The sequence below is a fragment of the Thermobia domestica genome, chromosome 4 (genome assembly GCF_964235325.1).
Source record: "Thermobia domestica chromosome 4, izTheDome1.hap1.1, whole genome shotgun sequence".
NCBI lineage: Eukaryota > Metazoa > Arthropoda > Insecta > Zygentoma > Lepismatidae > Thermobia > Thermobia domestica.
The window spans coordinates 53,380,280-53,452,368 of NC_137457.1; positions in this window are offsets into that span (position 1 = coordinate 53,380,280).

The following is a 72,089-nucleotide window of genomic DNA, read 5'->3' on the forward strand; positions in this document are numbered from 1 at the left end:
CGTTTTATTATATTCAGATATTTGAATACTCGGATGTTTCAATACTTGAACTATCAAATCTTCAGGAATAATAATAGTAATAATAATAATTATTATTATGTCGTAGAAGATTAAAAGCTAGAAGCTAAATTATCGCTCAGGTCATACCATTACAAGGAGAAACGTGACATTTGGAAAGAATATTTCGGTTTGGTTTAATGTTGCTCACGAGAAGAAGGGTTTCTCATCTCGTTTCTAAAACAAATAAAATAACATGAGAATTAACATTTTACATTCGAGACGGGTCAGGGCTAAATCAAAATTTTCGTCTCTCTTTGGAGATGAGAATCAAGACGAGACGAAAAGTATCGTAAACATTTCCCGTCTTGTCTCGATTCTCGAAATAGTGTATGTCCATTCTTTAAGTAACAATTTTTCTGTAGACTGAATCTCATAAGCTATTTCGTTACATTGTATTTCAGAGCTCATTGAATTATGCTCTGTGTAGGTAGTTTTGTAGCAAAGCTTTTATAATTACCTCTGCATATTCTAAAAATTAATTTATTATATGCCTTACTGTCGCGTGATATTCAGTTATATTTATTACAGTTATTTTCCTCAAAACATAATTTCTACATGAAACTTCAATAAAAGGTTCTAGTTTAAAATGTTGGTAGTTGCAGAGGTGTGTCTTGAAGGTACGGAACCCTTTCCCCGAAATGTCTACTTTTAAGTAAGTTTTGCCAAATTTCAGGGCAAGTTTAAAACTATTATTATTATTATTATTATTATTATTATTATTATTATTATTATTATTATTATTATTATTATTATTATTATTATTATTATATCAACTCCATGTATAATCTTTAAAAGATATACGGTTTGTATCTGAATAGTAAAAGCTAATTGACTGTCGATCTCGGTCGTCTGGAAGTCTTCAGGAGGCAAGGACATCGGTCACGTTCTGGGTTTGAGTTCCGAAGGGGCAAGTATTCGGGCTCGAGCCAAAAATTGTTAAAAGTTATAGGCTTCATCCAAACATATTCAAAACAGCTGGGACCGGGTTTGGGCTTCTCAACGGCTCGAGCGGCTCGGCTTACAGCTCATTCAATATCGAACCGAATCGAGAAGTGAGCCGATCCAACAGCTCACTACACCGAGCCGATTTGAGCCATCGGCTTAGTTGAGCTGAGTCGAAACGTGCTGATGAACTAGTTTCAACTTAGCTGGCTCGAACCGGTTCACATGAGCCGAGTAGGTGACCCATCCCAACCGAGAAAGCTCGAGCCATCGGCTCAATTGAGCTGAGTCGATAGCTTGTTCCAACTAAACCGGCTCGGGTCATCGGCTCATCCCAACCGAGCCGACTCGAGCTGTTCGCTCAGTTGATACGAGCCGAGCCGGTTGATATCACTACCCGAGTTGGTCTTCTGCTTGGGCTCAAGAATTCGACCGTGCAGATCTCAGCCTTGATTTTAAGAACTACAGTATATACTTATATTGGTGATTACGACATTTGAGGCTATCTCGTAATAATAATAATAATAATAATAATAATAATAATAATAATAATAATAATAAACTCTTTTCTTCTCGTTATCTAGACGAGACGAGATACACTAAAATTGACCCACGAGATGCACTAAAATTACGAGATGAGACGCACCTCGGTCGTGAGGAACACTAAAAGTATTCCACATTACTGCTTACATTTCTCATGGCTTTTGCTTTCCAGTCTGATCAGGCCTATATTTCAAAACGAGTTAAATCGAGCTGAACGAGCGAGAGAGCCATTATCAAACTCAACTCTACTCGAAACTCGACCTCGAAAACAGCGACTTGGCTCGGAACTCAATTCAAGAAAATTACCTTTGACTCGACTCAAATTGCACTCGAGTCGAATTTAATTTTGGCTCGACTTGTGCTCATCCCTATTCGTGTTTGTATTTTATGTTTCCACTTCAACAATGTCTACTCTTTTTCTCCTTTTACCTGCTGTTTCTGGATTTCTCTTTCGGTGTCGTCCTTTATTTACACCGTGCACTATTCTTATTCCCAGCTTGTGACCCGCTTCAATGTCTTATTCAGTTTAGGCTTTTCTTCTTACATTGACTTCACATGTGATTGATTTAATTCTCACTTTCCGCGCACGACCGATGAAAATGTTGTATTATTTAGTTATTAGAAAAAGCAAGTTAAACGAGTGAAGCAAGTAAAAATAGCAATAAGTCAGTTACTGAAACGCGTTCAGTGAGTCAGTTAAAAAAAAAAAAAGTCGACAAAGCACTGGCTTTTCGCGCCGTCCATGCGAGTTCGAATCAATCTCGGCTTGATTGTTTATCCATTTGAGAGAAAATATTGCTGCTTTACGATACAGGTAGTCCACTCTTTTCGTATTTTTTGCTGTCGTTCACAGTTAAAGTAACTGACTATTATTCTTTCTACGAATGATGGATCTTTTCTTTGGCTTCATTACAAACACGCACACATAATGAAAAGACGCTGTCGATAATAATAATAATAATAATAATAATAATATGAAATATTAGTAGCTAACTCGTGTGTGTATTTCGACAACATAATTTTATATTATTATGTGGAAATAAGTAAGGCTGGCTGGCGCCCCCCCCCTTACTTTTTCGAGGCGCTTTATGGGTCCACGGTGTCCAAAGTTGGTCCCATCCCAGTATTACCTCTCGATATGTTATTGACATTTTGCCTAAAGAGGGCTCTGCCGTGGCCCCATGAGTACCCATGACAATGACTCTTCGTTCATTTTGCATTGAAATCGCTTACATTTCTGAGTACTATGAGTGCATACTGTCCAACGTTGCTCCCATCGCTCTACAGTTTCTCGTTCTCTCGATATAAATTGCTAATATTTTGTTTGTAAGGGAGATATGGCGTTACAATCATTACGTTTGAAGAAGAATTGATTAAGATAATACCTTGCCACAAACAACACCTATTATTATTATTATTATTATTATTATTATTATTATTATTATTATTTTACTTATCACTAATGTTGCCTACCTTTATTTGCAATGCAATGTGTTACTAAAAAGCAAATCAAATAACACTCCTCCCCATTCAGGCTCCCGAACTCGAAATACATGATTTACAGTTCTCTGTGTTAGAGGAATGCACATTTATTATATTATTCTTTCAAATAACACGTTTCACAAGTTATTTCACTTTCAATGTGTAATTTCATATCATCACTAACAATCATCTTGTTCCGATAGGAAAATAACCCCCTCCTGCAAAAAAAAACCTGACCGTAGCGAAAGGGCGTGAACCTTCTTTAGGCGATTAATCGGGTCCAATATTTCAATAAGTTTCTGCACACAAATATTTCAGTAAAAGAGGAAAATTTATTCAAACTTTCTGAATACCTATTTATGGGCGAAATTTGGTTCCCTTGGAACTTTTTAAGAGTTTGAAGGGCCACCATTTTGAACATTTTCATCCGATTATTTTGGTTAACGAACTCATCAAGATATTTCAACAATTAATGTTTGTGCCAAGTTTCGTCTCAATCCGCTGAAAATTAGGGTGGTTATGGCATTCGCAAATAGCGTTATATATATACAAATAGATAAATAGACACACAGAGGGAGAGAGAAAAAGTGTTTTTCTCCCTTCGCGCACCTGTGGTGCGTCAGAGCTAAACCGGGCCCCTTTGCAAAACGTATTGACCAACCTAACCTAAACACAAACCTCTTACTTGCTAACGTAGAAACGTGGTCGGGAGGTGTAAGGCATGTAGAAATTGTATTTTTAATAACTATGAGTATGGTCCACTTCCATGTTTTTCTTTTTACTTTTTGCAGCTACATCAGAACGTTCAATTTGTATTCTTCACTAATTGCAAATGGCGTTTACATTCAAAATATGAGGAATTTTGGTGGCATTTGTTCGGATAATCTTCTCTTTGGAAATGAAGACAAGAACAAAAGCAATACGTAAAGACAAAAAGTATTATCAGTACTAAAATTACCAATAATAATTGCTACGAAAAACTAAATACGACCTCTTTTACCATCTCTCATGAGTTGTATGTATTATTAAGAAAAATTTTTAAAATGTCCTCGCTTAAGATTCAAACTGGCGACCTTTGCATTTGTAAGCCAGTACCTCAACCACTACACCAAGATTATGGCATGGTGATCGCTTAGTTGTCGGCGTATTTGTTGTATTTGTGTTTTATGTTCCCACTTTGACAATTTTTACTCTTTTTTTGTAAGTTTAACAGCTGTTTCTGGCTTTCTCTTTCGGTGTCGTCCTTTATTTACACAATGCACTATTCGTATTCACAGCTTGTGCCCCTCTGCAATGTCTTATTCAGATTAAGCTTTTCTTTTTGCCCCTCAGTAAACATTTGATTGATTTAATTCTCATACTCTCCACGGATGGAGCGCAGGAATGCCAGACTCGAAAAATAGGTGTACATTTACTTTCCTGGCAGATCATACACTTAGGTGTGAATAAAATAACAGGAAGAAGTTAGATCGATCCAATGATCAAGGATAAAGTAAGTAATATTTGGGTTCTAGTTTCATGTGGCATTATAATTAGCTTTGCTCGAGCCTTCGAGCAACACACATCGCAGACTTTACTCGGAGTGACGTACTAATTTTCTTTTCCCACACATTTTGTGTTGTGTGCTAGGACGTTTTCTGTGGCCTATATTGGCCTGTTAGTGCCTATTCTAGTGATTCCAGTGTAATTAGTGCTTGGTACCGCTATTGCACAATGTCATAAATACATATGCAATATAAATTTATGTTTGGTAAGCGATAACGTAGTTCACGCCAAATTCGAGCCAGGTCTACCAATGGTTAAATGAGACTCTTCCTCGTCTCTTCGAGCAAATTTGTGCTCTTCAGATTCGTGAAGGGTCTTATAGCATTTATATTAAGTTCAAGAGCGTCAACGTGTATGACGAGTTTGCGTCGACATTTCCGGAGTGTGTGATATTTCACCACGCTGATGGAAATTCAAGTATTGTGAGGATCTTGCCTAAACTAAACAAACATATTCCATCCCGTTTAATAGTGCAGGGTTACAAACTGAGTGTTTAGTACGACGGACAACCGATTACTTGTTTTTCTTTCTTTTTTTTTTTGCTAGAGTGAATTTCATACCATTTCTAGCTGTCCTTTAAAGAAAAAGAACAGTTCTGTTAGTGTGAAACCCACCCTGGGCTCTGCCTCACAGCAAAAACGAAGAAGAGTGTCAAGGTCGGTTACGAAGAAGAAGGAGCCGAATGGTTCTCTGTGTGGCTCTCAAGGAACGAAACAACCAATATCACGAGACACGCGTTTACAAGAACGGGCCATTTCTCACTCCGAGTTGCAGTGAGTGAAAAAGTGTGTGTCTTTCTACCTACGAAAACGAAAGCTTTGAGTGGGAATAATAGTCTCACGTTATGTATCGCTATTGTATTGTGTTTATTTTACTTGTCTGTAGTATATCAGTCGTCAAGCTTTTGTTATATATTCGGGTTATTTCTACAACGGCCTTACTCCGTTTTTTTCTAAGTAAGTACTTTTTGTATATTTTTCTTAGTTGAAAGTGAGTATGACTTTCTTAGTTGAAAGTGAGTATGTGAGTGAGCTGTTTCAACTTCTAACGCTAAATGTTAATCAGATTAGTTGAGCGCAAAATATAGCACTACTCGAACAATTTATCGAGGGGCGTCGCCCAGGTGTATGTTGTTTAACAGAACTGACTTTTCATTCATTTGCATTTCTTAGTGATTATAATGCCATTATTTATTGTGATTCTTCTACTGGTGTAGCTATTTTAGTGAGGAAATGCTTAATCTACGATTGAATAATGTTTTATTTGATGGTAGGGCAATTTGCTCCTACATTCAAGATATGTGTATAATCTGTTTATTTTCTTATTCTTGATATCTCAAGATACGAGAAAGGGTAGAGTATTTTACCACAACTATTCCGTCTTTGATTCCTCCTGGCGTTATCCACTGTATTGTGGTGGGTGACTATAATAGGGTGAGTGATCCTCGTGACTCTCACCCCTTCCCCTCCGTGTCATGCTTTAGTTGAGCTGGTGCGCGCTCTCAAGCTACAAGATGAACTGATTACCTCTAATTCTAAGCACGCAATGGCATTTAGCTTTTCTACCACACAAAGTAGACTCGACCGGGCATACGTACCGGACCCTCCATGTAAAGCAGTGCTTGACGTATTAACTATAACTGTCCCACTGTCTAATCATTCAGAGGTCGAAGTACCCTTTAAGTTCCCGTTTTCTCTTCCTGTTGCACGTGGCTCTTCCTTTTGGAAGATCAACAATGATGTGATGTCAGGAAATGGAGGCGCACAAGCGTTTACTACGCGTTTTGGGTACGGGTGTAAAATACAACAATATTATCCAACGATAGGAGCATGGTGGAATCAATATTGTAAACCTAAAATACGTAGCTTTTTTCAATGGCGTGGTAAGCTTGCACAACATGAACGTCAGTTATATGATTTTTTCTACCTTGCTCTCTGTGAACTTCGGGCGGCACCACCTTCCGTTGTCAATCAGGTCAGTATCAATGATCTTAAACGTCGGATGCAACAGATAGATTCTCACTCCTTGCTTCAAGCATATTTTTAGAGGACTTCTATCATTGTTTTCCGGAGGAAACATCCTCCTTGTATCATGTAGATCTCTTGTTCCGTCAAAGGATGGCAATATAACGACAGATTCGTTCAAAATTTTACAAGAATTTACTCGGTACTATACAGCGTTTGCGAGTGTGCAGACTATGGATTACACTTCAGTACCCGAATTTTTGTCAGCCATCCCCCAAAAGCTGTCAGAGAGTGATGGTCATGAATTGATGCATCCAATCACAGATGAAGAGATCTCTTCTGTTTTCAGGTGTACCAAGGGCCGCAGTTCCCCAGGGGCCGATGGTTTAAAATTTTCCTTTTACAGGCGTTATTGGCCTTTTCTCAGAGTGACTCTTGTTTCGCTTTTAACCCGTGGCTCTCAGGTGAAACTATTTATCAAAATACGGCTATTGTGGTGCTCATCCCGAATTCGCCTTATGCACGTGAGCTTTCCGTTTACCGGCCTATTTCCTTATTACCAGTAGACCTGAAAGTATTTACGAAAGTTCTAACAGCTAGAATTCGTCCTATTATTCAACATTAATTAGTTCGCTCCAGGTGGCGCACCACTAGACTCATAACATTCAATTCATTCTTCGCTCTCTCTGGGATCTTTTTGCAAATTTTCACTCTCGTCAGGTTCCAGCAAAAGACCTAGCAGTTGATTTGGCTAAAGCTCATGATAGCGTATATCATTACTTTCTCCTCTTAACGCTTGAAGCCTGGGGTTTAATTCATCTTTCTGTCAGGTTATATTGAATATGTATGCAACGGCGAATTTCCGTATTCAAATTAATGGACATTTATCCTCAATCATTCGTTACGGCGTGGTTTGCGTCAAGGTAGTTGTTTCTGCACTATATTGTTTGTTTTAGTTTTAGATCCGCTTCTTTTCCGTTTAGCAACCTTATCCCCCTCGAGACCCTCACTTTTTCGCAGCCAAAATATTTTCGGTTTTGCTGATGATTTAACCATTACCGGAGTGTATTCTGTGTCTCTTCAGGGCGTCTTTCCTGTTTTACAATGCTATTCCCGTTTCGCTGTCCTTCATTATAATGAGAGGAAAACTAATGCGTTAAAATTTAACGACGTTCAGTTACCTGTGAACACTCCTGTTTAACCAAATTAACCGCATGTCACTTCTTTAACTATCTTAGAAATTCTCTTTACCTCCCAACCTACTCTCCACTATGACGAGATTTGGGCACCACTATTAACACAAATAACCGTTTGTTTTATTCCCTGCGTTTTCGTCAACTTCATTTACTACACCGTATACACTTTATCAATGTTTATGTTGCACCCAAGCTTTGGTACAGGCCGCGAGTTTTTCCTTTTACGGAGATATACGCCAAACGATTTGAATCTCTGTTCTTTTGGCATATCTGGCACGGATTTTATTTCCGTTTTCCGTGTACTTCACTCTATTTGCCACGTTCTCTGGTCGGGTTGGGATTAGTCAACATTCGCTTAAAATGCCAAACTTTGTTCATGTCAGATTCCTACTCTGCGCTCTCTTTAGCTGGTTCTTTCACTAATCACTAGTTTAGTTCTTTCTGGCCGGATTATGAAAGTCCTATGAATTTCCCTCATTCACTTGGAAGTCCAGTGTCCGGCGTATGTCCGGACTCTCATCCGCTATTAGACGTATTTCGGGGGTGATCCTCAACCCGCGGACACACAATGCACGATCGTTATATTGTGCCCTAGGAATGTTAACTTATCCTCAGACGAAGACGTACAGCTTTCTTCACACGTGTGTTGGCAGCAAGTGTGGGCCAATATCGCAAACTCCGTAATACCTTCGTAAATGCAAGTAATCTGGTTTCAGGTTGTACACCAGCTTATGCCTACATGCGCGCGCTTATTCGATAATCAACGCGTTCCTGATGCCTTGTGTGATAAATGCAATCAGCAGGACACTCTGGCTCATCGCTATACCCAATGTGATGGAGCCCCTCCTATTTGGCACGCTTTTCAGGAATTTTCGGGACGTATTACCCGTCGTCCGTCTGTCAGTTTACGGTGGAGCATATGTAATCCCTGATTTCCGTCCCCCCCCCAATTAAACTTCGGACCGTGCTATTTCTCACCAATGCCAGCGCTATGTGCCCTTGTTGGATGCGTGCACTTATTTTGATTTTTTGAGACGAACACTTCGAAAGCTCTATCCTCCAGTTCGCGATCGACACTATTTCAGCCGGTTTTTAGAATTAGTTTTGCAATAATCTTTTCGCTTTGTTTTTAGTTATTTTTATTATTCTTTATTATGTTTTTCTTATTGTTCTTACTTTCTGTTTCTTATGTTTGTTAAGCTGAGTACTCACTTTCCCTGTGTTTAAATAATCTTCTCTTGTATCAAGAATAGTTGAGTTCAAGTTCTGTATATGATGTTCAGTAACAATAAAACTGATAGTGTAGCGGTAACATAATGGAGTTACAACTAATACAGCTTTCCAGCATAGGTTCGAATCATGTTCACAACAAACTTGCATTTTTTACAAAATGATAGTAAAGAATCGATTTATCATATCATACGTGCAATGCTTAAGAATGTGGAAGCAAACACCTTTATCATGATAGAGACGATTTACTAATGTTGGTTGGGAAATTGCACGGGATTTACCAGGACATGCGGAACACTTCATTGATTTGCAGTAAACACTTTTCGTGTTATCTTTCTCAGAAAGAAATATTACAGTATTTGTTGGACAATGTTCGGGTAAAGCAATCGGTGGTGTAGTGGTAAAATACCAGATTTCCAAGCGAAAAATCTAGGTTCGATTCCCCAATAGGTAGTACAAATTTTTCGCATAAAATGATAGATGCAAACAGAGATTTATCTTCTGGTGGAGAACTTACAAAGCATCACTGGCGAGAATTCGAATAAACAGTGTGTGTGTGTTCTTCATCATACACTGAAATGTTAAGTATGTTTCATATTTATATTCGTCTCTCTTTCTCTCTCTTTCTTGACGTTTCCCTATCCTGTCTTTGCATCTTTCACTTCTCTCCCCTCTCTCTTACGTACACACGCATTTCATGTGCGTATGCGTGTTCGAAAGGTAAAACGGAGCAAGAGACCGATATACCTGATCTGGAAATTGTAATTAACTGCCAAATTCAGCCTCGAGTTTTTTGCCCTATGGATAATATTTCCATAATAAGCAAAATATCTTTTGGTCATCTGCTTTACCGAATCTAAGTCCAATTACCGGGTCACTACGGCTTTCAATCCTCGAGCAAGTGGTGGCCCATAAGCTAAACAACATCATCTGACTGACACTATGATCCGTTTCAGCTCTAGTATGTTCTTTTTATCGGTGCAAATTACAACGTTATATCCGCAAGAGATGAAAGTGATTCTGGATTTTCGGAACAGATAAATCTTCGGAAAAGACTAGAAAATGGCAACGTTTTCGGTTATTTGAAAATACTAGTTCGACACAAATTGGTTTCCATCCTATAATTCAATGTGATTTATTTACGTTGAAATTTCAAACATGGAAGGCCTGCTACATCTATAAGGAACAATTTTCTATTTGAATATTTGTAATTTTTCAGTATGATACGGTTTGTACTTTTATTATAGGTTACTTCTGATAATAATTTACCAGTAAAATAGCATTCATTCAATTTTAACTTTCTTTCTTTCTTGATATTTCTTTTCGTTTTTTTTCTTTTTTTTGTTCACTTTGCATTAGTAGTCTGGGATGGGAGATATGATCAACTACTGCGTTTATTAGAATGTGGTTTGCATCAGTACGTCCAATGAACACTACCGAATTTACAACTGAACCACCTGAAAACAAAGCATGTTAAACTGTTGACATTATCTTAGATGAATCTGTGAGATCTACAGTTCGACTGGAAATTGAGTATGCTATCCTTTTTGAAAGTGACCTAATGGATGTTTCAAGCATCGTCTATATATTCGTATAGTCCTGGAAAAATATAACAAACAAACATTATTTCTATATTACTGTTGGATTTCTAGTAACGGAACTTTATAATGTTAGGTTGTTTCTCACTAAGTTTAAATTCCATTTTTTTTATCTGTTCTCCCTTTTCTTTTGTTCTCCTCACGCCTTCTCTCTCTCTCTCTCTCTCTCTTTGTCTGTCTCACTCTCTCTTTCTCTCTCTCTCTCTCTCTCTCTGCCTCATTTCTGAACCTCTATGTAATATATATCAATTGGTTTCAATTTTTCATTGTTTCAGTTTCTCCCTAAATTGACTTATGAATCTTGTTTCGTCTCGGTTTTGTTATTTCATGTTATCGATACTAATGCGTGTGTAGTTTGAAATTAGAATTGCGTTCATGTTGTTAGCTACTTTTAGTATGGGAGAGACGAAAAGAGAAGAGAGAGGGGGGTCTCTTTACGAGACACGATTATGGGATATGATGGTGTCTATTGGGTGGCCTAGCTGCACGGGATTAGGTTTCGCATTTTTTCTTTTATGCAGAATGTGCAAACCTCTTAATAAAGCGTATGAGAAATATCCCAACCTTAGATCATTTACGAAACGTTTAGACCCTAACAGTGTTAAGCAGTTTAGCCTAGTGCAGCAAGAACTAGATATCCGTAAAAGTGAAGGAAATGAGTTTTGGACGCCACTATCAGAAGAAGACTTAGAATAAATTGACTATTTGTATGATTGTTTCATATGTGTTTAAATATTTTCACAAGGTGGTAATTAGGTACCTCGATTTTTTTCTCACTAAATTATAAAGTACACCGAGGAAGATCTATTAGTTTGCGTCTGCTAGAGTAATCATAATAAAATGGAAATCTTTTGTGAATTATCACATAAAGGTGAGTATTATATTATCCCTCTCCTAAAGTAATGTTATGTTAAAAGAACATTTTCATTCCACTTACTCGTAATGAGTGAATTGTATTAAGATGTCTTGGATACATAAGGCTGATGGGCGGCTTTCGATTCCTGGATTGTGAACTCCGCGCTCCTTCTGGGGAACGTGGATCCATTGGTAAATATGAAGCAGGAGAATGATCTCGACGGGAAATGAATTATTTACTCATGTTGAACTAGTTAAAACGAGGTTTCATCTAACTGAAATACAGGAAGAGCTTCTGTGCTAAGAGACTATTACTAATTAAATAAAAGAACGACATTCTTGTGTAACAATATGCTTGCAAACAAGAAATAGTTTATAAAAAATATGTAAAATGTATTCTATCATATATTTCCTTGGCGAAGCATTCCTGTAGCTACTAAGCTGGGTGGAATTGATTGGCTCTCCGCTAGTGGCGTTTTCCCTCTCTTCCTCTCCTCCTCTGTCTACGTTGGAGTCACTCCTTCCACCTCCAGCACTGTTCTTGACCTTCAACAGGTATTATATAAGGAGTCGTAAACGGCCTTGATCAGTTCCGGTCATAACTTTTTCAAATAACGTCAAGAGGAGTAGACGTGCTGAAGAAGTCTCTAACTTTAGTAATGTATTTATGCTTACTGAACTTAGAATCCCGAACGGTCTCGTCCTTCACATACCGCGGGTAAGACTGAATACTATGTCCCTTCGGCCTTTGAATCGTTTTGGCCTCTTCAACTTCTTTCTGTTTCTTTTCTCTTTTATGATTTTCACTCTTTTTCGCGACTTTGAACAACAAGTTAGAGGAATAGTTGACGTGTGGACATATTATGAAACTTAGTAGTTTAGAATAGTCCAAAAGTAAATGACAGACTTTAACGTTGTTAGACTAAGTAGTCATGACAGTTATAAGAATCTATCGTTTATGCTCGTTTGTATGCAATCCGATTAATGTAATAATCTGTACTAGTTTGAAATTTCTATTTTCATTGACTTTTTCTACAGTAGAAAGACACTGGGTACAGACAATAAATATCTGAGCTCGACTACAATACGTTTTCTCTTTCAGCCTTACTTCATACCAGCGAATCTAAGGGGATAGGACTATCCGAGATTAAATAACGGTTGTCAATTACTTACATCCCCGTGTGGCTGGGCAAATAGGGAGAGAGAGATAGAGAAGCAATTCCGATCTCCGTACAAGGCATGATTCTTGATGAAAATTGTCTCAAAGGGAAAAGTATGTCACTTTGCCACGAACACACATTGTGTGTTTTCTATCACAGGTTTGAGTTACGTTTTAGCCCACGAGAAGTTACTGTTTTGCTACTGGTTCTCAACCCGTATACCGCTCTACCCTGTACCACCACAAGTGCCCATAACAGTTGGTCGAGTTTTATCGGGCATGAACGGGAAATCTACCTTTGCACCTCAGTGACTCTTATGTTATTTATCCAGGCCTGTGCATCGGTGGAGCCTCTGCAATTCTGAGTCAGATATACAGTTTAATTTTTATTATTTTTTTCTGTGTTTCTTGTGTATAAGTGTTGCTAATGTATTGTGTTTTACAAGAAATGAACTATTAAAGTAGTTAACTTCATTAGTGTCGAAGCATGCATACTACGTAGTATGTAGCTAGTGAATAGTGGCTAATAACACGAATAGTACTCAACCTCGAAAAACACGTCTGAGAATACGAGCATAACCTTTAAGTAGTTTTTGAACTTTATTTCTGAATTGTTTAGTGCATAGGATTAATGTATCATTAAAATTTTTGAACTTTATATGTGATGTACGCTGAGCGCCCTCGACTCGGTCGGAACCTCTGTTACTCTTTCGTTGGTCAAAGTGAAATAACCTGTCCGTTTAGCGAAAAGAACCAAGTGCTTACGGTAGTAATCAGCTTTTGTGTGCAATCTTCCTATATGTTCTTTATTCTCTAATCTGTACCTTTACCAGTCTTTGCTGTTCCGAAAATGATGACCTGCTTTGCTTCATGGTAATCTTTCCAATATATTCCTATATTTCTACGAACCTAGAGAGCATAGAAGTACGAGTACAAAAACTATTTTCTTCGTTCAGTGCAGAAATCCTATTCAAGGAAGTGAACTGAAAGAGCGAATTAACTGGAAATTTATCCGTCTATCCTTAAATAACACAGAATAACATAAACAACATTCGTTCTCGAAAAGATAGACAGGAAGAATTAAATATTACTATTCACTTAAAGAAGGACGATAATTCTTTACATTTTCTGTTTAATCTGCTCATACATCGGTTCCCGAGGAAGTGACTCTTTGAGAAGGAAATTCTTGTAGCTGTAAGTACGTACTTATACCAGGATGTAGGTTACATCATAGCGCTGTTATACCAATAGCTTTAAACAGATAACAAGAACGATTAAAAACAAATAACTATAAGTTTTGCTGAGAAAATAAACCAACGGTGACGCGATTTAACTAAACCTCATTGTGCCCGTTCACCCAACGGGAATGGTAAATATAATTATAAGTGAGATTAATGTGACAATTTGTATTGTGTATTTTGTGATAAATCAAGCAAAAAGGATATTCTGCTCATGAATGCGCAGGGTGGTTGCCTATTTACGCGCTGAGGTATATCCATACATGGGATAGAACTTTATATTTAGATCCTCCCGCTCTGACTTCGGACGTGCAGGAACCCCCGGAGATGGTTGTGAGACAAGCACTTTAGCTGCTTCAATCGATGCAGGGCCTGCGCTTAATCCTGCACAAAAAGATGAAAAACCGGTTCCATTGCCTAGAACCGAAATAGACTCCGAAATAGACGACACATCGCCAGAATAAATGTTACGGATTTAACAAATTATAAAATTTACAAGAAGAATTTGAAATAGCAGAATTAATTTTACCTGGTCAGGTCGATCACAGGGCTACTGTTGTGTTAGACTCGAAGACAGGAGTTACTGCTAACATAGGCTCGAATCTAGTTCATGAAAAAAAAAACTAAACTGAAATTATAAACACTAAAACTCTTGAACTTGAAGATGGTAGCAAGAAATACAACGTAGTATCGTTGCATACACCTGTAAGTCCGGAAGTAATTTACTTTCCAGTGCAATATGACACATCTGAGATTCCTTCTCAACCTGCGTTAGAACAGTTTGACTTCGAACCTCCATTAGTAATGAAGTCAACGACGTGGATGCAAGTGCTCAGTCTCACTTGGCAGAAATAGGTATATAACCCAGAATATCTGAACAGGAAATCCGTAATGAACACAAGGAAAATGCCTCACATACCTTGAATAGAAGTTAGAACGATGATTAGTAGAACAGATTAGATCATCGTTAAAAACTGACCTATAGCCAGTGATAGAAGTTTTATACAGCCACTGATCAAAGGAAGGAAAAACAAAAATTTACGGAGTCCTGTTGTTCGAACTCGAGTGTAGGAAGGATAGGATTGCTTTTTCAGGCAGACCCGATCATTTCCAATAAAGACTTATTACCAACAGATTATGTAATAGGAAATTCAATATTGTAGTTCAAACTGACTCTCCCGTGCAGAAACGGACTCTAGTGTTGAAACGGACCTTAGGTTTCCGATAATGATCAGAATTGAAACTAATCCTGATCTTCAAATTTTGCAAAGCGTTACTACCCAAACTAATCCTGTAATGTTTGACGAACCCGGATAATCTACTTTGTGTACTTAAGAGGGTTAGATTGGTGGATGAGAAAAGTTAGTACTCCCAGATCCGAAGATGCTAATACTGTGAGACAATCTCGGTTGGAATGTGAATTGAATCGATTACAAACTGACGAAAAGTCTCTCTCTGGGGAAGAAAAAAGGCATTCCCAGAGGAGTAAAAACAAGTTAATTTCCACTTCGTTGAGTAATGAAGAGACATCGTTATGTACGTGAAGCCCAGAAGATTACCTTACATGTTCCAATTGGTACGCAATCTTGGCATTAACCACTCAGAGAACAGTCTGGGATCTAATGCTCAGTAAGGACAGCTAATAAAATGATGACCTCAACCTTGACATTGATGAGTGATTTTCAGTCGCCAAAGATAAGGAAACTGAGTACCTTTCTTCAGAGTCGCCAAAAATAAGGAAACTGAGAACCTTCCTTCAGATCAATTGCCCACCAAGAAAGAGGAAGAAAAAGAAGCAAACAATAGCAATTTGTTGCCGGAATCCAGGGTCTTGGAAAATATTGGGATTTAAGGAAACCAAATTCTACGACCATCTCGGCAAGTCGGAACCCCCCTCCCCATCAACAAGTTAGATGATAAGAAAACTGCTTTCACACGGTATGAGAATGATTTGAAGGAAATATTTAGCAGTGAAAAATAAGATTCAATTCAGTTTACTAATTCTGAACACTAAGACAAAAATGAAATGAAATCTTTGAGTTTTACGTCCCACGGTTATGCCGGTTAGGCTAAACGACATGGTGATGATGAGTAATTAATGAAACGGTGGACTGGAGAAAGTGGGAGTAAACGGGAGAACCCCGAGAAAACCCACTAACACAGTGTTTGTCCACCACAAACTTCACTTGGCGGGAACTGGGATCGAACACGGGAACCCCGGCAGCATAGGTGAAAGCTCTACCACTGAACCACCGCGGCCCCTCCGAACACAAAGATAACGTTAGTATAAAATCTGAAAGATAATTTAATGCTAGTCCGGTTACAGAACGTTCGCCTCACCCTAGTTTAGAAAAGCCTAAGCACTCAAATTCATACCTGAATGGAAATTGGCAAACCCAACCATTATAGGTCATTCATACGCCGCTAGTGCGAATACGCATTTTCAAGCATGTTATATTTACCCTGGTGTGAAAATCCCGTTATATTCAAGAGAAAAAATTGAGGCTGTAGAAACTTTTCTATCATCCTACGAACTCAAGGCACGCAGGAATAATTGGCCATCCGAAGAAATGGCAGATTACTTTCTTTATTCTTTATCAGGCGCAGCCGCTGCGTGGTGTTCTGTGGAAATAGGAAGCCATCCAACCCTTACTTTATCCGAACTAAAAATGTAAAGTAAAATTGGCGTTCCTATCTATTCGTTATCGTGTAAATCTTGAGTATGGTTTACAAAATAGAAGGCAGGACGTAACCGAGTATAGTTTGGCTTTCATTTTCAGATTAATAAAAGATCATAAATTTCTTCGTGGTCATTAAGATAAGACAGAGCTGATCCATAAGATTAGAGCAGGTTTGCAGCCGGATCATTTAGAGTAATTAAGTCTTGGGGTTGAAGACTTGAACGACATAAATGAATGCACGGATTATCTAAGGTAGTTGAAAACTGCAAAACTCTCGATATATATGAGGGACCACTCAAAAGTATTGTGGAGAAACGAGAGAAAAGATTGGTCGGCGCTGAACCCTTGTATATTTCTCTATCTCACTTTTCATTGGAATACATCCGTGAAGAGCGTTCACAGAGCTCCCTCCTACCCTACAGGTATCGGATTTTTGACGATGATTGGATAGGGCGCAATGGAGGCAGTTTGTGCACTGTAAAGGTATGGATAGGGCCGAACTGGAGCTCTGCACTGATAGACAGTGGGGCCCAAAACATATTTAGCGTTGGCCGATTTCATCCTTAAACAGTGTTTTAATCAGCAATTTACAAATGGCTATACCAGGATAAAAAGTGATCGGCGCTAAGACTAGCAAGTTATTAAGAGTAATACGTGTTCAGTGCTACTTTTCTGTTCATTTCAAAAATACATGCTGCAATATTTGGATTCCCAATATTTAAGCCTGAGTATTGTTCATATCCAATAATACTTAGGGTAGACTACCTACATATGCATGTCTTAATTATTCTTCCGGATCATCTGGTCATTTCAGAAGTATTTGGGAATGCTACTCAGGATCTTTATTTAGAGCTGCCCACGGAACAGACGTGATGCTGAAGACGAAAACAGAATGTTAATTACACTAACTTTAAATAAGTTCCGCGTAATCATGACAAGTATGAACACATACACAGAAGTAAAACGAATAAGTAATATTCGCAATGGAATGGACATTCCGACGCGCATGTAGAACAGATCCCTAACACCGCTATTCGTACTGTACCAAGTTTTAATTACCGTAAACGCTTTAATAAACATTACAATGCTAACTCTCCATGAAACAGACTACAAGTTCCCGAGATGATGATACCAATAGTTTGGATACATCAATTACAATTAGCGAAGCAACGCATTCATCGGCACCGTCCTAGCGGTATCGACAGCGTAAGAAGCAATTCTCTTCGTTCCTCACATCCCAGTGCTCATCTCAACAAGCCCAAGAAGTGTTACACCCTAACCGTATGAAAATCATGGTCAGCATTAAAACTGTTGGAAATAGGATCACGGCATTCCTGAGATGGATGCACAAGTATGGGCAAACAAAGAGTTTGGAGGAAAACTTCCCAAATTTAATATCGCGTGACTTCCTCCACTTTGCAGCCAACTCCTAGCGACACATCGGTGTCACTAAACGGCCAGGAAAGTACCGACTGCAATGAACAGGTTGCGAATGTGAGTTCTACTGGGTCCACCGTAGCGGAGGTGAATATGTGTCCTGAAGAGGACGCTAAAACAATACTTATCCCCTACCAATTTCGACCTCACTCACCTAATCACCCTTCTGCAACTATACCACACGGTAAATCCAATGCATGAGTTGGATAGTCAAGGGACCATTAGCTCAACTACTAAAATTTACACACACCCGAAAGTGACACAACCTACTACTCGAAACTTGACTCCGAGGGATGGGTCTTCGCAACAAATCCACCCCTCAAAAAACAAATAATGTCTATCAAGCAGCAAGCAGCACAGGATAATGAACACGCTGAATCGACTGATTCGGCTAAGGCAACTAACTCTTTAAGGCAACTACAAATTACTAAGAAATCTTCTCGCTCTTCCTTGGAAAACGGAAAAGGTCACCTAACATTTATAGTCAATCATGCGGTAGACGGTCTACAAATCTTACATATTACATTACCATATGGTGCTCAGTTAGGCCATGACAAAGAATATATAGTGAAAATTGACATCCCTCGGCAGGATATATATTACTGAGACTTTCAAAATCTGAGTGGTATACAAACATGGTAGCAGTGCGAATTCCTGAAATTAACAGTTACAAATCCTACGGGACAAATTAGAAAATCTCAAATAAGCATAGGTTCGAGGGATGCCGGTAAATATGTACCAGAAGGCCTTGCGATCGGACGACCGATTTCCTATCCTGGAGAGGATCCCGCCACGGATCATTATAGAGATGAGCAGGAAGTTTCTACTCTCTCCGGATCCTCAACTTCACATCCCGCTTGTAAACCCCCGAAACATGCATGGAAGAAACGCCCCAAATTTCTATTGTCAGAAGTAAATAATACGTTAATAAATGACTTACCCGTAGAACCGCAAGAGTTCGACTCGGTTTACATACCAAGTTCTGTCACGTCTCCTTCTCTTTCTGGATTTTTAAATAGTTCTGACGATTGGGATACTTCTGATGAATGGGATACCCTACCAGAATGTTCTAAATCTCAAATAGATTGTCCTATACCTCATTCAGATGTAGATGAAGAATTTGGTAGCTGTGTAAATCTATAACATATTGAAACCCATTCGAGAGTTAAGCTGTCATCTAATAAAATATTTGACAAGAACTTCGACGTATTGTTAGCTCAGCATTTTACAGATATGGGAAATGAATCTAAATCGATAGGAAAACAATGTTATCCTATTCTTGTAAATACAATAAAGCAAAGTTCCAATCCTTGCTGTAAGTCATGATGGATTTTATACGTGATATTGAATAAAATGTTTCAGCACAGGGTATCTATTCTGTTTGTGGCAAATTAAGTTTTTCTTCGTGTTATGTCATTTCATTTTCGTTCTCTTATTATTTTAAAAAAGAAGGAAATGGTATTCGTTAATTCTTAAAGTGTGTGGTAAGGACTTCCTATTGTATACACAAAAGCAAAGGTGCATTCACACTTCCATTTTCCCTATCCTGCAAAGTTAGACAACCAACAATACTATTGAGGTTCAATGGTTGAGAACTACATAAGGATTATTAAAGGGCAAGAGTTTGTTCGAAACCTGTCAATGTAGCATTATTATTATTATTATTATTATTATTATTATTATTATTATTATTATTATTATTATTATTATTAGTAGTAGTAGTAGTAGTAGTAGTAGTAGTAGTAGTAGAAGTAGTAATAGTAGAAGTAGTAGTGGTACATATCGTAGAAGATTAAAAGCTAGAAGTTTATTGTCGCTTAGGTCATACCATTACAAGTGGAAAGATGACCAGAATTTGGAAAGAGCATTGCGGTTTCGTTTAGTGTTGCGCAGCAGATGAGGAATTTTTCATCTCGTTACTAAAACAAAATCAACAAAATCGAGACAAGAATGGATGTTTTAAGTTCCATACGGGACAAGATTAACTCAAATTACACCAATCCACAAGATTTTGATACAGAAATAAAAATACCTGATTCTAATACAATTTTTCTACGTAGAATTCGATCTGCAAACAGTTTACCCGCGAGAGAGGGATTTTCGGAAAATTTCCCTTTATTAACAATTTTTTACCTGTATCTCGGGAAGCCTTAAACACACTAATTGTATTGTATGTTAGCGTGATTTATACTTAGTAAGCCCTTTAATTTTCATAAGATTCGCATTATTCTTTCTAGAGAAATAAACATATTTATATAAAATATACTATGTGTACTGCACATTTTATCATATTCCTTAGTGCAGATAAAATCACATATAACTTCTAAGAAAATTACAATATAATCACGGTTTATACCTCATTGTACTTCAATAAAAATATTTTCAATGGTGTGTACACTATGTCACCATTTTTATGAGGGAATTTCTAGAGGGATTGTTTGGAAATTCCCTCCAAAATGTAGTTTATATTTTTTTTGGTCTCAACTTGATATTTGTATAGAGTGATACAGAAACAGGAACTGCACTAACACATAAGTTTATGTCTACTTAATAAATAATGTTAATTTAATGCGAGTCGCATTATTATGTCTAGAGATATAAACTATTGTGTCTATTTATAGGTATATGATACAGAACTTTTACCAAATACGAAAACGTAATGTTGACGTATTATTGTCGGCACATAGAGAGATACTCAAATACAAGCACACATACACGCATGATTTCTCTGGAAAATAAGTAACTTTTTAATATTTTGATCTGGCAACAATGCATAAAAAATTGATTATTCACGTAGCCTAATGTTGGCATCGTTGAGTGGTGGTCCATGCTGAACATGCTGTGGATGTGGCCGCGTGTAAGTTTAAGTGTTTGTTCATTGTGGATTTCGAAAAGATTGTGTTGTGTGGTGATGCACTGAATTATATTATGTATATTCTGTTTCATGATTGATGGAATGTAGATTGGTGTGTATGTAAGTGAGATACCTTCAAAACACAAGATGCCGAGTAATTGTGTGTTTCACCCGAACAATTTCTGTTGTGTTTCTGGGGAGGTAACATTTAAATCACAACGTCGAAGTTTTATTCCACTTTTGAAGAAGTGTTATCAGTTATATTTTGGTTACTGTGTAGGAAAATAAGATAATAATTTGGCTCCTCAGTACTTTTGTTGTACTTGCGTGAAATGTCTGACTGGGTGGCCAAATGGTGAAAAAAACATGAATTTCGTTTCGATCTGGTACTGGATGGAACTGTACCAATGATCTGGATGGAACCAAAACACCGTTTCGCAGACTGCTACCTTTGTATGACACAGATAAAAGGATTAACCAGTAAATTTAAGAACACAATACAGTACCCTAATTTGCCATCAGCAATTCGACAAGTTCCACACAGTGCAGAATTACCTGTACCAGTACCTCCTTCCCATCTTACGGTAAATGAGGATTACGTACTTGAGGCAACTATTGAAGTTCCAAATGAAAATGACCCTACTTATGTAGGAAGCACATCCACTTTGGATCCCCATCTGATATCTGAAGGTCAAATAAATGACTTCGTACGGGATTTAAAACTTTCCAAGATACGGGAATAAGTTCTTGCTTCTAGACGTAAAGGCTGGAATCATCTTCATCCTGACATTAAAGTGTGTATTTTCCGAAACCGTCATAGAGAGTTTCAAAACTACTATTCTCAAGAAAATGATTTAGTGTATTTTAACCCTTTCCCCTCGAGTGCGGCGAGAGCAATAACATTCGAGATGTTTCTTTCCGCTCGTATGTCGTGCCTACCGCGCACTAATTTTGACCCTTTAATTACTCGCATGTCAACAGAGCCCCGCTTGTATGATTTGTTCGACAAATTCTGCGATCTTTTGGCAGTCTATTCAACTCTTTACTCGGCTGTTCCTGCCACAGTCTTCAACAAGTGAAAAGCGATATACAAATGTAAACAAACACCAAAGATTTCTGGGTTTGTGAGAGACGAAGATATACAAGGTGTTTTGGAAGCTGCAGATACCGATTTCAGTGATAGTGGTAGCGAATATTTAGATAATGATAGTTTGAGTAAAGAAAGTAATGGTGATAAATCTTCTGATTCCAATGAAAATAATGACAAAGTGACATGTGATATGTTGAAAAAGGTCAATTGGACTAACTATGGTAATAATGATGCAGATATTCCAAAAATACCCTTCCAGCACATTCCGGGTATAAACTACCAGTTGCTGGAAGGCCAACTACAGAAAATGAATTTTTCCATTAATTTTTAGTAACACTTTTATAGAAGAAATTTCAAATGAAACAAACATGTATGGTAAGTCTAAGATACCAAAGCCATTACAAAAAAGGCCCATTTGGTCCACTTGGCATGACATCACAGTTCCTGAACTGAAGGCATTTTTGGGTGTTACACTAAATATCGCTCTAAATCCCGAACTAACCATAAAAATTTACTTTTCAGAAGAATGATTGGGCAAATGTATTTTTATAAGAACATTTCAAGCGCGATCGTTTTTTTTAATTTTTTGGATGCATCACTTGTGCCCCCCAGCACCTCAGGTGCAACAAAGTGTCCGTGCTAGGGGTTCAAAGATAAGACACATTGTGGAATATCTTGGCAACAAGTTTAGGGAATTTTTTGTGAAAAGACAAAACGTAAGCATTGATGAAAGTACATTGGGGTTCAATGGGAGAATAGTTTTAAGTGCTACAACTCACAGAAGCCAACCAAGTGGGGGCTACGAGTATTTGTATTTGCTCACTACAGTACTAGGTATATCAGAAAATAAATCCGGGTTTTACAGCTTGCTGTGTCAAAAGAAATTCGAGAGGAAAGGTTTAATAATGTCTGTGCTGTGATGGATAGAATTGATCATGCACATATAAGTACAGAGCTGAGATTGTTTGTTGACTCTTGCAAACCTAGTTTGAAGGCTGTCCTCGACACACAATGACAACAAATTTCCTTTAGTGTATTTTTTTTCATATGCAACTAATATGATGGAAACGTACCTAAACATCAAAATAGTGTTAGAAAGAATTCAATATGAGAAACACAAGTGGACCGTTTGCTGTGACTTAAAAGTTACTTCTTTGTTAATTAGTTTGCAGAATGGAACACAAGGAACAAAGCCGAACTTTACATCAAGAAGGAATTGCCAAAGCGTGTATTAGCTCGTGGACAGAAGAATACTGTTTATTCAACACTGGTGAGCCCTGATAAGATAATTCTACCTCCTCTTCACATAAAGTTGTTTTTTTAAACCTTTGTTAAGGCAATGGACAAAAGTAATGCAGGATTTTGTTACCTCAAGCAAAAGTTTCATCGGGTTAGTGACGCTAAAATCAAGGAGGGGATTTTTGTAGACCCCGTAATAAGATGTTTGATTCGTGACCAAAAATTTGAGCATCTCTTAACTCCGGTTGGGAAAGCAGCATGGTGTCCATTTAAATGTTTAATAGAGATTGTTTTAGGAAACCAGAAAGTCTGAAGTTACCATGAAATTGTTAGTGATTCCCTGCAAACATTCAAAAAATGAGTTGCAACATGTTCCTTAAAGTTCACATGTCCCTTATTAAGAGAAAATAATATTGAAATTATTTCGGGTGGCTTGAGCAACATAGCCACCCACTAAATACACCGCTGATTTCTCGTCTTATCTAGATTCTCGCAATAGTGTATGTTCATTACTTCAGTAATCATTGTTCTGTAGACTGAATCTTATGCGTTATTTTCTTTCATTAGGGCGTGGTGGCTCAGTGGTAGAGTTTTCACCTCTGGTGCTAGTGTCTCTCGTTCGATCCCAGTCCTCGCCAAGTGAACTTTGTGGTGGGCAACAATCATGAGCGTGGGTTTCTTGGGGGTTCTCAGGTTTCCTCCTACTTTCTCTATTGCACTATTTCATTCATTTTTCATCGTCACCGTCTAATTTAGCCTGTGAAATATAAACGTGACACGTAAAAGTCAAAAATTTCAATTCATTTAATTTTCATGCTATGTTGTCACTTTGTATTTCCGAGCTCATCGAATTATGATCTATGTAGGCACGTTTGTAGCAAAACTGTTAAATTATTCTGCATATCCTAAAATTTAGTTTGTTATATGCCTTACTGTTAATTGATATTCAGTTATTTTAATATAATTATATTCTTTAAAATGTACAGTAGAATATTTTGTACACAAATTCAATGTAGAATTCAACACTGACTGAAAATGAAAGGAAAAAATGTTTATTTACACTATCCAAGAGTGAATTGCTTTATAAGAGATACTTTAGAAGTATTAGTGTGTAAGTCCTAGGCCATAAGAATGAGCATTACGTTTTCATTAATTATTTACTAAATACGTTACGTTCTCACAGAGTACGAATCATGGATGTAGACATATGCCGTCATCTTGTTAGGTTTTTCCCTATGAGGAAAGTCGTTTCAACTCTAGAACCGAGAGAAATGGAATATTATTCATGTCATAAATTAGAATTATCAATATTGTGAATGATTAAAATTTCTCTAATTTCCTGAGAAAGAACCGAAGCCAGGATCCTTTTATTGCGAACAAATGCTCATGCCACTACTCTGAAACGGTCCGTGAAACTATAGGAAAAAAACACTCTTGTGAGTGGCAAATTGCACACGTTTACAATTCAAGGATTTTAATAAGAACGAAACACTCCGATTTCAATCATGATAAAGTACTATAGTGCGGAGAAGCCAAATGTAATTAGAAAACAAAAGGAGGCACACAAACACGCAAGGAAATGAAGGAGAAAGTGGTCTTGAGAGTCATTCGAAACCTTAACTAGAGCCTGGTGCTCTAGAACATTATTTTTTTGTTTTTCTGGTTTACCGAATATATCTTAGTAATTTGTATTTATTTTCTACACGAATTGACTCGTTTTACAGTTTTGTTAACCTTCAACGATTGAGAGAACACAGAGATCGGGGAGATTTAAAATTGCAAATGCTCTCCCACCCGGGATCCAATTCGGGACCCCGACTACTGAACTAACTGTTGGGAGGGGTACGTGGTTCATTAACAAGGGACGTAAACTTGAGGTGGACATATGATGCTCAATAGCGGCAATACAATGCCCTTTTTCAAACAAAACTGAATCAAAATACAGTTCGGCTCCTGAAATAAACCGACACATTTTCTTTCAAACTTAAACATATCGGAAACTAGTTAACTGTATTTTGGAATGCGTCTCGTATAACACTATAATTGAAGTTTATATTATCTCCTGAAACCAACTGCATTAGTACTGTACTACTGTAGTGTATTTTTGTAGATAAAGACTCTATAGTCCCCTATTTCCAACCACACACAGACACACAGACACACACACACACACACACACATATATATATATATATATATATATATATATATATATATATATATATATATATATATATATAGCCTTTTCCAGAATTCGTGTAACTTTCTGGAGCGCTGGATGAAGATGAAGTTTTCAAACTATTAAGAGAAAGTTTTGTTTAGCTCTTACCCAGAAAGAGATAGCACAGTTTTATTTATCTCAGGATTACTATAAGGTTTATGTGCTTACGATTTCTCATAACCTAGAGTCATCTGATAGCTTTTTCTTAACGTTGGTGAATGGTGGTGAGTGTCAGAGTAATAACATCATCAACATGGCTGCACGGGAATTCATAACATATTTTAACTGAGGATAACTTTCCACTCAATGAATGTAGAAACTCTATTTGTATTTCAAATTGAAGGTAATAGACATGTCCAAAATTTATTTTTATTGCCGTTTATGTTCATTGCCACCATATTTAAATATGGCGCATGATTCCCTCAAAATTTAGATTCATTCGCCTTATTGTTAAACATTATTATCAAACAACTATGAAACCATTATAGATATGAAAATATGATGTGAAATAAACATGATAGAATATAGTTTCTAATTTCCAATTATATCCATATCATTACTATATTCTGAAAATTGAATGAGTAATCCGATTTTATGTATCGTTTAGTGTTGCATTCTTTACCTCTATTATTGTCCAAAGTATAACGCGCAGACCATTTTCAGCATAAACTTTGTAAAGTGCTTAAGATTTCACATAGTCTATAGTATTGAGAAACGTTTCTCTCAAGTTGGTGAGTGGTGGGAATCCGAGTAATGACGTCATCATAATGGCTGGTGCGCCAACGTGTAATACTTTACTTAAGCGAATATAATTATACAACGAAGCGTCGTAAAGGATTGTTCTTTTTTTCTAAATGCTGATAATGAAATAGCTTTTGTTTTGTTCAATACCAAACAATTTCATAGCACCAATAGTCTTAATGACGTTTAGCTTGAAAGATACATTTTACAATCTTTTTCTAACATAATGAGTATTTTAAGCCCAACTTTTCACCTGTTAAGAAAGTTTCTAATATTGTGGCGTATTTAATATTGTCGTCAAACATAGGGTTAAGATGTGTTTATGCCAGTTATAAATAATTTTCTGTTTTAGGTTTCCGTGCCTTGAAATACTGATGAGCGATGATATAGCACGAAGTTGTGTATTTATGTGATTTTTAATTTCAACTTTTTCTCGAAATTTCCCAATATTTGTTTCTAACGAAAGATCTTTTTTTGCTAATAAACCATAGGATCAAAAAATATTTGAGGAAATTATAAATGGTTTTCTGTTTGACGCTCATTTCTTAAAGTGCTGATGAACAATGATGCAACAGAAAGTTGTATATTTTTGTGTCTTTTAATTTGAATGTTTTCTCGTAATTTCTTGGTCGTGGTTTCTAATGACATTGCTTTCTTTTAGATCTGCTTTTTGAAAATATTTTAAGAAATGTTAGCTCATGATACACACAGAAGGTGTATCTGGAAAGGTTTGGGAAATAAGTTGTTTCTTGGCAAAGAATAAAAGAAGCAGCAGATATAAGACTAAGGACACAAGTAAAATAAGGTTTTCGAAAGTATGTCGAAACCTACCTGAACATTACGATTCAACGAAACATTGTTATCACAGTTTGTGCTTTAAAAGTTTTACGGCTATTCTCAAACTTAATAGTGATATAAAATCACTAAGAAATGAGCATACTCTGAGGTCTTCGATTTCTTCAGAACAGAGCATCTAAGCAATATCATTTAATGGAGTATTGTAAGGAAAATACATATCTTGTAGGAAATTGAGGAAAAAGGTTAAAGGGAAAGAACAACTAACTACATGTGAGACAAGAGACTCTGAAAACAATATCAACAATTCAACTTATGTTTTGCAAGATGAGAAGTTATTAATAAAAACACACGACTTAGACTTTATTGCTAAATACGTCTCTTATCATAATTCATGACGTTGGGAATACTTAATTTTACTAGTGCAAAAAGGGTGTAATTAAACAAAGTGAAATCTCGAAACAAAAAGGAAAGTATCAATTACAAGCAAAAACACGATATTGCATTTAAACAAAAAGTATATTATGTGACAACATATACCATTGAACCACAAAACGCGCAGTATCTCAGTGTTGTTCGAGATAGGCACTTAACCTATCTTACCGAAGAAGGAATGCATAACTCTAATTATTCGACACAAAAAGTGCATGGTAAATGTTTCTCTTTTTTCTCGGAAAATTGTGTTCATCTGAAGTTTGTAATAAAGAAGGAATTGTTGTATATACAGTAATGATATATCGTCTACTGAAACTGTTTCGTTATCAAGACAGTACACATATATCATAGATTCTCAAGTAGAGGATGTATCTTTGTACTTGAGAATCTTGATTCTAAACGAGGCTGAAAAAAATAAATTACCACACCCATTGGGTTTAGAGGTTATCATAAAACGTAAAAAAAAAGTACCTAAATTACTGGAAAATCATGTTTAGGACATAGTTTGGTGGCTCTGTGAAACGTAAGAACGAGTGACGAGAAAGAAGAGTGAGTTTCTGCGCACAGAATGCAAATTTCATTAGTACAAATGGTAAAGTGGAACCTAAGAAATATTTAATTTTTGGGCTTGGAATCTAAAGTTTGAGTGGAAGTAGGAAATTATGGGCATAATCTATCACTGAGGACATTGTATTTGTTACCACACAGCTGAAGAGTTAGTGAATGATCTTGGAAGTTTCACTAGACAAGAAAGCGGGTGTAGCACATGAGAATATAAAAAGACTGCCAGACCTGGCTACTGGATTGGCCTGGGATACCTTCGACTCTAGTATTGAAACCCCCTCAGGTAAAGACATTTTACACGATACTTTTGGAGTCTGTTTTCCCATCAAGTTGTCTAAAAATCCAGTAGTAGGACTTGACATCTGCAACACTGAAGACACAGTAACTGCAAACACTTCTATGACGAATCTTATCAATTTGATTTTAAAACTCTGGAGCCATATCCAAAAAATCCTTAACTGACCAATACACTTTGCTCCACAATGTTCAAACGTCCTGTCACAAATTTATGAGAAAATGCTTAGAGACATTCTCTGAATGACCTCCGTAGTGTGGTACAAAAGCACTTCGATGTTTACTGGTTGGAACTCAAGAACGACTGATGATTGCTCCGTTTTGCAGGAAATAGGATATATGGAACATGCAAGTTTGTTTCCAACATGTGGTGTGGTTTTAGAAATACTAAAGATGCCTCAGAAAGTAGCAAATGAGTGTGGAGATCCATGTGTCGTTATTCATTACGATCTCGCTGTAGCAAAACCAGCGATTTTAGTTCAAACCCAGGAGAAGCCACGTTTTGACAATGTTTTTATATGTTGTGGATCCTTCCATTTTGAACTTGCTTTGCTTGAAGCCATTGGGTACTTAATAGAAGGATCTAGTATCGAAAAAGTTCTTGTTGAAAGTGAAATTTTTGCTAGTGGTTCACTTACAGGTACGGTACTTTTGAAGGGAAATCCTTTTAACAGTTTCAAAAGAATACATACTCTTCTGTCACTTTGTCTATAATGCTTCACTGTCAAACATTTATAAAGCAATACGAGGACGAAAGTCTCACTGTGAAGGTAAGACAAGTAGTGACAGATATGAAGAACGGATTGTCGCCAAATTCGCTTCAAGCACTTTTCGAGAGTCTAGAAATTCTGAAATTCCACAATGATTTCAATGAGCTCGCAGAAATAACACAAACTGGTATTCATGGGAAAACTGCTCAATTTTACAAGCAATATGTAGACTTTTTTGAGATTTATAAGCATTTTACTAGAGTTTACAGAACGAACGATTTGAAAGTGTGCATAGATGCTATACAAAAAATAACTCCAATACTTTTGCCGGCAGTAGACTTAAATATGCTCGATAGATGAGTTGCTTCCTCCCACTTTTGCTAACTATTGTTTCAGTGTGGTCTGGTGCAAGGCAGGTCCTGTCTCAAGGTGATCTGTCTACAGAACGCTCTCAAACATCTTTTTCTCGAGTTCCAGTTGACATTGCTATCGAGCAAACAATGAACGCTGACACAACATCAAGACTTACTGGTATTACTACGTTTGCCAACTCAGAATTAGCAAGAGCTAGGTGGATGAAAACTAGGTCAATGAGAAGCAAAACTGTAATAAGTTTGTCGGACGTCAGTGGAGTATCCCGGAAACCTGACTCTAAACAGGACCTTGAACAGAGTCGGATAGAGAAAGACAACAATCTTGAATGTATAATATCTTCACTTCTCAATATTTCCTCTGAACAGAAATGTAACATGAGAGATGTTTTGACATATGCTCTTAAGTCAGTTTTTCTAGCTCTTGGACAAATAGATGGCTCCATGAATAAAACATGTTAATCAAAACTGATGCATAATTTGGAAGATCTTCGGAAGAAATAATATATGTTCCAGCTAATGTGGATACAATAATCTTTCATGCAATTGACACCTGCATACACTTCAATTCCCAGATAACTATGGAGTCATCGCTTGCAACATTCTGAAATTAAACTGTAGAGTAGAAGCTAGAGGAATTCACTTAATGTTTGACGTTTATGGCTCTCCAACTATCAATGATACTGAACATACCGTACGCAATGTTTGAAAGATAGTGAGTGAAATAAACGTGTCTGGTCTTGAATACCCCCCCCCCCCTCAAAGCCGTTAATGGCTTTACGAAGCGAGTCATTCAAAACATCTTTAGCAGAGCTGTTATGCAAAGAATGGATATGGAAATCTTCTAAATATTGCTACTTGCTACGCAATAAAATGTTATACGTTGCTGTAGAAAAGACTACTCGTGTATACGCTGCTACAAGTACTCATGTATAGGAGTGAACATGGATGTGGTTGAGGCTAAAAATCTTGCATGCCAAAACAATGAAGCAGATACGAGGATCATTTAGTATATTTTTCACACGACTCGTTACAGCGAAGAAACAAATATTTTGGTGTGAGCAAAACGATTCCGTTATTGTAATGTTAATGATCTATCACCAAAAAAAAAAAAAACCTAAAGAATGTACAATTATGGCCTGAATGTGCTTTATCTGCAATGAATTCAGAAGATATATCAACGTCACAAGCATAGCCAAAGAAATAGGAACTGAAATAGCTGACAGTATGCCAGGCTTTTATGCCTTTACTGGTTCAGATTATACTGCTTCTTTTAGCAGAGAAGGTAAAATCAAACCGTTTAACATTCTCACAAAAACCGTGGCTCACTAAATAATTTTGGCTAAATTGGGAGAATCCGCCTTGGTGGATGAATCATCGCTGTCTGGTGTAGAGGCATCTGTGTGTTTTATGTATGGCCATCCTTCGTACATCTCCGTCTCAGAAGTGAGATACAATATTTTTTAAAAGAAAATGTCCGTGCGTTAAGAAATAAACAGTTATCAAAACTATTGATCGTACTCTTCTTCCACCGTGAAATGCTGCTTTGTAATAAAAAAACAAAGCAAAGCAATGTCGTATCTTGGATGTGGAAACGTGTAATTCCCTCGAAGACATTGATCCAACCTGTCCTCGATGAAACTTAGAAAACCAAAAATATCAAGTTAAGTGGTAAGAAAGGGCAATGTCATCTGACATTCTTCCGTTGAAATTGACGATACTTCTGAAAGTGAGGATGAAGTTGCTTCAATAAGCTCTGACGGTGACACTGATTCCGATTATGATTTGTAAGATATGTATTGAAAATGTCTAAGCAAAACTCAAGAACGAATTTTACATTGTTTCTGATATCTATTGTAATATGTAGCATTAGTTTTATGTTTACTTAAGCAGTACAAGAATATTACATTACAGTACTTACAAAAGTGTATTCAGATGCCTAGGTAAAAATGTGCCCATTACACAATGAACTAACTTCACATAAAAATATTTCATTTCATTGTTACTTAATCTTTATTTATATAACATTCCAAATTCATATTAGTAAATTAAAGAGGTTAATCTTCAGTCATAGACCAAGAGAGAGAGAGAACACATTTTATTTACTCGAAGTTTCCCATAAGCTTAGTTATGTGCTTAAGATTATCAATAACCTACATCTTAATTCATCCCTACAACAATGTATTGATTAAGAAGTTCTTGACTTTGAGAAGAAGACTTTAACTGCAATTACTATCGGTTTCTCTATTCAGAGCCAGATTTCGTTCTCCATAATATTAGGGAACATTTTGTGCTTGCATAAGTTTTATCCCCAAAATCTCAAACTCTGCTCTATCACGTTTATTTCAGATAATGTTTTTCATATGTATAACGGTTTTATAGTCATTTGCCAATAACGTTTTACAATAACGCGAATGAATCTAAATTTTGAGGGAATCATATGCCATATTTAAAGATGACGGCAATGTACATAAACGGCAATGGCATCATATTTTCAATACGTTTATTACCTTCAGTTTGATACACGAATAAAATTTCTACATTCATTGAGTGGAAGGTTATCGTCAGTTAAAAATAGGCTATGAATTCCCGTGGCAGCCATGTTGACGATGTCATTACTCTGACCCCCTCTACTCACGAAAATTAAGAAAAACCTTTCTGAAGATTTGGTTATGTGTAATCTAAAGTACATAACTAAGTGTATGGTACACAGGGGAAAATGACAAGGAGTGCTATGTCTTGGCTAATCTTTGTTTGGGTGCGTAAGCACATGCAAGGTTTTTGAAGCTGTTTTCTCCAATGATCATGGGTAAGGATTTGGGGGCACATTCTAGATATTTTAAAGCGAGAGTTCTTGTAAGTATTTCGTTTCGTATGTTTCTAATGTAAACAAACATGGAATATAAGCAGTAATCACCAATTTTAATATCAAATCATTATATCTGCAACTTACATATGTATGAACTATTACAATTTACATATCACGTCCTATTTTCATGTAAAAAAATCGATCTTCTAGTCTTACAAGTCCTTTGCGAAGACAGAGCGATTCAACACGTTTGCGTACTGGCGGCATATGTATGGCTTGCAGCTAGTATCTATATAAAGAACAGAGGGAAAATGCAATTCCCTCTGTACAAATCTCCGGTAATTTTGACAAAACAATGCTTACTTTTTTGGGTTTATTGTTTGAACAAGTTTCGAAGTTTATGTAAAAAAGAGTATACCACTGTAACAGCAAGAACGTATTCTCAACTTTGCTGTAATGGGATTTAATGTTGAGGTCTCGAATCGTCAATAATAATAGGATTATTATTTTCTTCTTCTTCTTCTTCTTCATAATAATAATAATAATAATAATAATAATAATAATAATAATAATAATAATAATAATAATAATAATAATGAAAGGAAGAAGAAGAAGAAGAAGACGAACATGGAGATGAATATAGAATACAAATTCCGTATGAGGATAGATTGTACTACAATTTGTAAAATCGCCTTTAACATTAGATAAAATTTGCAAAATAGTGGAGATTGGAGAGACAGTACCACCAGGACTGTACCACTGTCCGTACCATCAGGAAAAACCTCCTGCGTACTTTTCTAGAAGTAGCTAAATGATGAACGAAAGGTTTTCAGTAAACTTTTATGTAGAAAGTAGTGCTACTGAACTCACAAGGGCCGTACGAAAATTTATGATTTTAAGTTTTACTTTACATGGCTAAAGGAGAAGTCAATGATAAGAATGAAAGAATAATGCACGCAGGGGCGTTTGTCGAACATAATGCACACAGGGAGTGCTGGGTTAGATAAAGGGACACAAGCTAAAGAGCTGAATGGGGTACGACTGAAACAACCATAAAAAGAGCCTAACCTTGTAGGTGCAAGTGAAGCATTAAATTCACAAAACTTGAATAATAATAATAATAATAATAATAATAATAATAATAATAATAATAATAATAATAAACCACCAATGAGCAACTACTGACATTTCGCGAAACAGTGGCGGAATCGCAGCAACTCTACCCAACTCTCACTTCCGTTTTCAAGATTATACCAGCATTAGCCCACGAGCGGCAGAGACGCCAAAGGATCAAAGTTATTCCCCAAAAATACGCTAAATATACAATATGCGTGATTTGTATACATTAAGGCGAGACTTAAAAACACGTTAAAAAAGTAAACAAATTTTCTCTGGAATGGGACCGAACCACCGAACTTGTGATTACTAGTCGCGTTCTCTTCGTTTAGTGATTTTATCGCGTGAAGTGATAAATCTTAAGTATTTTCAATTGGCTAATTAGAGTTCTCCTTTAATCTTGTATATTGGGCGATAACCGTTTGGGATCAGACAAAATGCAGTCGTATTGTAATTTTATAACAAAATAACACACGTCTCTTTTCTGTATTTCATAATTCTCCAATATTAATTTCCTAATGGTCGACGTCAGTTGCCATCTAAATTCATACAAGTATACGCACTCAACTCTGGACTTTTCACTTCGTGATGCAGAAGGAGGGCTTACTCTTGACTCTTGGAGCTCACTCTAGCAACAATTCGTCATTAAGGATAACATACGTGAGTATCCTGCGTAAAACGTGTTAAGTCTTAAATGTTCTAAACATTTGAATTAAAAAAGAAATATAGCTGCAATATAAATAACTGAATATCAATGAACAGCAAGACATATATCAAACTAACTTTAAGGATATTCTTAAATAATTATAGAAAGCTTTGCTACAAAAATACCTAAACAGACCGTAATTTGATGAGCTCTGAAATACAAAGCAACAAAATAGCGTAAAAGATTCAGTCTACAGAACACTTATTCCATAAGGAATAAGCATACACTATTGCGGGAATCTAGATAAGACGAGAAATCAGTGGCGTATTTAGTGGGTGGATATGGGGTTCAAGCCGCCGAAATAATTTCAATATTATTTTTTCGCATTATAAGTATAGCACAAATGCTTCTTCCTGGATCCCAAGCCCCTCTTGCTCCCGAAAAACGATCCTAAATACAACACTGCAAGAAATGTTTACGATACTTTTCGTCTCGTTTCGAAAAAGAGAAGATATTTTGAGTTAGCCTTGATCCGTCTCGAATCTAAAACATTCATTCTTGTCTCGATTTTGTTTGTTTTGTTTTAGTAACGAGATAAGAAATTCCTCATCTGGTGGGCAGCAATAAAGGAAACCTAAATATTATTTCCAAAGTATGGTCACCTTTCTGCTTGTAAGGTGTGGCCTGAGCGGTAATAAACTCCTAGTTTTTAATCTTTTACGAGTTATTATTATTATTATTATTATTATTATTATTATTATTATTATTATTATTATTATTATTATTATTATTATTATTATTATTATTATTATTATTACTATTCGTGAAGATTCCATAGTTCAAAAATTGAAATATCTGACTATTCAAATATCTTAAAGTAATTAAAACTGATTCATCGCCAATCAATATTTGCCCTCTATGGAATAGATTCCAGGACCTTCATATTACTTTCCGAGTGTCGTAACAACTGAACCACGATCAATACGCGATAAAAGATTCGTTCTTACTGTGTTCACATTAAGTTTCTTTGCCTCCGCTTACAAAATTCTACGTAATTTTTATTATTTTCAAAACGTTCTTCGTATTTATTTTAAGTTGATGAAAGTCAAAAATATTTGGCATCCTTGATACTAATAACTTGAGTAGTTCATATAACGTTGGTCATCCATTTTCTCTTCTTTTTCGTCTCATTAAGTGCTCATTTGGTTTCAAAGCAGTCGCCTCTACATGGTCAAGGACTTGTGTCCGCCACTAGACAAACGTTTACTCGACGTAGTATTCAAGCGGAAGAATCACGTGGTTCACTCCAAATGAAAATGATTGAAGTGTTGCCTTCTATTTATGGTTCTTTTTTAAACAAGCATTAGAAAAGATAATCATAAACCAGGGGTAGCGAAGATTCGAAACCAAGACACCTAATGGCTATCTCAATGGAAAGTACTATGTAAATGGAACAGCAAAATAAATGTAAATATCTATTCTATTCATTTTTTCTACTTGAATAGCTTTGTTAAAAATAATTAAAGTACGAAGGTGATGTGTAGTGCATGTTCTGATTGTTCATAACATCGATTCCAAGAAGGGTTAAACAATGTAAATCCACGAAAAAAAATCTTTTTGACAGATACTAATACATTGTTTTAGCGCACAAGACGCTCCTTTTAGATTTCAGCGTAATTAATGAAATACACAAGCTTCTATGACAGGAAAGAAATATATCACACTGAAGATTTCCCTAAAAGGGTTGTCCTCAGATTTGGATACTTAAGCCTTCGTTCGGCAAAACAAAGGATTCTATGTTTATTTCTTTTCATACAGAAATCAAACATTTGTTTCCATTCTTTCTCCCATTGATCATCATCTCATGACACAACTCTTAATTTAGGAGATTTCGGCAGTAGTGAAAGAATAGTCTACATATTATAGGCACTAGGTTAGAAATTGTGGGGTCGTGGGTTCAAATCTACTGTAAGTGAATTTAACACTTTTAAATTTAATTTGTTCATGCATGTTGTGTGATGACTTCTCTTTACTGAAAGTTCTCCATCTAGTAAATAGATGCAAGAATCATGAAAATGGTAAAGGAGAAAAAAAAGAGAGTGGAGATTGAAATAATATTGAAATAATATCCGAAACATTCATCGATAACAATATTTTTTTAAGTTTTAGTTCATTTCTGTTTATTTTTCTTTACGAAATTAGAGTTCTCGATTACTTAGAATAAAGCAAGGGATAGTGAATGATATGTTATGGCGTATTACAAAAAAGACTCATATTCTTTTGATATCATATATGCTTCTACTAAAAATAAACTTGTATTATAATTAGGGATTAAATTACACAAACTCATGTTATGTGCACATAAAATATGACTATTGTTCATATTTGAAACATATGGTGCGTTTTCTACTGATGCAATTGTTTCTACTGATGCAAATTCAAGTGACACACACTACATATTTTTACTTTCTTAGGTTTTGTTACTTTTCTATTTTTAGTTCTATTTTCTGTTTTTTGTTCCTTTTCCCGGACACACTGTAAGTTAATAATATAATTTCAGAAAATAATATTGTTAGCTTTAATGTGTAAATGAATAATAATAATAATAATAATAATAATACATTTAAAAAAACTACGATGCTTTGCCGATAAAAATATTCTCGCAAAAAAAGGAAATTAAAATAATTCGAACTGATGTTTGTTTCATAAAGTTACACTAGAGATATTAAAACTGATAACTAACAAAGATTGATGGTAACGTTAAAAATAAGAAGGTAAAAGTTTCAGAGATTTTACAAAATACTGTAACCTGTAAAATAAAATGAATATTTGACAAAGATTGATTTTTCCTTGTTATGCCTAAGGTTAACTTTCTCATTATATCAATCGCTTTGCACAACCTAAACGGCATATTCTACCTGCTTTTTTTTCGCCGAAGAGGTGTGGAATTTTTTATACTTTTTGCTGTTTGCTACACTGACTCGTTTCGAACAAACTATTGCACTTGTAGAAAGCCTTATGTAGTTCTCAACCAGCGAACCTCAAGAGTATTGTTGTATGTCTGAGGTTGCAAGATATGAAAAATGGACGTGTGAATGCACTTTTGCTCGTGAACATACATAATATATTAAACCTCTTTGCTACATATACGGTTTCCGCTATGTGAGACAATTACAGTTTCCGTATATGTATTCTCGTCGCAAAAAGTGCCTTTACATCGCCGTGAAAAGTATGTGACAGCGTAGTACACCAAGGTAGGGATGGTTGCATAAGAAATTGTGATCAATTTTGAAGGTTTTATATTGGCTAAGGAAATAACGTAGGTATAGGGAGTAAAGACATAGATTTGAAGCATCAGTACACTGTCATCTCTGAAAAGATTCCTATTCTCAATTTTCAATTTATTCGTTTATATGTTAATTTAATAACTGCTAACAACTGCTATTAGCGCTTTGCACTCTTCAGGAATTTAACACTACATGTTTGCAAGACACTTTTCTAAGTCCTAAATGTATGCGTGAATTATTTCATTCTTCTCTCTGTCCTTATTTCAGAATAAAAACTGAATATGCTGAACGTAAATATGTTTCGCTGCCGTCAAGCAAGGGCCGTAATAAATATAAATAATATGTATAGCACAACGGGCTTCTGCTCCGTTTAACTTTGAATATAAAGTGCATGTATGTGTGAGAGGGAGAAAGAAAGAGAAGTGAAAGATCCAAAGACAGGATAGAGAAATGTCAAGAAAGAGAGAGAAGGACGGGACGAATATAAATATGAGTGTATGATATGGAACGCACACACTATTTACTCGAACTATCGCCATTGATACCTTGTAAGTTCTTCATCAAAAGATGAATCTCTGTTTCATCCATTATTTTATGTGAAAAATTAAAGTAAGTGATGGGGAATCGAACCAAGATTTTTCATTTGGAAGTCTGAAACGTTACCACTACACCGCCGGTTTCTTTAGCCAAACTTTGTTTAAAAATGGTGTAGTGTGTCTTTCTTAGAATGATAACACGAAAAGTGCATACTACAGATCAATGATGTTTTTGGAATGTGCCGGTAATTCCCTTGCGCTTTCCAAACCAACATTCGTAAATGGTGTCTATCATGATACAGGTGTTAGCTTTCTTTTTTCTTACGTATTGCTTGTCCAGTATAAGTCGATTCTTCACAATCACTTTGTAAAAAATAGCATTGACGTGAAAAGGATTTGAAGCTATGGTACATAGCTATTTTATTCAAAGGACAATTGCGTTACCCCTACACTATCACGCCACCTAAAGTAACAAGCAGAATATGACTTTCTTTAGCCCTGATCTTTGGAACTAATTGACTTCTTCCTGTAACGTTATTTGCAACAAAGTGCACAACAAAATTGATTTGTTCGATGGCCTAGAAAGAAATAAGTGCCCACTGATAAAAAACTTACAATCGAAGACAAAATGTTTAAATAAAACATATTTTGCAGTAATTTCTCCGTGAAAGTTCAAAAGTATTCAAATACTATTACTACTACTACTAGTACTACTACTACTACTACTCATAATAATAATAATAATAATAATAATAATAATAATAATAATAATAACCTATATTATAAAAATGAAAGTAACTATGTTTGTGGCTCCTAATCTCTTGAACCACCGATCTCGATCAAATTTTCAACATTGATAAGGTTCGGGCCTGGAAAGCTTTTTTATCATTTCATTTTACCGGTAAATCTTAGTGGAAACGTAATAAAAACTCTTGAACAACCAGACCGACCTCTATCAAGCTTTCAACATAAATAAGGTTCGGATCTGGGACGAATTTGTCATTTCAGTTTGTCGGTGCAACGTAGGAGCCGGTGATAGGGAGATACATGTGAAAAAACTGAAATTGAAAGTGGCTGTCTTTGTCACTTCATCACTCTTGAACAACCGGACCGGTCACGATTAAACCTTCAGCACAGATCAGGTTTGGACCTACGATGGCATTTATCTTTTTACTTTGACGATATAGCTTAGGGTTTAGGAGAGGGAGAAGTTAAAATATAAATAAAAGTTGCTTCCTCGCGAAACAAAGGATCCATCACGATCAAATTTGTAACATAGGAGCGGCTCTGGCCTGAGATGATTTTTTTTTTTCATTTCAATTTCTCGGCAGAACTTGGAGAAGGGAGTGGGAGTGTGAGACATATTAATAAATAAAATTAATTAATTAATTAAATTAATAAAACTTAATGACTCTTGAACCACTAAACCAATCTTGATCAAATTTTCAACCTAGATGAAGTTCGAAAATGAGATGATTTCTGTCATATCAGTTGGACGCTGAAACTTAAGAGATGGAGAGAGTGGGAGCGACATTTAACAAAGAACGAAAAATTACTGGTATAAGTGGCGAATCTGTAATTTTTGGAGTCGCTAAAATTAACAGTGACACATCTGATGCTGTTTAAATCCAAATTCAGTCCCACTACTTTAAGGAGGGGGAGATACAAAAATGATCGAAATAAACAATATCAGTGTCGGATTCATAGTTTTCAGGCTCACTGAGATCAACAATGACAGTGCTGATGCCCCACCAAGCAACATAGGGTGGGGAGGAGATATATAAAACTCTTTGCAAATGACCGGTATCAAAGAGGGCTTTAGTAATATAAACAGTGACTGAGTAACGGACCATATTACTATTTTTTCTCAATTTAACCCAACGAAACGGGTAATTGATGTTAATAATAATAATAATAATAATAATAATAATAATAATAATAATAATAATAATAATAATAATAATAATAATAATAATAATAGTCTACTATATTGTGAAAATTTATTATTATATTTATTATTATTATTCACGTACTTTTGAACAAGCACGACGAAATTACTGAAAAATATAATGTATTTCTGTAATTTGTCCTGAATTATATGCATTTCCTTTATTAGTGGGCACTAATTTCTCACTAGGCCGTCGAATAAATCAATTTTCATGTGCACTTTGATTCGTTCAAAGGAGCAGAGCTAAAGTAAGTAATATTTGGCTTCTAATTTCTGGTGGCATCGTAGTGTTGGGGTAACGCAGTGGTCTTATGAATAATACAGCTATCTAACATAGGTTTAAAACTTATTCACGTCAAGTTAATATTTTTACAAAGTGATTGTGAAGAATTGACTTATCATACTGGACAAGCATTACGTAAGAATATGAAAGCAGACACCTGTATCATGATAGACGATTTACGAATGTTGGTTGGGAAAGGGCAAGGGAATTACCGGGACATTCAAATGACATCAGTGAGCTGCAGTATGCACTTTTCGTGTTATCGTTCCCAGAAAGTAACACTACACTATTTGTTAAATAAAGTTTGGCTAAAGCAACCGGTGGTGTAGTGGTAACGTGTCAGACTTCCAAATGAAAATCTTGGTTCGATTCCCCATCAGCTCGTATGATTTTTTTTCCATAAATAATGGCTGCAAACAGAGATTCATCTTCTGTAGGAGAACTTACAGGGCATCACTAGCGATAGTTCGAGTAAACAGTATGTGCGTTCTATATCACACACTGCAGTGATAAGTATGCTTCATATTTTTATTCGTCCCGTCCCTCTCTCTCTCTTTCCTGACGTTTCTCTACCCTGTCTTTGCATCTTTTGCTTCTCTCTCCTCTCCCTCACATACACACGCACTTCATCTTTCACGTCTATTCCTCTCTCCGTTTCAAACATACATGCACTTCATATTCCAAAGTTAAAACGGAGCAGAAGCCCGATATACCTGGTCCGGTGAATCTAATTATGTGTTAACTTCGGCGTCATGTTTTTCGTGCTCTGGGGATAACATCAACAGACCTAGACATCTCTGACAGAAGTACTGTTTAAACGCAAGGAAATAAGTAAAATCTCTTTTTTATCCTCTGGCTTACCGACTCTCAGTCGAACTACCGGGTCACTACTTTTTTTTTAAATTCCTCGATTCAGTGGTGGTCTATAACCTAACCAACATCATATGACTGACACGATGATGCGTTTGAGCTCTTAGCTATTTTATTCTATCTTTGCAAATAACGTTATATTCGTACGAGATGAAATTAATGCTGGTTGTTTGGACCAGATTACTCTTCGGAAAGGACTAGCAAATGGTACCTCTTTGGTTATTTGGAAATAAAATTGTATTTATACTTGTTCGACAAAATATTTGTTCCCATCCTATAATTCAATGGGTATTATTCACGTTGAAATTTGACAGATGCTACATCTATGAGAAACATAAACTTTTCCGTTTCACCATTTGTAACTTTCTATTACGATACAGTTTGGATTTTTAATATAGATTATATCTGATAGATATTTAGCAATAAAATAGCACTCTTGAATGTTCTCTTTTTCCTTTTTTTCTCTTTTCTTTTCGTTTCGTTTTTTCGTTCAGTTTACATCAATAGTCTGAAATGGAGGATATGACTAACGATAGCTACTGGGCATATTAGAATGTAATTTGGATCATTACGTCCAACGAACACTACCGAATGTGCAGTCAAACCACGCGGAAACAGAGCGTGTGTGTTAAACCTGTGACATTATCTTAGATCTGTCTGGAAGATCTAAAGTTCTACTTGAAATTGACTATGCTATCCATTACGAAAGTAACATAATAAATCTTTAAAGAATCGTCTATATATTCGAACAGTTCTGAAAAAATTGTAAGAGCAAACGTTATTTCTATATTACTGTTTGATTTCTGGAAGCGGAACTTTATAATATTATGTTGTTTTCTCACTACATTTGAATTCCAAAGTTTTATCTGTTTTCCCGTTACTTTTTTCTTTTTCTTCTCTCCTTTCCTCTTCTCTCTCTCTCTCTCTCTCTCTCTCTCTCTCTCTCTCTCTCTGCCTCATTTCTGAATCTCTGTGTAATAGACATTCATTGGTTTCAATTTTTCATTGTGGGTGTTTCAGTTTCTCCCTACATTAACCTATGAATCTTGTTTCGTCTCGGTCTTGTTATTTCATTTTATCTATGGTAATACATCTATAGTTTGAAATAAGAATTGCGCACATGTTGTTAGCTAATCTTAGTATGGGAGAGAAGAAAGGAGGTGAAAGAGAGATCTCTTTACCCGACACGATTATGGGATAAGAAGATGTATGTTTGGATTCCTAATTAAACAGTATTAGCTGTCGCAGTGTTTTTGAATCGGAGTGTACCATCTACATTTCCCTATTGTGTACCTGAAGTGAGGAATTTTAAGAGAAATCAGAATCTTTCTCTGATTTTATGTATATAAAAAAAATTCCCTTTCGATCCCAGTGTAAACGCAGACATTTTGAAATCAAGGGAAAACTACTATATGTGTGTACAAATTTTCAAGTTTCTATCTTGAATAGTAATGGCAGGAGAAGTATTTAATTTATCAATAATCCCCATAATCCCCCAGACTACCGCAAAAGACCCTGATGGCAGGTAAAAAAATTCCTGAGACATTCCTGTTTATTCGAGAATCATGGTTCGCCATCACTCTCTTAAGAATAGAACTAGCTTTCAAACGGTTCCATACACATGTCTCCATCGTGTATCTAATTCGTGAAAATCGCGAAAACAAGAGTTTTGGTTTAACTTTTTTTTACCTTTTTGCTCCTATTTACCCCCAGTGTTAACAAAGAGATCTGAAAAAAAGCTAATATATAGTGTTCGATGGACTGAATGTGTGTGGAAAATTTCAATCTTTTACGTGCAAACGTAAGTCCGCCAAAAAATAAAAAATAAATATCGGCGTAAAGTTTTGACGTCATCACCTCCTATGGTTCGACGCAGAAAGGCGTGAAACCATACGTAACGTATTTTACAATGCCTCTAGATTTGGAAAAACTGAAAACCCAAAATAAAAATCTTTCTTAGGTTCTTTTTAAATCGAAAAATGAAGATACTACTTTAGTAGCTAAAAAATAGGTGCTAGAACTCCAAAGGGTTAACAATCCACAATAACTGTCACATGTTGAAACCCTCATATTGAATTATGAATGGACTTCATGTACTGTACTCAACAAACAAAAGTCAAGCCAGCTGACCAACTCATAGCAGACACGTAGACTACAACTTTCGTGCCACATCATGTTCTGTGGTAGCGGTTGTCCTTATTCCTGAAAGTAATGCCCGGCATGTAGTTGCAGGCCAATTACACTTGTTAAATATTTTTGTATTCAGTCGTCTTTGATTCCTTACAAAATTATTTTCTTGCCAAAGAAATATCTCAGTATCATACGGAAACACACAATGCAACTGCTGTGGCATAGTCACACCCTAAGGGTGAGTTACGCGACAGTGTACTTATCAAAACGTGTCGGTGGCCTTGGCCTTGAAAACATTCAACTTCAGAGCTGCTCACTGTTTTCACATAGCTTGCGCCAAACACTGCTCATGAAGTCCCTTTCCAGCACAGTAAAAGGACGAAAAAGGAAAGGGAAAAAAGAAAGAATACGGAAAACTGTTCTTTATGCACAGGACGTTTGAAAGCATTCCAAAAGGTATGCTATGACTATTATCAGGTAATTGGAAGCAACCGATATCGCGGACAGATCCAGGAATTTTTGAGGGGGGACCAGGTCTGAAAATTAAATTTGAGACATTTGTTTGGTATGTGGTTGGCTAACCAAGAATGTGAACTGGAGTGCTTCATAATACGTATTTATCGCCCTTTTGGAGGCAGCATTGAGGAAAGCCATGTTGTTCAACACAAGAGAATCCGGGATTATCATAAAAAACTGTTTATTACCATCTGTTTATTATTGCATTATTTTAGTTTATTATTATTATTTTTCTTAAATTAGATTTTGTAGAGTAAACTATTTTTAGTTTAATTTCCTATTAACATAATTCATAATAACTCTATACTAATATCGTTATTTTTATTCTGCATAAGTACTATCGTCGGGTCAGATTTAACCTCATTATTTGTTTTGAAATTAAAATATGTTAATACGTATTACCATTGGCAGTTGATTGTGGACCGTTTACTAGTGCTAAACTTTAATTGATTTATCTAGTTTTGGGGACAAAAGATATTTTCAAAGTATTTTTTTGACTAATAGTCTTTTGGTAATAGATTATTACAAAGCGAAAAAACATACTTAAAAGAAAGATAGTTCTTTGCTATTCGAAAATAACAAAGTATGAAAACAAACTTATTTTCATGCAAGGAAAGCATTCAATTATTAGTGTTGAGAAAACTTGTCACTAAAAAAAAATGAAAATTGATGCTTTTTTTTAATTAGTTGCTTGGCTACAGTCACATATCCACCGCGGAACTAGGGGCTTGGCCCCTAAAGTTCTAGTGTTCCCCTAACAGGGACGTACGCAGGAATTTATTTCGGGAGGGGCCTAAAGCGTTTTGGAGGTTAATTATATGAAATTTTTTAAAATTGCCCCAGAAGTAGACTACATTTTTTAAAAGTCTGGATTTCGGGGGGCGGACCCCAGGACCCACCCCTGTGTACGACCCTTCCCCCTAAAGTATTCACGGTAGGCTTGCAAATGAACTACTATAATATAATGATGAACTATAATATGGTTGGATCGGGTCCCTAACTTCGACCGACCCCCTCGTATTTTTGGGCTGGCTATGCCCACCTGCTTCGCTACTTATCAATACACACAATGGTTAGTCCTAAAGGGCCGTCCACATATTACGTAACGCTATTTTTGACAAATTTTTATCCTCTCCCTCCCCCTTGTTACACTTCGTAATGCAAGGCTGAACCCCTCCCCCGTTCGTTACGTAACACTTTTGGATTTTTGTTTTTTTAACAATTTTTATTATTTTGGGAGCAGTAGCGTAGCTAGATTTTTTTCAGTGGGGGCCAAGGAACAGCCCAAGAACATTTTGAGAGGAAAAATTTCATTCACATAAATACATACACATTCACATACACACACACACACACACACACACACATATATATATATATATATATATATATATATATATATATATATATATATATATATTTGTGTGTGTGTGTGTGTGTGTGCGTGTGTGTGTAGGTGTGTTTGTGTGTTCAAGGTGAATGTTTTCATCTTTGTTCATGGTTTTACTCTTTTACAGTGAAAATGTAAGAATTTACTACCTCAAACAACTAGGATACATTAATACAACTGATTTCTAATATAAGTAGGTAGTTCTTTAATAACGGCGTTTAAAATACGAATTTGTGGCTGGTTGATTTAAGTGGAAGCGAAGAAATACACTTTTAAAGGTAAAGAAAATAACTTATAGGTTAATGCCTCTACTTAAAAGACGGCCGTTGCCAACTGAGTAGAAACTTTCTTCTGTGATGTTATGTCCAGGAAAAACGGAGTTCGCGCTTGGTGGACCTATATTATTAACTAAAGCCTGGGAAAATGAGACTAAAAAAATCAGTGATTCTTTTTAACTAAATCGTTCAGGAGCATTTTCTTTTAAATGATTTTAACTGTAACTTAATCAAAAAACTGCTACTACTAGAGAAATTCCGAAGTTTATCACAGAGACAGATTACTAACCATCAGGTAAGAGTTGATTTTGAATTTAACGTCCCGTTCAGTAGCGAGGCTATATGAGACGTGGACCTACTGATTAACGTGGAATCTGAACCACATAAGCTCTCGCCGGGAAACCATCAGGTAAGATACAGAGATGATACAACTTGGTCGTGGCAGTAATGCTATTTTGTAAAAAAAAAATGAAAATGAAATCTCTAAGTTTTACGTCCCACGCTTATGTTGGTTAGGCTAAAGGAGACAGTGATGATGAGAAATGAATGAAATGGTGGAATGAAGAAAGTGGGAGGAAACGGGAGAACCCCGAAAAACCCCACGAGCACAGTGTTTGTTCACAAACTCCACACGGCGCGAGCTGGGATCGAACCAGGGACCCCAAGCACCGTAAGTGAGCGCGCTACCACAGAGCCACCGCCCCCCACTATTTTGTGTAAAAGTTGTAGTTACCTCCATGACCAGATTCTATCATCCTGTTATCTGATGCTAATAATCAGATATATATCAGAATTTCTGGGACTGGTCCACAGATATTCACTCAGTGAATATCCATTTTTTTTTATCACAGATTTATATTTGTTCTTCGTCAAAATATGAATTTCTGAGAAGATTAAGCAGTAAGCATTTCTGAGAAAACTACATTGTAGGAATTATGCAGAACAGTAAATCAGTGGTGATATGAATTTTCAACAAGATATACTAATTAATCCTTCAAATCTAAGCTCAAAACTAACAATATTTATTTAGCATCGATTACAAGATAGTAGCGTTATTTCCACTACATTTGAACTTATTTTAAGGCTTTGAAACATCCAACACTCAGTGGATAGAAATGAGGGAAATGAGTCAATAGGTTCATAAAAATTTCCCTAGTGACACCGAGGAAGAATCTTGGTAATCTCTTCAGTCGAAATATATATCCACGAGGGATTGATAACACTATCTTCCGAATGAAAAGCTGATGTTCTACCGCTGAGTTTTGGCCATTCGGTGTGGGTGTGAAGTGTTTGTGTATTTGAATTCACGTCAAATTCTAAAAAAAAACTAGTGAAAGTAAACAAACGAACGAAAAACAAATGCCACGTATACTTCTTTTGCTGTAAGGAGTCCCGATTGAAATGTCTATTCTAACACTGTTTGATATTAGGGAAAGAAAAACACATTTCCTCTTTTTGCTTCAAAGAATGTTGATCTCTCATTTTAATAAAGTAAAGGCACACTCATTACTCTTTTTGGAGCTCAAGGATAAATGTAACCAAAAATAATTGAACCACGACCAGACCAAAACAAAATGCTGCAACCGGGGCAGTTGCTCCGGGCGCCAGCACACTAATCGGTGTTTATTGGTGTAGAAATAGATGAAGGGGATACTAATAGCAAAATTCCCCCTGCGCACCAAACGTCCAGTTTCGTAACTGATTAGGCTACCTTATTTTAAGAGCGTGAAATTTTGACATTTTTCTGAAATTATAAGAATACATGATAATTATTGGTAGTTTACTTTAAACTTCAAGAGCAGGCCTTAAAATATAAAGTGGGCTGGGACGGCAATACATTGTCCTGGCAGAGTTCAGTTCCTGTTTCTGTGCGAAGTTTGTCTCTTAAGAACATTTGTCCTTGTCCATCAGTTTTACTTTATTCTTATTATTATTACTATTATTATTATTATTATTATTATTATTTATTATTATTATTATTATTATTATTATTATTATTATTATTATTATTATTATTATTATTATTTATTATTATTATTAATAATAATAATAATAATACAGTTTATCTACGAAACAACTATTTATATTTTTTTGCGCCATTAAACCAAATCTAGATCTTGGGATATTTATTTACTTCCCTCATTTCTTCCTGCAAATTAGTGTAATCTGTACAAAAGGAAATGTTTTCCGGCTGGTAATATTTGAGATGACTGCTACCATGCTATAACTTTGAGCTTCGTCTTATCTCAAGTACGTGCGGACATGGCGGAAGGCTCGGTTCGTATAGACTCAATAGTTCAAACACTGTCGAACATGAGCTTTGGAGAATATGACTCTCAACGAACAACATTCGAAGAAATTTGTCAAGAATGTTTGGAGATATGCAAAGAAAATGGTCCTGAAATTCCAGAGCCGGAAACAGATATACTATAGGGAATTCTTCGTGGAAAGGAACTAAACATTTGCCATCGGAATATCACAAATTAATTTTAAATGAATCTCTTCCTTCATTGGAGGCAGAAAATGAATTTTCTAAAGATGATATACTTAGAGACATTTTTCTGCCTACTATTGATAAGGCAATCACTGAGACTTAAAAACGCTTTGGATCATGTAGTAGAACCATTAGATCAATCACCACTCTACATCCAAAAAGTAAAACCTTCCTAAATTACATTATGGAGCCTATGGCCCAGTATAATGAAAGTGATCTTCAAAATATTCTAATGTGAACTCAAAATCCTTCCATACACAATTAAGTTGTACGAAGGCGAGAAAAAAATGTTGCCCACAAAGCAAGGAATATTTTTTCAACCAAAAGAAAATATTTTCCTTGGTTTCCAAAAGATTTTCCTTCTCTGGAGATTTCCATGCTGGTTTCCCTAATGTATTCCGAATATTTCCGGAAAATATTTTCCCAAAAATGTTTAGAAAACATTTTAGAAATTACCGATAGTACATTTTGAGAATGCTAGCCGGAAAGTATATCCAGGAAAATATTCACAAAATGTATTAGAAATATTTTATTGGATGTAATCTAATATGTTTTCACTATTGAGAAGGAAAATATTTTCGAAATGATAATAAAAATGTTTTCAATATATGATATGGAAAACAATGAAAGGAAGTATATTCCATATATTTGAAAAATGTTTTCTAATAGGTTATTTGCAGTATTTTCCATTTTTACAAGAAAACATTGAATATATTTTTTTTAAATGTTTAGAATATTTTAAAAAATAAATTCTTTCGTAATATAAGATATATTTTTCAGAAATGTTTTAAAAAGATTTACTTAATTTTAACAAAAGTATTTTGGTAATCTTCTGTTATAACTTAAATGGAATATTTTTTTACAATATTTTAGTCTTATTTCCAGAATTTGTTATCGGATTTTGAATATAAAACTCTAAAACAGGGAAAAGTAAACATATTAAAAATGAATAGAAAATGTTTTCCGTTATGTTTTGGAAAATATTTTGTGCTTTAGTGAACAACATTTTCTGATATATTATAGAAATATTTTCACATTGTTTTCAGAATATACTCTTCCGTTACTGGAGAAAATATATTTCTTGTTATATCTGAGAAATATCCCAAATACTTACCGGAAATATTTTTAAACAATGTTTGAAAAACATTTTATGAAGTACAAAAAGTATATTTTTAGAACGTTAGAAGGAAAATAATCTAAGGAAAATTTTCACAAATTCTACTATTGTGTTGAATGTAATGCAATATGTTTTCAATAATGAGAGAGAAAATGTTTTCAAAGTAATACTGAAAATGTTTCACATACATGATATAAAAAACAGAATAGGAAATATATTCCACAGACTTAACAAATATTTTCCAACTTGTTACTTGCAATCTTTTCTATTGTTACGAGAAAACGTATGAAATATAATTTTAAAAATGTTTCGAATATTTTAGAAATAAATTCGTTCATAATATGAGAAATATTTTCCAGAAATATTTTTAAAACACTTATTAATTTTGTATGGAAATGTTTTTGTTACCTTCTGCTGTAAATTAACCCGAGGAAGTCGAAGAATTTTTATTGTTCAAGTAGGTCCAAGGGGGGGGGGGCTCCTCAAACCCACATTATAACCTACTATAACTCACATAATGCCATCTAACAAGAAATGAATATAGAATAAGCATTCAGAACTTACTCGTGGCTGATATGTTGTTTCCCAACATAAACATCACAATCCTTGTTAAATACAAACGAAAAAATCTAAGTTCAGGAAATATACTTGCAGAAAATATGTCACATGGAAGTCCAAAGAGGGGGTTCGATGAGCCCACTATTTAGAAATAATTTTTAATTTACAAGTTACTAAATAATACCGCACATTAATGATGTGGATTTATCAAAGAAGTAATAATAGACAACAAATAAAATTCTCAATATTTTCATCAAGACTTACGACGGGGTTTTTTCAAGAAATACAAACGAGTGGGCTCGAGAAGCTCCTCCCTTGGACTTCCTAGGGTTAAATAAAATATTTTCATACAATATTTTAGAATTAGTTTCAGAATATTTTATCTAATGTTTAATTAAAAAAGTTAAAACAGATATTAAAAATGAATATAGTTTGATGTTTATGAAATATAGTTTGTGCTTTTAGCTAATGGTATTTTATTATATTTCAAAGAAATAGTTTTACATTATTCTCATAATATATGCTTCTGTCACAATAAAAGTACATATTTCTTGTTATACTTAAAATGAATTTTATCGGAAATGTTTCTGAAACATTTTTCTAATTTAAATACGTTGGAGAATATATATATATATATATATATATATATATATATATATATATATATAGAGAGAGAGAGAGAGAGAGAGAGAGAGAGGAAAGTTACCAATACCAGCCCCCTATCCTTAATCCGGAACCCCAGTCTCTAGCGTCTCTATGAAGCATAAACAGCCAAGTGTTGTGCTGGGCACATTACGTACTCCGATTAAGAAAAGGCTCTGAAATTAGAAAGTAATCCTACAAAGGTTGGGGGCTGAGCATCAGTAGGCATTGTGATTTGAGTGACTTGCAAGTTTTGGTAGTGTCACAAAAATCTGAAGTTTCACGATAAAGGAGTATGGGTAGGCAAAATTTTCATTATAGTAGCTAATTAAGGAACTACAAAGTAAGTAAATGCGTGTTTAGCAATGCATTATAAGCTTTAATTGCGAAACTATTACGTTTTCTCCTCTACAGTTTAAAGTGGTATAACAACTACATGAGCTCCCAGCAGAAATCGAACCAAGGTCTCCCGTGCTCAAGGCGTATATGCTAACCATACAAACGCGAAGAAATTCACAAAAGCACACAGACACACAGACACACACACACACACACATATATATATATAATATATATATATATATATATATATATATATATATATATATATATATATATATATATATATTGTTGAGTTAATATTGAGTTTAACGTCCCTTTTAGCAGTGAGGCGTGGACCTACTGATTAACGTGGAATCCGAAATAAATGTAGACGTCTTTTAGGCCGCGCCTCTATTACTTCCGAATGCGATTGCGAATGCGAATTTCCCAGCACGTGTAAATAAACTGGAGAGGCCTCGACTAGTTCCGACCAGCAAATTGTAAGAAAACCGACGAAAAGATACGAATGATCCAAACCTGTTGGGATTGTTCGTCCGAATACGTGCGAAGGAGATTTTTCTGCAGAGGAATTGAGCGCTACGAGAGAAATAAAGTTTATTCTGCGTGAAAGTAGACGACGTTGCAAGGTGCGGAGATAAAATAAAAAATAAAAATTAAGATGGAAATAGATGTTCATGGTTTAATAAATTGTGCTTTTGATAAAGTTGCATTGTGGAACCAAGCTTATCCAGATTGTCACAAACGACACGTCGTGAACAAATTATGGGCAGATGTAAGCATGGAACTTGGCGTGGAAGGTATGTATATTTTTCTTTGTTTTGTCTTTAAAATATGAAGATTTAATTAATACATGAACTCCAACTTTTTATTCAATTTATTTTTCCTTTCTGTTCCTTAAATAATGATTTTAGGAATATATGTAATTATTGACAAATATGTTTGAAATAGCAAAAACGGGTTGCTTTTACTCATGGAGAAAAGTTACTTAGAAAGTTGATTGATTCTGTAATCTCTAATTTTATTTAGTTAATTTATTTTAAAGTGAAAAAAGTAGCGGTTACCACAAAAGCATAATAATAAAGGGAGCGACATTCAGTCTATTTTGCACACAAAGGAAAAGCCATTCATCCTTTGAATGTGCAAAATATGTCATTTATCCGCATTCGTCTTCTTCGTGCTCTCAAGATTTTAAGGTACGAATTTTGAAGCAAAAATATTTCACATTGAAGCGTTGAAAGAGACATTGCATCTTGATTCGCATTCGCAATCGCATTCGGAAGCAATGGAGGCGCAGCCGTACACGTCATAATATTACCTGTAGTATGCAGCGCCAGAGGCAAGTATATGTACCAGCGTTGCCAGATCTAGCATAATGATGCTAGATCTAGCATAATTTGCATTTCTTTAGGATCTAGCATCTTGCTTTTAGCATCCAACCCAAATCTAGCATAATTTCAGCAAGTTTATCAAAAAGCCGTAAAACCTGTAGATGAGAAACAAGTTGGTCGTGGGAAGAAAAAGAACGGCAGAAATGTATCCTCTTTCATCGTTTCATATAGTCGGTAAACCATACATTCAGTCTTATTTTCCGAAGTAAGTTAAAAACGGCTTTTTTTTTGGCTCGACCCACGGTTTTCTATTTCTTTAACTGCGGGACATGGGCAGAGCTATGGGGGCCATTATCCCTTCAACTTTTTGACAATTTCACCATGTTTATTTTTGACTTCATGACCATCTTTATTCCTGAAATGAAAGGTCAGAGACCGACCAAAAATTTGTCCCCCCCCCCAGCAGACAATTCCCAACTCCGCTTATGCTGCTAGGTAATTTTCTTTCAAAATATGTAAACAAACACTTTGCATTCATTTATACAATATATACGCCATTGAGTCTGGCAAAGACTGCACTAGTTTAGTTGAGTTAAAGTTTTGGTGCGTGAAGTATTGAGTTCTATCCACGCATTCTTACGCTCTGCGTATTTTAGGTTACGTTATCGTATCTCAACTTCGTTCTATTTTCTTTTAAAACTCCTGAAATAGTAATTATGAGGATCTAGCATAATTTGACCGAATCTAGAATAATTTCGATTAGATTTCGGAATAATTCCGAGCTGTCTGGGAACGATGATTTGAACCAGCGAGTTTTGAAAACAAATGAGTGTTAGATATTGGTGGACCATTCGTTTGTGAAGCAAAGAATATTTGACTCATACAGCACTTGTGGTCTATTTAGGCTTCTGCCTGAGGCACCCCTTCCCATTACTGATAATAGTGTGCAAGAAAGAAAGAATTAAAAGAAGCTAACGTTTGAAACAAGTAAGTGTTTATATATATATATATATATATATATATATATATATATATATATATATATAACATTTGACAAATTTCTTCCATTTTCAGGTTAGGGTAGAGCTTTGTATTTCTGTTAACGGAGCATGCAATAATTAAGGAGATCCATTACTACTTGCAGATTGACATAAGGGGAGGTCAGTATAAGGACGGTATGGACGTACAACATAAAAACTATAGTGCATAAGGGTAAACTTTACTACAAGGCACGCTCCAACTGCGCATCAATAAGTAGGGCCCTTTGAAAAAATATAGTAGAGTAGGGTAAGGTAAAGTAGAGTAAGATATAAATAAGTAGGGTAGGAGTTAGCTTAAGGTTAGGTAAGTTTTGATTCATTTTCCTAAAATTATTAATGTGTAATTTCTCGTTTCTGAGTGAGAGTATCTGCTGGAGCGGGTGTTGTAAATTAACCCGTGCATAAATCACAAACCTGTTTGGGGTTAAGTTTAGAGTTACCCCTCTGCTTTTTATAAAAATCAGGAAAATTTACAGGAGAAATGAGGTAAGAAATGATAATTTGAAGTTTTTATTTGATGTTTAGGAATTTAAGTTCGGCTTGAGAGTTATGTTTTATACGAGAAAAGATATGTGGAAGTTAGTACTATTTGCCGGATGCGGAAGCATTCGTGGAAGGTTTCAGCAGCATGGTAGTTGTAGAATATGGCGAGCAGGCGTAATGGATGCTCAAAAATAATGAAGAAAACCTTTTAAATTTTTGTAAAGACAACGGAGTACTAAAGTTAAGTGAAATGTAATAATTTTTAATACTTTAAACACTGTTTTTTGTATGTTGCAAAGTCCAAGGGCACCTACAGACTGGAGGGGCAACTCTAAACTTAAGCCCCAGTTTGTGCTAGGTGGCCACTGAAAAGCGCGAGTGCTATCTAACTGAGTCAGGGCAGGAGTGCAGCACGAAATCCCGAGTGATAAGGGTGCGCCGGTAGGGAGCAGGCTCGTCAGGGACGGGGGTTACGCGTATAAACGATGATAGTGGAATAGCACACTAACAGGTATTTATTCTGAAGTTTGTCGTCGCCTACTTTTTGGCTAAAAGTGTAATAATTGGTTTGTTTCTTTACCAAAGTTTTACATTTAATTAACATAATAATGCCGAGTGAGCGTTAGCGAGTGTAGGCGGATTAGTGCCCCGCAGGGCACGTTGTTTTCTGTTTTTATCACTGCTAAATGGGAAGACGGGCCTGTGTTCTAGAAGATTGCTATCATCTTGGCTATGTCACTAACCGTTGCAGTAGACAATATAACTTTCTCCACGTTTCTTTATATTAGTATATATCAGAGTTGGCAAAAACCATGGTTTTTATTTAAAAAAAGTTTTTTTTGGTTTAAACCAGGTTTGTTTGGTTTAAATAATTTGCTCTATATATTCATATCATATATGGACAGAAATAAGTTTGTTTCATCTTGATGTTATTATGCAATAACAGGGTTATGCTGGAAGGGGTCACATAAGCTTAATGCGGAATAAAAACCGCTTCTCGAGTTACATCCGAGAAAAATTGTCCTCCATTTGAACTCGGAACCAGGACTAATTGGCCACAAATGCGATACGTCTGCCGACTCACTTACGAAGGAATCCTCATAAAAATACGTTGAACTGATCTTTACATGCTTCTTGATATAATTGTCAAGAGTAATTTCAGAAGAGCAAAAAGATAAACAGTTGCACAAGTGAAACTATTATACAGAATTACATATGGACAATATCAAAGTACTACAGAGTACAGAACTAATTTAGTTCAAGTTAGTAAACAATGACTTTTATTGGTCCAAATTAAAGAAATACAACGACTTAATTTGCATATCAGTAAGAAAAGTGATTAAAGATACGAATTATTTGAGTCCACTTTTGCTCAGACTCATTTATACATAAATAGATACCAAAAGTACTTCTCATTTCACTAAATGCCTCTCGTGGGATCTGTATGACCTCCCCTTCCCCCACACACAAAGTACGGCATTTCGAAGTATTTTATCAATAGTAAACATTGAAACGAAACAATATTTAGTATTTTTCTTTGATTGCAATCACACAACAATAATAACAACTACAAAAAAATCACAAATATTTATAAGCTTAAAAAAAAAGTTGCTTTTATAGTATAATCTTTTTGAGTAATGAATGGGGAATTTAGGTCTGAATATAACACGAATAATATATGGGAGTGAAACGTGATAACCCACAAATGTCTGTTCAAGATTTTACAAACACTTACACTTTTACGAACATTTTTCGTATTTTGGTTTAAACCAGTGTTTTTTTTTTTAAAAAAAAAAACAGCTGGTTTAAACCACTTTGGTGTAAACCAGCCAACCCTGGTATATATATGGGATGTAAGAAAATTTATAGTATCAAACCTACAGAGGTGATTTGTCACATCAGAGCATATGGACCTGTGGTCAAAAGTCCATACTTTCGAAGCCATAAGAAGACTGTCGAAGACATAAGAAAATAAACATTAAAAATCTATAGCTTCAGTGTGGGACCGAGCGCAGTCAAGGAAGACATCACTTAAGAACTAGTATGTGCCCTATTCAAATACCCATGTTTCAGAATTCTGCGGTGCTTGCGTATCAATGGACAGTTTGTGAGCACTTCAAATTTTCTGAGTATTCCTCAACTGGCTCTATAAAAATTAATCCGCAAGATTCTGAAATATGGATATTTGGATAGGGCACGTACTAGCTCTTAATTAATGTGTTGACTCGACTGGGATCGGTCTCACAGTTGTGGAACTCTGGACCTCTAAATTTCCTTTTCCTACGTTTTCGGCACCCTGTAACTATAGACGTTTGACCACGGGTCCATATGATTTTTTTTTGCTTTCTTTTCGTGTGCAGAGTAAGAATTAAATAATAACTTAGCTGCTGGTAGTCGAATTTCGGTTAAAACTACGCTAGAAGTCGTGTAGCCGAATAGTAACCGAGCAGTACTCAGTGAAACTACACTCTGCCTTTTCCTGGATTACTATAGTACGGAAGGTATTACGTCGTTGCTTTCCCGTGAAAAGTTGCAGTGACATTTATGGGGAGTTGCCAGCTTGGTTACTCGTGGCTCGCTGAGCGCAGTGAATGGTGGCTGGTGATTTGCTATCCTATTACCACACCCCCAGTGACGAGCAGGTCCAAGTGCAGGAAGCCAACGACGCTATGCCTTCTGACCTTTAGTTGCCAAGAAAATTGTCAAAAGGTGTTAACCAACTTACTTGGTTACATTAAGCAAAAGGAATAACAGCTATACAGTTTTGCGGTAAAAATAGCCGTCTTGTCTTTGTAATTGCTCATTGCACTTAATTATTGCCGGTACTTGGGCTGTTATAGACAATTAGTTATTTTAATCCCTCTTCCGTGGTTGCAGGACTCAGTTATTCATGATACATTAATACGTCTCAATTGATCTTTGTATCGAGTATCGAGATTCTTATATTATATTAAATTAGCTGCAGTATAGGATATTTCCAAGTATTTTTTTCTGGTCACAGTATGAAACATCCTCAGATATGCTAGTTGTCATTGTCGTGTATGCGATGCACTAACCAATTAAAGTAGTGTCTATTAATTACGGCTCTCGATTAATTTAATCGTGTGGTTGGCGTAATCATAAATATATTCATCTTTATTAAAAATTAGTTGCTATATAGATGTATATGTAGTATATAAGCGAATTTTAAAGGGAAATGTAGACATAGTAACTCCCACAGGATTTTTTTACAAAGGGGAGTGGGCAAAAGGACCGACATACAAGCAAAGTCATGGATAAAAATACCTAGAACCACATAATATTTAATGTAAAAAAAAAAACAATTATTACAACTCACTGCTAACTTCACTAACTGTTAAGTGTGAATAAAAAAATTAGCATATTTTAATACTAATTAGGAAAATCCATTGTTAAAGCAAGTGCTCTATTGATACTTCGTAATTGAAATCCTTATTTAGTTGGGTGAGGAATCTAGAATACGATACTGCTATGATAAAGAAAAGAGTAAGTTTTTATATTTTAGGTATGTTTTGTATTTGTAACCTGTTCTTCTTTCCGAAAGTATATTCTCCTTTAGAACAACTTACCTCTGTGCATCAGAAGTGCAGAAGTACAACTGTTATGTAAATCAGGCGCAAATATATATGTATTGAAGGTTGAAAGTAAAGATTACTATGAAAAAAGCAATGATAGAACGACAGTGCGAAAAATACGAACCAACCAGTGCTAGATAGCCACTGAAAAGCACGAATATTATTAACAGAGTGAGCACAAGGGCGTAGCAGTATGAGCTTGGTGTGCTTCCGTATGGAGCGGGCATGTCAGCGACGGTGGATATGCACGTAACCGAGGGTAGTGTAAACATTTTATATCCCATACAACTATGCTTTACATCTAATATAGCTTTACTTCACTCCTGTGGTTCTGCATCATCACTTTACATAATACCTTGAGTTCATAATAGCTTCCTTACGGAGTACTATACATTACGTATTACGTATTTCTACCTATGATAAATATTATAATTGAGCTGAGCGAAGAGAAACTCTTATACTCGGGTTAGCCGTTTGGTTGTCCGCGAACTCCTCCTAGACCGTTTGGCCGATCTCAACCAAGGTTAGCACGCTGATAGAGTATGTCGTGCTGAGTGACAACATAGGTCGAAATAAAAAAATCCGATGTACCATCGAGGAATAATCACCGAAAAACGCTTGCTCCTAGACCGTTTGGCCGATCTCAACCAAACTTAGCACGCTGATAGAGTATGTCGTGCTGAGTGAGAACATAGGTCGAAATCAAAAATCCGATGTACCATCGAGGAATAATCACCGAAAAACGTTTGCTCCTAGACCGTTTGGCCGATCTCAACCAAACTTAGCACGCTGATAGAGTATGTCGTGCTGAGTGAGAACATAGGTCGAAATCAAAAATCCGATGTACCATCGAGGAATAATCACCGAAAAACGCTTGCTCCTAGACCGTTTGGCCGATCTCAACCAAACTTAGCACGCTGATAGAGTATGTGTAGATGTTGAAAAAGTCGGAATAAACTGATTACGTAGTTTAAGCTCGCTCAGCTCATTTCATTGCAATCGCGTATATCCATTGCATTCCTAGTAGATATAAGGTTCCGATATATAGTTACATGTAGATTGCTATTGCAAAATGAATCAACATATAAATGACATAAATAATGGTTTGCGAATTCCATTTCAACTCAGCCAAAAATAAAAAACGTACAATCACCATCTCAGATATTGTTGAAACTTTTTTTTATAGCAACTAGACATGTTTTTTTTTTAAATGACCCGTATTTTTAGTTGTCGGAAAAGATTTTCCTGCCAAGTAATGGGCCATCAAAACGGGAAGTACAATTTACGAATTTTAGTGGACGTGGAAAATGGGAAACTTCGTAGCCCCACCATTCAGCTATGGAGACAGATAGTTATAATTCTTGTTGTGGTATGTACACTCATGACAAAAATTATTGTCGCATGTCTATAAACATTTTGTTGCAGGAATATAATTTGATAACGAATTCGTCCGGTATTTCTTACAATGTAGTGTGTGTATAATCCGGAAAGACGATGTATGTGGCAAATTTCATGTCAAAAGAGCAGTAAATAAGAACAATAAAACGAAAATAAAACTTTCTTGTCCATTTAGCAACATTTTGTTTTACTCATTCTATTTTCGTGTTTGTAATTCTTTTCTTCTGAAATTTACTACGAGTATACATTTCCCAATTATACATGTAGTATCAGTATCAATAGTACCCTGCAAAATCATTATCAAATTATATTCTTACAAGAAGACAGTTATAGATATGCGACAATCATTTTGGACATGAGTATACATAGGGATATAAATAAAATATATTTTATTATAGTTTGGTTTGCGCATGCGTATCTTTTGGTACATAAATTAACAAATGAACGTAAGTTTATCTGAAAAGTCGAAGTTTGCGTCGAGCACTTCCGGTTCGAATTTTAAAATTCTATTTTACGGTTGGTAAGACCTACTTACCCGCTTCTCGAAAAAAAAAATGTATTGCTTGTGTGTGCAACCGTTTTGTCGTAAAAATTCGAGAAACCGTCAAATTTTCAAAAATCACCTTTCTCGAAATCACCATAATTTAAAATCCGGAATTGGTGTCAAATTGTTCAACTTTACATGAATAATAATGAACGCTTTATGAATGAACTACAGCCTCTTGAAGTTAGCGAAGTTTCATTAACTTCAATATCACCGTTGGCAACACTGAAAACAATGAAAGTGCAGCAATTTGATGATGTTTGTGGTTCGCATTCATTAAATGAAGAATAAAAGTTTTTCCTGGCTCCTTTTTATTATTTTGATCAAAAAGGCTGTCTGAAATAATATGAGCCTCCCCTACTCCGTTTTCCTAAACCGATGTAACCTGAGGTGAAAATTACGATTACGAAACAAATTTTAAACTTACTTATAATGGTTTTCAGAAACAAAGTTTCACTGATTTTTTCCACTCTGAAGTAATTATTTTCTTGCTTAGAGTCTTCTTCTCTAATAGCATGTCACCATGGCAGATGCTCCAGTAGGTGTTGGTGCACTCACAACTTGTAGCACGTTGTCGATAGTCACAAAACACTTATAATCCCTTCTCTTATTCTCTTCTGGAAACCTGTACCCTGTTGAAGGTCCATGTGGAAACAAAGAAAAAAAATGAAATCTTGGGAGTTTTACGTCCCACGTTTATGCCGGTTAGGCTAAAGGAGACAGTGATTATAAGAAATGAGTGAAATGGTGGAACGAACAAAGTGGGAGGAAACGGGAGAACTCCGAAAAACCCACCACAAAGTCCACACGGCGCGAGCTGGGATCGAACCAAGGCCCGTAAGCACCGGAGGTGAACGCTCTACCACTGAGCTACCGCGCCTCCTGGAAACACAAAGAACACTTCAATTTCATGTAATTTATGATTTATTGATAATATTTCTGCTATCCATCACTGGTTATCATATATGCATGTAACAAAAGTTCATTTTTGCAGATTTCTTAAATCTACACATTGAATTGCAGAAGCTCGATTTTGGGGAAAGCATGAAGTTAGTCCATGGTGACCCGTTACTCCCATAAAAGTCAAAGATGACTTCGGTAAATACGTTACCGGTCGCACACTTTCCCACTTTTTTTTTTAATTGTCGAATTCGGTTTTAGCAACTAAACGAAAGTAATACCCAATGTTCGTACTTGCACTATACTCACGAATTTTTCTGCAGGTTTAATACTGAGAATCCGTTTTTCGTTTCCCCGGGTTGCCACATTCTTATCTCCCCTCTCCCCAATACGTCGCAGAGACCCTTACCACGGCCGGTTTCACTGAAAAGCCACTGCATTATCGGTTAGTCCATGGTGACCCGTTACTGCCATAAAAGTCAAAGATGACTTCGGTAAATACCAGTTACCTGTCGCACACTTTCCCACTTTTTTTAATTGTCGAATTCGGTTTTAGCAACAAAACGAGAGTAATATCCGGTGTTCGTACTTACACTATACTCACGAATTTTTCTGCAGGTTTAATACTGTGAATCTGTTTTTCGTTTTCCCGGGTTGCCACATTCTTATCCCCCCTCTCCCCAATACGTCGCAGAGAACTTTACCACGGCCGGTTTCACTGAAAAGCCACTGCATTACCGGACCTGTTTGCATCTTGGACATCTGAGAGCCTTTAAGGTATATATATATATATATATATAAGTGAGCATAATGAGAAGGACCACATATAATTCTACCTTCTCAATTTATACAGTATGGCGCTAAATTCGGTGTACAAAAGCAGAGGGGTTATTCCTGAGAGTAAAAAAAGAAATTGCAATAAACATAGGGTGAAAACCCCATCGTTTATGTGTTATAGGCTGCTGAAGTCATGAAAAAGTGAACTTTAAAGGTTCATAGCTGCAAAACTTTGGTACCTACCTTGGTCCGGTCAAGACTTCTCTTAGAACCTAGTATGTTCCCTATCCAAAAACGCGTGTTTCAGTATCCTGAGGTGCTTCCACAACAATGTTTAAGGAGGGAGTTTGACTACGGGCCTATGATATAAAGTACTCTCCAACTACCTCCAGAAACATTGTTGCGTGAGTAACTTAGGATTCTAAAACATGTATTTTTTGATAGAGCATATATTAGTTCCTAAGTGAATTCTTGATCAGACTTTGGTAGGACCCACAGTTTTGGAACTAGGGACCTTTAGAATTGATTTTTTCATGTTTTCGGCAGCCTACAACACGTGAACGATGGGCTTTTCACTTTAAGTTTATTGGAACCTTTTTGTTTGTTTTACTCTCAGGAGACACTCGTCTGCTTTTGTACGACGAATTTAGCGCCATACTGTAGGTCTCGTTAAAAAATGTAAATATTAAGCTAGGCTTAACCTGCACTTTTTTTAAAAAAAAGTTTATATCTCTATTACTTGATGACAGGTATGCATATAGCGGAGTTGGGATTTGGGCACCAGAGTCCAGCGGGCAAGCTCTGTGTCGGTTTTCTACATTATTTATTTACAAATACTGAACAAAAATTCAGAATAAATTAAATCTTTTAAAAGTTTTTTTAAACTCTTTTTAAAGCGAGCTTATCTTCTTTACCTTTTAAGTCGAAGCAGGAAATATAAACCCCCGAACGATTTCTGTGTATGAACTCTGTCAAACTCGTAACCCAGCTGAGTTACTTTCCTTCCTTCGCTCAGTAATACTCATCCATCTACAGTTTCCATTTTCATTCTAAGTTAAGTTTATTGTGTTCTGTAATATCATTATTTTAATTTTGGACCATAGTTTCAATTCTATATCTACACTATAACCTTATTCAGCGTACCAAATTTGAGTGATAGTTATTAAGATATTTAGTATATAACTTCCAAAAGTATAGGAAACAATGTTTTAGTATTTTGGATAGCCTGAGGTAAGATTTAAAAAAAACGCATAAAACGCTTCGTTTGACTTAACCTTGATTCTGAGATATCTTTCGTTTTTAAATTTTGCCACACATGCTACAAATAGTAATTTTACAACAATTGCTTTATTTTAGGAGTCCACTGTGTTTGGTGGCTATCAACCGAGATGATTTCAAGGTACGCCGCACACAGGTACTACATAGACGGTACCAAGTTTGACCGTAAGTAAGGATGAATCCCAGAAAAAGGAAGAAAGTGTTGTGACTCACCTAGCATTTCAAAGTGTCTTCCTATGTGATGAACTATCATCAGCCTCCCATCATTAGCGCGCGGCTTGCTCAATTTGCAGATTCCACGAAAAACGTTTTATATATAGAGAGTTTGGCATAGAGACATTTAGTATAGGAAGCCCAAAATTCATAGCGTCAACATAACACCAATTTAAAAATATAGACTGAAGATCTAATTAGTTCTAATTGACTGTGATTTTCTTTCTTATTGGCGTAGCTCGCTTCGTGTGATATGTATGTTACTCATTTAAGCTAATTTACGTGCATATTATGCTGTTTTAGTTCATGGCAGTTAAATCACACTTCAGATTCTAAAGTAATGTATAATATACCTACTTCGTATCGTTAAATATATTCTTAGATGAAGGTGACAGAGAACTTTTCAAGAAATAGTTTAAATTATTTTGTGTGTGTTGAGGGTAGGGGGGACGTAAGTAAACGCATGATTCTCCTGCTTGGTTTTCGGTGATTGGTACAGTTATCTTCTGAACTACAATACTATGGTGTGGGAAAGAGTTTGTAAGATGCAACTCTGTTCAAACTTTTCTTATAAAGTAAGTGTTTTTTTTTTAATGTTAAATAAAACTTGTTAAAATTGATACACTGATGAGGTGTATAAACATTTCAAACTATTATAATGTACGGTATGCAATTAGTAGACTTAAATTAAGATAGACTTTTTGTTTATGGATTCACATTAAATATATTGTGTACAACAAATGTATACTTAATGTAAAATTTAATAAATTAATACTGTAATTATTCTCAATAAATCTACAGGATTTTATTTTATGTATTGTCTTTTAAAGTTTCATTCTTTTATTTGGCTTTCGGTTTATGTAATCATAAGTAATGTAGGATGGTGGAATTTAGATCATTTTAAGGATAATTTCTATATTATATATGATAACTCAAAGAAATAATCGATTGTATATCGCATTAAATATTTACATGATATAAAATAAGTTATTTTCCCCATGTATCATGTATAAATCTTATCACCAGTGGGGTTCTGTAGTATAGACACTGTTGCCCAAGTACTTCACAAGTTGCGGTATAGTCATTGCGGTCTGGTTGCTTTAGCACTGACTTCAGGAGTGGTAGAATGAATGACTATTCGGAAACAGTGAGTAGCCTAGTCTTTAATGCATCGACACGGTAAGTTGAAGTTACAGGTTCCAATCTTAGTCCAGTCTTGCATTTTCTTTCCTTTTGTAATTATGTACTTTAGCTTAATAGACCTGGTTTCTTTATACTCGAGTTATTTCATAATGACTTTCAACACAAGGACGACATGAACCACTCACATGTTGATAACTGGGATGTGTTCCTTGTGCTCTGTCATTTATTCTACGCACTACAATAGCTGTTTTACTGTTGTGGAAAACATACAACAAAGAGCACAATTAAGACACCTCGACTGTGGACATCTGAGTGGTTCACGTCGTTCTTGTGTTAAGAGTCATGGTGCAATAAAATGGTTTCATGATGATATGATCACGTTTTATAGTGATTCTTTATAAGAAAAACTCATTATTGTTACACAGTTATGCCTCGAAGTCCTAAGCCGGACTCAAATTATGGGGCGAGACGCCCGCGCTTTTCAAATTGTGTGTGCAGCAAGAAACAGAGGAGAAAGGAAGAACGGAGTCAGTTGAGGCCTGATTGTATTAGCAACCTGATGCCTCATTGACACCAACCCACACGCATGTAATAGTGGTATGACCCTGGCTTTGATTTACTCAGATCACAGTGCCGGGTCCCGGATGCAATAGTTAGTTAATACCACGCAAGCGATAAGTACATGGAAAACATTATGTATTTAGAGCTATGCGTAAAATTCAAATATAAAAAAAATGTAAATTAAAAATTTCAACCCCGGCGTGATAGGGAAAAATCATAAAAAAAACACTAGACGTCTTAGCCACTATTGAGCATGCGCGTAAAAAAGTTTTTCCAAGCTCGACGAGGCTCGTGACGTAGCTTTCGAGCGACGTCAAACTGGCAGAAATGCGTGCGACGAAGCGCCTTTATAAACGAGGCCTGTTCGCTGACTCGGGTGATTCTGCAGTCTACCGTCTACAAAAATATGTCTCGCCTTGTTACGGCCGCTCTGCATAAAATCAGGTATGTGATTATTTTTTTCTAAGTTCCCCCCTCAACTCAAAATGAGCACCTTAAGAATGTTTAAAGACCAATATGAGTTTTACTTTCAAGTCGAAACCAAATTCCCTCTTCGAAATTTAACACTTTTCCCTTTGGGCCAATGCAAGTTGCGATGTTCAAAAATTCAATTTCACTATTTTCAATAAATCGCAACTTAGCATAAAAACATTCTAGCACCCATTGGGTAAGATAGGGGTTGTGCCCGTAAACGCAATATAGTAATAATTTCAAGTTGTAATTCCAAGTAACCAATTTATAAAATTCATCTATATTCTCATTTTTATTTTTTTATTCTTATAAATAAAATGTAAAATATAGTCTCTTTAATTTAGTCAAGCTATCCCTCCCTATCTAAATTCAACTCACAGTCTTCATGTTACCTAAGTTTCGATTTGCAGTACAAGCTCTACCACTAAAATACAAGTCTCCCCCCATTATTAAAACTGTTAGTGCACTTTCTCATCATCTTCAAACCAGTGGGCCAAATACGTTTTCAAAACCAAAACGAAAGGAAAGTTAAACTCCGAACCAACTTTATAATACTAGGTAAAAAATAAACAAGTAATCTCAAATACAATTTCACAAAAAAAAAATGTACACAAATATAACGCCAACCTCAAAACACAACAACATAAAACAGTTTTATGGTGTTCGGTGTTCGCCGGGTAACGAACTGTTTGTTTCTTGAATCTCTAAACAAATCTCTGGTGCTCATTCACTTTATAGGGGAACCAAAAATCTCAGTTGCGTTTTAGGGCAAATCGGGAGTGATTTTTTTTTATCGAAGAGTTTTCAATATATAAAAGTGCACAGTGTACGCGAAGTTTTCTTTTGACTAGTCAAGTGGTGTATCGGTACTATGTAAAGTCAGTAAGGTTCAGTGGCGTACTTGGACTAGGCCGTGTTCAGCTTATGACTCTGATATACAAGTATAATTTTTCTGCTTTAAATAGTGCGTTTTACAAGGAGTGAAGTAGCGACGAAAATTTTATATTCTCAACTTCTCTCGCTTTAAGTTGTTATAGTCAGCGGAATAGCTACTAGGTTCCGCAGAGCAAGACTCAGTTCACCTCCTGACGTATTCTTGTGTAGTGATGGAAATGAAAAAAAATGGGGACGCGAGTGTTAAGACAGAATCCAGCTTTTGTCTCATGTACTTGCAAAACCCTAAAATCTGCTTATGCTTCTGCTAGCTTTGGTAGGGTCACAGTCAGTTTTATCTCTGGGCAACAGAACCTCCCGTTTTACGGGATGAAAGTTCGACTCGTTTGTCCGGCGATAAGTGGCTAATACCCTTACCACTTAATTGGGAAGGATCACAGGCAGTTTATCTCTAGACAGCAGAACCGCCCGTTTCACGGGATGAAAGTTTGACTAGTCTGTCCGGCGATAAGTGTCTAAACTCCTTTCCCATGCAACGCTTGGGGGTCACAGGTATCTTATTCTCTTGGTTCAACAGGGCCCCCCTGCACTAGGGGTGCACGCCCGACGGTTGCCTGGGAATAACTGCCTAAAACTTACCTTTATGCAAATGCAACACCAAAAATCAAAATGCAGGTACATGATCCAATGGTTGGATGTTCGCAATCCCTCTGTGTGAATTCTAAACAAAAATAGCTTAAAAAGAAAGGTGAAGTTTAAAAAAAAGAAAACAAGTTAAAGAATAGAAGTAAAAAGTAAAATCATCATGAGTGAACAAATAAGCATTTTCTGTTATAAACAGCTGTCTAGTCACTTTCCGTTTCCCGTTCTAAAAAGTAAAGCCAAAATTATAAAGAAAGGGAAGTTGAGTATTTAAGTTCAAAGGAAGCTAAATAAAGATATTGAAATAATAATAAGTCGCATAATACGTAAAAAATTTGACGTAGCATTTCCGAGGGAAGTAGCTATCAGTGATTAAATTCTTACTATATCAGAGGAAATAGGTTGATTACCCACTGCCCTGGTTTAAGAGGCCACTGACTTGTGAAAAACAGATTTATTCATCAAAAATGAGTTTCGCGCAGAAAATAAAAGAAACGCTATTAGATTTAGGGCAATCTCATTGTCCTAAGACGCCCACGGGCAAGCACCGTTATATTTTGGATCGGTGGAATAATTATTATTGTATTGAATGCAATAAAATAAAAGTTCATGGGCATTCTCCTCCGCAATTTGGCCGTTGGAAAAAGAATCCATTACCGAGATACTTGGATACGTGGAGTCAGCCCAGATATCTTGAACCAACGACCGCTAGTCCGCAAACTCCAGACGCTCCGGCGAGTGGTTACGATCTAACGCCGCTTGCTGCGTCTAGCCCAATCCCGACTAGAAATGATACAGAAATACAAAGTGCTGGTTCAACTGAAAAACCGACGCCAGCTCCGAGGACGATATATGTAGATTCAGATACTGACGAGACCCCACCGGGGGTAGATCCAAAAACTCTAGTAAATGAAGTAAATTAAAAAAATGAACTCGAAAATGCAGAGCTAATAACTGCAGGTCAGGAATGCCCTCAAGCAACAATTGAGATAGAAACAACAGCAGGTGTAATACCTGATGTCCCCTCGAACCAAAGTCCCTTAGATAATAGTAAGTTAGCTGATAATGAAAATAGACTAAGTAATTTAGTGTTAAGTGCAGAAAATAAAGATATTGGTGTATCAAAAGGACCAGATAGCCCAGTAGTGCTATATTTTCCTATAAAATACGAGCTGTCAGATCATACAACGCCGTTAGAAATGCAAAGACCGACCTTTCAATCTTTTTATGCTGGTAGTAGCGATGAAACTGTTTATGCTGAGATCGGTCCTAGAACTATGTATGCTAACTTAGATACTGAATCACGAATATCAATGAATAAAGAGCCAATTTACGAAAATATTGGTCTCGAACCCAAGGCTTTCACGAATAAAGAGCCAATTTATGCAAATATAGGAACCGAACCAAAGGAAATGAAAATTGAAAACCCTGACGAGAATAATGAAAATGAATCGCGCTTTCTGACACAACCTAACGATGAAGCGTTAATAGACCAGGTTAAGCATTCATTACAAACAGAACTGTCCCCGGCAGTAGGAAACTTAATTCGACCTTTTACTAAACAAATACGGAAGAAGAAAGTGCAGGTCACAGTTGTTCGTCGCCAAGGTGACGACAAAGAGAAATTAGGTATTTTATTTCAAGCTGACCCCTCAGCCCCCTTTGAAGATTTATTACCTGAGGAAAATGTAGTTGGAAATTTTGATATGGAAATACAGACCGACGTTTTTCAAAAGAAAGATGTTAGCGTTCAAACTGAATACAAGTTTCCTAAAATGGTCCGGATTGACACAGATCGTGAACTTAAGGTTCTTCGGACAACAGCTACCCAAACCAATCCTGTCATGTTTGAAGATAGCCTTACCCTCCAAGAGAAACTGCAATATTTGGGCAGTATAGATAACATACTCAGTGTAGTTAGTAACGTTAGGTGGTCAAACGGAGATATTAGTAGTGCAGATTCAGATGGAGGTGAATCTTTGAAAGACGATTGGTTGGGATACGAACTACAGAAATTACAAAACGAAGAAATAGCGAAATTACAAGGCGACAACCCGGAGTCTTCTCCTGCGTCATCCCTGGAGGATGAGTCAAAACCTTCTTGGAACTCCAAAGAAGAACTCCGATATGACCATTGGGATCCTCCAACGGTTTCTACTCCCCAAGCAGCGAACCAAGACCCTTCCGCAGAGGACGCTGACCAGAGAAATGACTTCGTCGTCCCTGCTCTAGTGGAGAGGATGCTAGAAGATAAGAAGAAAAGTGATGTTTTTCCCTCAGTTTATTCCGACCACCAGAAGCAAATCGAAAAAGAAGAAGAAGACAACGATTCCTGGTCTGAGAGTAGAATAAACGAAAACATTGGTAAACTCTTTGATTACGCTGAATTTGGTGCGTCAGTAATTTGTTTAGATGAGGTAGAAAATAGAGACGATCCCTCAACCTCTCCAACCCAAAGTGACTCTAACAAACAAACTGATAGTGTTAAGAATAGTGGTTTACAACCTACAGCTAGTGCTAGTTCTAATTTTAGTTCCTATAATGAAACTGGTGAATCACCTGCGACCAAGGAAATGAAAAAGTACCAACAAGAGAAAAAGTTAGATCCCTTACAGATAGTGTTTGTTTCGCCACCTAGTAGCGTAGTTACACCCACGACCCCAGTGGAGAAATTAGAGCTTAGCGAAGGGGAAAAGACAGAAAAATCAGTACTTAGCGAACAAGATAGATCCTATACATCAGAATATAGTTCAGAACAAACCTCCGAGTTAGAGAATAGAAGCGTAACTGATACCGACCACAGGTCCGTTTCTGAAAATTTCAACACCTCGGCTTCTTTAGACAGGTCCTTAGATCTGAAAGATGAGCCCGGTTCACATTCATCAAGTGAAGATAAGACCTCTGATAAGCAAAAATTAAATTTTTCGTCCTTTTTAAAAGTAGATCCTGAGGATAAGCCTCATATAAATTTAAAACCTGAGCAAGAAATTAAAACTAGTCCGGTTACCGAGCCTTCTATACCATATAGTTTTGAGAAACCTAAATTTACAGATACTGTTGTAACAGGCAAAGCTAGCGACCCTCCTCCCGAGGGTGACAATCAAAATTCTACTAGTGGTGCTAAACCACAAGTATTCAAGATCTATCCAAATGTTGAAATTCCCTCCTTCTCTGGTAATAGACATGAGTGTGTGGAACTTTTCCTGCAAGAATATGAATTAGTGGCTAGCATATACGAATGGTCAACCATAGAGATAGTAAATTACCTTCCATACTGTCTGAAAGGGGAAGCTTTCTCCTTCTATTTAGTAGATCTAGCAAACCTTTTACCTTTAAACTATAACGAGACGAAGGAAAAACTTAAAAAGGCTTTTCGTAGTATTGAGTATACTGCAAGATTAGAACACGACGTTGATACAAGAAAACAGCAACCCAATGAAAGTACTTTAGCGTTCATTCATAAGTTAATAAGGGATTTGAAATTCTTACGAGATTGGGTTAATGAAAGTGAATTGATGAGTAAACTTAGAATGAGTTTGTTACCTGACATCCTAAATAAGCTGATGCTTGAAGTGGATGATTGTGATAATCTCGAACAGTGCCTACAATATCTTAGAAAATTTCACACAGCACAAAGATTAGTTAGTCAGAGAATTAGCCATGACGTAATATGGGAAAATGACCGCTTGGACTGGTCAAGCATTAAAGAACAACACCAACCTGGATTTGTACAGATTAGTTCTTGTTACTTAGAGGAAGCAGTAGCAGAACCGGGTTATAAAATGTATAGGAACAATCACCAAAATACCTATGGCCTTGGCCATGGGCAGGCGCAGCTTTGTACAGTCAAGATAAAAATAGGAGACCGCTGGGCGCAAGGTCTTATAGACACAGGCTCGGAAATTTCGCTGGCTTCGAAAACCCTTTTACCCCCAAGATTTCCACTAGCTGAAAGACTGAAGGGTTATGTAAAGCTTTGTGGCGTAGGTGCCCAGCCCACAGATCACATTCCTGTGGTGAGAATAGCGTGTTGTTTCAAGGATCACTTGAAAACAACCAAACGAAGATTTGTAGACGTAGCTATAGTTGACCCATATTTTTGCGCCTATGACGTTATTTTAGGGATAGATTTCTGCACAAGTATGACACAACCATTCATTCCAAATACTTGGAACAGCAGATAAAGACGGAAATCATGTTGAAGATCTATGGTTTACAATCCCAAAAAGCACAAATGGGCATCGTCAAGGTGTGATTCATACCTTAGACTTAAAACATGTTAAACGATACCCACCGTCGGTAGGAAAAAGATCGTTTAACGACTCCCAATCAATACAGAATGATAATGCTAGACAAACGGCTTTCCCTATCCCCCCCTCATAGAAACAAACCAATTTATAGGACACGGAACCTCCCACAAAGGAGTAGGGATCCGTCTCCAAAATTGGTCACCGGAAATCACATAAATCCCGTTGTTAGTGTACCTGATAAGAGACAAAAACTCCCTGCTAAGGAAATTACATCTCGCGTATTCGTGTGTTCCAGGGAAACTACAAAATTTCCCTCGGAGCCTACGAATAGAACGAATAGAAAAGTCAATAGTCGTAAAAAGACAAGATTTAAACGAACTAAGAAAAGCCAGGTACCTTCCAGTGCTCCTGAGCTGAAACTTACCAATTCGCCTGACTTAGAAAAAGAGGAAAAGAATCTATCCAACTTTGACCCTCAACCAGGCCCTAGTGAACTTTGGTAGCTAGTTCTACAGAAAGTTCGAGTACAGAGATTATTCCGAGAAAGAAAAAGAATGCGTTTTATGCGACAAGATATAGCAAAACAAACCAACACTCTGTAAAGCCACCTCTGGCCACACAGGCGCATTATGAGCCTGTAGAGGACAAATCAAATAGAGGACAGTTAGAAACATTAGACAAACCTTTGGCAACGCAAGGAAGTGTAAATGATCCAGCAACTCTCTCTGATCTAGAGAGTTCTTCTCAGGATCATGGTAAGAAAGAGGTCGTGCCAAACCCCTTAGGGATAGGCGACGAACTTTTTAATATCTATCCGGAAACTACCTCTAAGGTACACCTTCCAGCAAATGTCCGCGTGCCGTCAAAGGCTTCGTATGACATAGAAATTACCGCACCAACCGGGAACGTGCATATTTGGGAATTCTTACCGTCCAAAGGAATTCGATATTGGCACTCCTGTTTGATCCCCAGAGGTCCAGTTTTTACTGATAATGGAAATATTACTCTATTTTTAATAGTTCAGATCGAACCAGATCTTTATCTGAAAACCTTTATTTAGTGAAACTTGTTCCCCAGGTCGAGTCCTTAAATGACAAGACGGACAATGACGTACAGGCCGTTAATCAGATCATACACCTTACTAACAAAGATGAAACAGACGACGTGGAAGTCCCTGGACAACCCCAGAAAGTCTCCCAAACAAAGAAAGAATTAGCTCAAGCACTAAATATTGGCCCAAACTTAAACCCAGAAGAAAGAAACCAGTTACTGGATTTATTAATGGAATTTAGGGATGTTGTAGCCTGGGACAAGTCTCGTCTGACTGCGGCTACCGATAAATTTATGTGCCCCTTAGAGGTCATTACAGACATACCTGTTTCTCACCCTCCATATAGAGAAACACCAAAACAAAGAGAGATTGTCGCAGAAGAGATCCAGAAACTGTTAGACAGCAACATTATCCGGGAAAGTCAGAGCCCATATTCGGCACCAATTGTGATAGTACCTAAAAAAGATGGCTCCCCGCGTATATGTATCGACTTTAGAAACCTAAATTCAATATTAAAGAGTAATTATACGCCAGTGCCGCTTATAGATGAGGTACTAGCGTTTTTAAATGGTACCAAATACATAAATACTCTGGACATGCAAAATGGATACCATCAATTATTAATTCGTCCCTGTGATATACAGAAGACTGCATTCATCTGCAGTCGGGGAAAATTCGAATTTTTGAGACTACCATTCGGCCTAAGCACTGCCCCGGCCCTTTTTCAAAATATGATGAATGTTATATTTGGTGACATTATGTGGAAGTATGTAATCTGTTATTTAGACGATTTGGTTTGTCCTAGTCCTTCCTTCCCAGCGTTAATTGAAAGAACGAGAATTATTTTATCTCGACTCCGGGAGGCCAATTTAAAACTCAACCCTAAGAAATGTTACTTTGATTACGAAAAAGCCTCCGTGCTCGGTCACATCGTCGGTAGACGAGGAATTTGTCTGGATCCCGCAAAAACGGAAGCTATATCAAAGGTACCATACCCCACTACAGTCAAAGAAATACGTAGTTTTATTGGACTTTGTTCATTTTACAGAGCTTTTGTTCAAGGATTTTCTACTATTGCAAAACCACTCATTTCATTGACTAAAAAGAACACCCAATAGCCTATTTTTCGAAATCTTTGTCCCCAGCGGAGCTCAACTACTCCACGGTTGAGCTTGAAGCGCTAGGAGTAACTAAGACAATTTTGCACTTCCACTTTTTATTGGCAGATCGTCCCTTTATTGTGCGGACCGATGCTCACGGCATATGTTACCTCAGAAATAATAAGATGCTAAATTCTCGTTTCATGCGTTGGGCCATCCG